Here is a 72089-nt window from a genome sequence, read left to right on the forward strand (position 1 = left end):
CAATACATGAGCGTGAGCCATGGATATAGCACTATAGGTGGAATAGAATGATGGTTGTGGAGAAGACAAAAAGGGAGAAGATAGTCTCACATCAACTAGGCGTATCAACGGGCTATGGAGATGCCCATTAATAGATATCAATGTGAGTGAGTAGGGATTGCCATGCAACGGATGCACTAGAGCTATAAGTATATGAAAGCTCAAAAAGAAACTAAGTGGGTGTGCATCCAACTTGCTTGCTCATGAAGACCTAGGTCAATTTGAGGAAGCCCATCATTGGAATATACAAGCCAAGTTCTATAATGAAAGATTCCCACTAGTATATGAAAGTGATAACATGAGAGATTCTCTACTATGAAGATCATGGTGCTACTTTGAAGCACAAGTGTGGTAAAAGGATAGTAACATTGTCCCTTCTCTCTTTTTCTCTCATTTTTTATTTGGACCTTTTCTCTTTTTTTATGGCCTTTCTCTTTTTTTGGGCTTCTTTGGCCTCTTTTTTTTCGTCCGGAGTCTCATCCCGACTTGTGGGGGAATCATAGTCTCCATCATTCTTTCCTCACTGGGACAATGCTCTAATAATGATGATCATCACACTTTTATTTTTCTTACAACTCAACAATTACAACTCGATACTTAGAACAAAATATGACCCTATATGAATGCCTCCGGCGGTGTACCGGGATATGCAATGAATCAAGAGTGACATGTATGAAAGAATTATGAATGGTGGCTTTGCCACAAATACAATGTCAACTACATGATCATGCTAGCAATATGACAATGATGGAGTGTGTCATAGTAAACGGAACGGTGGAAAGTTGCATGGCAATATATCTCAGAATGGCTATGGAAATGCCATAATAGGTAGGTATGGTGGCTGTTTAGAGGAAGGTATATGGTGGGTGTATGATACCGGCGAAAGGTGCGTGGTTTTAGAGAGGCTAGCAAAGGTGGAAGGGTGAGAGTGCGTATAATCCATGGACTCAACATTAGTCATAAAGAACTCATATACTTATTGCAAAAATCTAGAAGTTACCAAAGCAAACTATTACGCGCATGCTCCAAGGGGGATAGATTGGTAGGAAAAGACCATCGCTCGTCCCCGACCGCCACTCATAAGGAAGACAATCAATAAATAAATCATGCTCTGACTTCATCACATAACGGTTCACCATACGTGCATGCTACGGGAATCACAAACTTCAACACAAGTATTCTTTAAACTCACAACAACTGAACTAGCATGACTTTAATATTATCACCTCCATATCTCAAAACAATTATCATGCTTCAATCTTTTCTTAGTATTCAACACACCCAAAAGAAAGTTTCACAAATCTTGAATACCAAGCATATTATTATTAAGCAAATTACCATGCTATTTAGAGACTCTCAAATTAATTTAAGTGAAGCATGAGAGATCAATAGTTTCTTTAAAACAAATCCACCACCGTGCTCTAAAATATCTAAGTGAAGCACATAGAGCAAAATTACATAGCTCAAAAGATATAAGTGAAGCACATAGAGCAAAACTACTTAGCTCAAAAGATATCAGTGAAGCACATAGAGCAGAACTACTTAGCTCAAAAGATATAAGTGAAGCACATAGAGTATTCTAGCAAATTCTAATTCATATATGGCTCTCTCAAAAGGTGTGTACATCAAGGATGATTGTGGCACACTAACAATAGAAGACACAAATAATACAAGACTCTCCAAGCAAAACACATATCATGTTGGTGAATAAAAATATAGCTCCAAGTAAAGTTATCGATAGAAGTAGACGAAAGAGGGGATGCCTTCCGGGGCATCCCCAAGCTTTGGCTTTTAGGTGTCCTTAGATTATCTTTGGGGTGCCATGGGCATCCCCAAGCTAAGTCTCTTACCACTCCTTGTTCCATAATCCATCAAATCCTTACCCAAAACTTGAAAACTTCACAACACAAAACTTAAAGTGGAAAACTCGTGAGCTCCGTTAGCGAAAGAAAACAAAAGACCACTTCAAGGTACTGTAATGAACTCATTATTTATTTATATTGATGTTAAACCTACTGTATTCCAACTTCTCTATGGATTATGAACTATTTTATTAACCATAGATTCATCAAAATAAGCAAACAACACACGAAAAACAGAATCTGTCAAAACAGAACAGTCTGTAGTAATCTGTAGCTAGCGCAAGATCTGGAACCCCAAAAATTCTAAAATAAATTGCTGGACGTGAGGAATTTATATATTAATCATATTCAAAAATAATTAACTAAATATAACTCTCAAAATAAAAATGACAGCAGTTCTCGTGAGCGCTAAAGTTTCTGGTTTTTACAGCAAGTTCAACAAGACTTTCCCCAAGTCTTCCCAACGGTTCTACTTGGCACAAACACTAATTAAACAGAAAAAACACAACCAAAACAGAGGCTTGATAATTTATTTATTACTAAACAGGAGCAAAAAGCAAGGAATAAAAATAAAATTGGGTTGCCTCCCAACAAGCGCTATCGTTTAACGCCCCTAGCTAGGCATAACAAGCAAAGATAGATCTAGGTATTGCCATCTTTGGTAGGCAATCCATAAGTGGCTCTCATGATAGTTTCATATGGCAATTTTATTTTCTTTCTTGGAAAGTGTTCCATGCCCTTTTTTTAGTGGAAATTGAAATCTAATATTCCCTTCCTTCATATCAACCGTCGCACCAACCGTTCTAAAGAAAGGTCTACCAAGAATAATAGGGCAAGAAGGATTGCAATCTATATCAAGAACAATGAAATCTACGGGCACATAATTTATATTTGCAACAATAAGAACATCATTAACCCTTCCCATAGGTTTCTTAACAGTAGAATCCGCAAGATGCAAGTTTAGAGAGCAATCATCAAAATTACGGAAATCTAGCAAATCACACAAAGTTTTGGGGATAGTGGAGACACTAGCACCCAAATCACACAAAGCATAAAAGTCATGATCTTTAATTTTAATTTTAGTAGTTGGTTCCCACTCATCATAGAGTTTTCTAGGAATAGAAAATTTCAACTCAAGTTTTTCTTCATAAGATTGCATCAAGGCATCAACAATATGTTCGGTGAAGGCTTTATTTTGACTATAAGCATGTGGAGAATTTAGCACGGATTGCAACAAGGAAATACAATCAATTAAAGAGCAACTTTCATAATTAAATTCCTTAAAATCAATATAGTGGGTTTAGAAACATCTAGATTTTTATTTCTTTCAATCCCATTTCATCAATTTCATCACCAAGATCTAAATACTCCGAATTTTTAGACCGCCTTCTAGGTAAAGGAAGATCATAAATGTAACACCCGGGTAGTTAAGCTACAGTAACACACACTAATGGTGCCATGTCATCGCAATTAATTTTCTAAACCTCACTTTGATCCAAACCGAATTTAATTCAAAATTTAAAATAAAGTCAAATTATTATTTCTTCCAACGGTAAAACAAAAATGTTCGTTGGGTTGCAAAAATTCACTAACCAATTGTCATGAATAAACCAATATTATTGGAATTATTAAAATACCCTTAACCTATTTTGAATTGGACCAACAACTTTTAATTGATCCTTTTCAATTTAAATAAATATTTGCACGTTTCAAAATAAGTTGGGACTTGATGTGCTAGCTCATAGCATTGCATAGTATTTATGTGTCAAGTACCTTGTTGAACCAAAACTCCATATCTTTTATGTAGAAATTGCAAAACATAGAAGAATTGTGAAAGCAGAACATAAATAAAAGGTAAGAGGACCTAATCTACTAGGCACCTTGGCCCATCTAGCCAAATGGCCAGCCCAGCCCATCTCCACCTTTCCTCCCACCTCTCTACAGGAGACAGGGGATCGTGGAGGGCATCCGACCGGCCATGGCAGCACCATCCGTGCGTGGCGGCCATCCCGCGACTCCTCGACATCCTATAAGGTGCTCCCGACCCAGTGGCAAACCCTAGCAACCCAACTCTCCCCCTCTCACCCCAGATCCTCCTCCCCCGCACACACCCGGACACCATCATCGCCATGACACTCTTCGATCCCGTGGCCACTGCCCTTCCCTTCGCCTAGGACTGCGCCAGGAGCTCCTCCCGCCTCCGCTTCTTCCTCTACGCTGAAGAACGCGAGCCGGGTGCCTCTGCTTCGACCGGATCGAGTCATTCCCCTTTCTCTGCACCGCCAACGCCGTTGCCGGGATTCGTCGCCTCCGAGCCTCCCCCGAAACCGCTATGCACACCTACAGGCTCACTGTGAGCTCCTCTTCCTTCCCCCTCACCTCTCTTGCACGAGCTCGTCCTCTAGGCCATAGGACCGTCATGGCCGAAGCTTGAGGCCGCACGGCTGGTCGTCGGCGTCACTCCAGTGGCCTATTGGTCACATGCGTGTGCCCATCATCTTCGCTGGATCGCGTAGGTGCTACCCTAGCCTCATGCTCATCGTGTGTGCGCCCGTGGCTTCGACCCCGTCGAGTCCAAGCCGGCGCCACCGCTCAGCCTCGTGCTCCCTCGCCTCTGGCCACGTCCGGCCGCAACCTTGGCCGCCCTACACGCGCTCACCCGCACATGCTCGCGCCCACGCCCGCGCCTACGCCCGAGCTGCATCCTACTTTGCCGCGCGTCGCGTCTTCTGCCGCTGCTACTTTGCTCTGTCGCCGCGGCTGCTGCGTTCTGCTGCTGGGGCTGCGTATGGCTTCTAATTGCTGTTGTTCAGGCCGCTGCGTTGCTGCCTTGCTTGCCGCCCGGCGCTGCTCGCTGCTCCCCGTGCTGGCCGTGCCTTGCGCTTGCGCACGCGCCGTCGTGCGTGTCTGATACTACCGGCGACTACTGCTTCTGGTTGCCCAATGCTGCTGCCGCTTGCTACTCGTCTACTGCTAAATGATGATAGCTACTGTAGCTGCTAGCTAGCTTTGCGAATATTACATTGAGTAACCCCCTGGGCAGCCCCTAAACTATGGTTAAATAGTTGTAAACATGAGTGAAAATAATATAAGTAGGAAGTATACATGACAAACTCCATTTTATCCCACTGGAGCAAATACTTTTGATGCGTGGATTAAATCCTACAAAAATCACAAAATGCTATCTTGCGTTAAAAGGAATAGAGTTACTCCCTAGCATTTTGTGTGTGCGCCGTGTGTGGCCGGCTGTGTGCCTCTGGCCGGCCCTATGTGCTTGTGTGATGTGTGTGTGTGTGTGCAGCGTGTGTGTGGCCGGCTGCGTCTCTGATGTGACCGGCCCTATTTAGGTTAGTAGCTAATGAGTAGTTAGACTAATTAGTACTTTGGATAATTGCTAGCCTATGACATGTGGCCCCCTGTGTTAATTTAACCCCTCCATTTTAGTTTATCCATCAATTAAATTATGTGTCAATGACATGTGGGCCACATCCTCCCTTTTGACTAGTCAAATTGACTTGGTCAAATTCGGATTAGATTAAATAAAAATATTCCAGAAAATCATAAAAAAATACTATAAACTTTGAAAAATCATATAAAATAAACCGTATCTCGGATGGAAATATTTTGTGCATGAAAGTTGCTCAGAACATCGAGACGAACTCGGATACGCAACCCGTTCGTCCGCCACGCATCCCTAGCATAGCGAACATGCAACTTTTCCCCTCCGACTCCTCTGCCCGAAAATGCGAAACACCGGGGATAATTTCCTGGATGTTCCTCCCCTTCACCGGTATCACCTCGTACCGCGTTAGGGCACACCTAGCATCACGCTTTGTCATGTCATGCATCGTCATGCTTTTGTTTGCATTATAATTATTGTTTCTTCCCCCTCTTCTCTTGCTAGACATCGAGGCCGACGCCGCTGCTACCCAGTACGACTACGGTGTTGACGACCCCTCTCTCTTGCCAGAGCAACCAGGCAAGCCCCCCCTTTGATCACCATATATCGCCTACTATTCTCTATACTGCTTGCATTAGAGTAGTGTAGCATGTTACTGCTTTCCGTTATACCTATCCTGATGCATAGCCTGTCCTTGCTACTACTGTTGTTACCATTACCTGCTATCCTACTGCTTAGTATAGGATGCTAGTGTTCCATCAGTGGCCCTACACTCTTGTCCGTCTGCCATGCTATACTACTGGGCCGTGATCACTTCGGGAGGTGATCACGGGCATATACTATATACTTTACACAGTTACATTACCTGTGGTACTGTTCGGAGTTGGGGGCTGAAGGGGCAGGTGGCTCCATCCCGGTAGAGGTGGGCCTGGGTTCCCGACGGCCCCCGACTGTTACTTTGAGGCGGAGCGACAGGGCAGGTTCAGACCACCTAGGAGAGAGGTGGGCCTGGCCCTGGTCGGCGTTCGCGGATACTTAACACGCTTAACGAGATCTGGGTATTTGATCTGAGTCTGGCCATTTGGTCTATACGCACTAACCATCTACGTGGGAGTAGTTATGGGTATCCCGGCGTCGCGGTATCAGCCGAAGCCTTCGTGACATCAGCGACTGAGTGGCGCGCGCCGAATTGGAACGTAAGCCTGCTCTTGTATTAAGGGGGCTAGTTCTGCTTCCGGCCGCGTTCGCAACGTGCAGGTGTGCTATGGGCGATGGGCCCAGACCCCTGTGCGCTTAGGTTTAGACCGGAGTGCTGACCTCTCTGTTGTGCCTAGGTGGGGCTGCGACGTGTTGATCTTCCGCGGCCGGGCATGACCCAGGAAAGTGTGTCCAGCCAAATGGGATCAAGCGTGTTGGGGTATGTGGTGCACCCCTGCAGGGAAGTTAATCTATTCGAATAGCCATGATCTTCGGTAACAGGACGACTTGGAGTTGTACCTTGACCTTATGACAACTAGAACTGGATACTTAATAAAACACACCCTTCCAAGTGCCAGATACAACCGGTGGTCGCTCTCTCACAGGGCGACGAGGGGAGGATCATCGGTTAGGATTATGCTATACGATGATACTTGGAGGACTTCAGTCTACTCTCTTCTTCTTGCTGCAAGACGGAGGCTGCCAGAAGCGTAGTCTTCGACAGGATTAGTTATCCCCCTCTTATTCTGGCATTCTGCAGTTCAGTCCACCGATATGGCCTTTACACATATACCCATGCATATGTAGTGTAGCTCCTTGCTTGCGAGTACTTTGGATGAGTACTCACGGTTGCTTCTCCTTCTTTTCCTTCTATGCCTTCTACCTGGTTGTCGCAACCAGATGTTGGAGCCCAGGATCCAGACGCCACCGTCGATGACGACTCCTACTACACCGGAGGTGCCTACTACTACGTGCTGGCCGCTGACGACGACCAGGAGTAGTTTAGGAGGATCCCAGGCAGGAGGCCTGCGCCTCTTCCGATCTGTATCCCAGTTTGTGCTAGCCTTCTTAAGGCAAACTTGTTTAACTTATGTCTGTACTCAGATATTGTTGCTTCCGCTGACTCGTCTATGATCGAGCTCTTGTATTCGAGCCCTCGAGGCCCCTGGCTTGTAATATGATGCTTGTATGACTTATTTTTATTTGTAGAGTTGTGTTGTGATATCTTCCCGTGAGTCCCTGATCGTGATCGTACACGTTTGCGTGTATGATTAGTGTACGGTCAAGTCGGGGGCATCACACATAATCAGTTTCATCAAGATTCATATTGCAAAACAAAGATTTAATAGGAGACACATCAATAACTTTTAGATCTTCATCTTGATTCTCATAGGAATTGGAAGAACACGCTTTAATAAAGGCATCTTTGGAGGCACGCATCCTAGAAGTTCTTTCCTTGCACTCATTAATGGAAATTCTCATGGCTTTGAGAGACTCATTGATATCATGCTTAGGAGGAATATATCTAAGCTTTAAAGAATCAACCTCAAGAGAAATTCTATCAACGTTCCTAGCCAATTCATCAACTTTAAGCAATTTCTCTTCAAGCAAAGCATTAAAATTCTTTTGTGAATTAATAAACTCTTTAACACTATTCTCAAATTCAGAGGGCATATTCTTATAATTTCCATAAGAGCTATTGTAGGAATTCCCATAATTATTAGAAGGATTACTAGGATATGGCCTAGGATTAAAATTCCCTCTATAAGCGTTGTTACCAAAATTATTCCTACCAACAAAATTCACATCCATAGATTCATTATTATTCTCAATCAAAGTAGACAAAGGCATATCATTAGGTTCAGAAGAAACACTCTTAGTAGCAAATAATTTCATAAGTTCATCCATCTTTCCACTCAACACATTGATTTCTTCTATCGCATGCACTTTCTTATTAGAAGTTCTTTTAGTATGCCATTGAGAATAATTAACCATAATATTATCTAGGAGTTTAGTAGCATCTCCTAAAGTGATTTCCATAAAAGTACCTCCCGGGGCCGAATCTAAAAGATTTCTAGAAGCAAAATTCAATACGGCATAAAATTTTTGTATAATCATCCACAAATTCAAACCATGAGTAGGGCAATTACGTATCATTAATTTCAATCACTCCCAAGCTTGTGCAACATGTTCATGATCAAGTTGTTTAAAGTTCATAATATCGTTTCTAAGAGAGATGATCTTAGCGGGAGGGAAATACTTAGAGATAAAAGCATCTTTGCACTTGTTCCAGGAATCAATACTATTTTTAGGCAAAGACGAAAACCAAGCTTTAGCACGATCTCTAAGCCAAAAAGGAAATAGCTTCAATTTAACGACATCATTATCGACATCTTTTTCTTTTTCATATCACATAAATCAACGAAGCTATTCAGATGAGTAGCGGCATCTTCACTAGGAAGGCCGGCGAATTGATCTTTCATAACAAGATTCAATAAAGCAGCATTGATTTCACAAGATTTAGTATTAGCAAGAGGAGCAATCGGAGTGCTAAGGAAATCATTATTATTGGTATTGGTGAAGTCACACAATTTGGTAGTATCTTGAGCCATCGCGACAAACAAGCAAACAAACTAGCACACGAGCAAACAAAGGCAAACGGGCAAAAGAGGCAAATATAGAGGGAGGATAGAGAGAGAGAGGGCGAATAAAACGGCAAGGGTGAATTGGGGGGGAGAGGAAATTGAGAGGCAAATGGCAAATAATGTAATGCGAGAGATAGGGATTGTGATGGGTACTTGTATGTTGACTTTTGCGTAGACTCCCCGGCAATGGCGCTAGAAATTCTTCTTGCTATGTCTTGAGCTTGCGTTGGATTTCCCCGAAGAGGAAAGGATGATGCAACAGAGTAGCGTAAGTATTTCCCTCAGTTTTTGAGAACCAAGGTATCAATCCAGTAGGAGGCTATGCTCAAGTACCTTGTACCTGCACAAAACGATAGCTACTCGCAACCAACGCGATTAGGGGTTGTCAATCCCTTCACGGTCACTTACGAGAGTGAGATCTGATAGATATAATATTTTTGGTATTTTTGGTATAAAGATGCAAAGTAAAAAGTAAAAGCAAAGTAAAAAGAAAAGAAAGATTAAAGTAATGGAGATTGATATGATGAGAATAGACCCGGGGGCCATAGGTTTCACTAGTGGCTTCTCTCAAGAGCATAAGTATTCTACGGTGGGTGAACAAGTTACTGTTGAGCATTTGACAGAATTTAGCATAGTTATGAGAATATCTAGGCATGATCATGTATATAGGCATCACATCCGTGACAAGTAGACCGAAATGATTCTGCATCTACTACTATTACTCCACTCATCGACCGCTATCCAGCATGCATCTAGAGTATTAAGTTAAAAACAGAGTAACGCCTTAAGCAAGATGACATGATGTAGAGAGATAAATTCATGCAATATGAAATAAACCCCATCTTGTTATCCTCGATGGCAACGATGCAATACGTGCCTTGCTGCCCCTTCTGTCACTGGGAAAGGACACCGCAAGATCGAACCCAAAGCTAAGCACTTCTCCCATGGCAAGAACTACCAATCTAGTCGGCCAAACCAAAAGGATAATTCGAAGAGACTTGCAGAGATAACCAATCATACATAAAAGAATTCAGAGAAGATTCAAATATTATTCCTAGATAGACTTGATCATGAACCCACAATTCATCAGTCTCAACAAACACACCGCAAAAAGAAGATTACATCGAATAGATCTCCATAAGAGAGGGGGAGAACTTTGTATTGAGATTCAAAGAGAGAGAAGAAGCCATCTAGCTAGTAACTATGGACCCGAAGGTCTGAGGTAAACTACTCACACTTCATCGGAGAGGCTATGATGATGTAGAAGCCCTCCGTGATGATGGCCCTCTTCCGGCGGAGCTCCGGAACATGCCCCAAGATGGGATCTCGTGGATACAGAAAGTTGCGGCGGTGGAATTAGCTTTTTGGCTCCTGTTCTGATCGTTTGGGGGTACATAGGTATATATAGGAGGAAGGAGTACGTCGGTGGAGCACCGAGGGGCCCACAAGGCAGGGGGCGCGCCCTAGGGGGGGGACGCCCCCCACCCTCGTGACCTCCTCTTTGACTCCCTGGAGTAGGGTCCAAGTCTCCTGGATCACGTTCGGTGAGAAAATCACGTTCCCGAAGATTTTACTCCGTTTGGACTCCGTTTGATATTCTGTTTCTCCGAAACACTGAAATAGGCAAAAAACAACAATTCTGGGCTGGGCCTCTGGTTAATAGGTTAGTCCCAGAAGTAATATAAAAGTGGAAAATAAAGCCCAATATAGTCCAAAACAGTAGATAATATAGCATGGAGCAATCAAAAATTATAGATACGTTGGAGACGTATCAAGATGCATAAAAGATAAACATCACATGCAGTCAATATAAGTGATATGATATGGCCATCATCATCTTGTGCTTGTGATCTTCATCTCTGAAGTACTGTCATGATCACCATTGTCACCGGCGCGACACTTTGATCTCCATCGTAGCATCGTTGTCGTCTCGCCAACTTATGCTTCTACGACTATCGCTACCGCTTAGTGATAAAGTAAAGCATTACAGGGCGATTGCATTGCATACAATAAAGCGACAACCATATGGCTCCTGCAAGTTGCCGATAACTCGGTTACAAAACATGATCATCTCATACAATCAAATATAGCATCATGCCTTGACCATATCACATCACCACATGCCCTGCAAAAACAAGTTAGACGTCTTCTACTTTGTTGTTGCATGTTTTACGTGGCTGCTATGGGCTGAGCAAGAACTGTTCTTACCTATGCATCAAAACCACAATGATAGTTTGTCAAGTTAGTGATGTTTTAACCTTCTCAAGGACCGGGAGTAGCCACACTTGGTTCAACTAAAGTTGGAGAAACTGACACCTGCAATCCACCTGTGTGCAAAGCACGTCGGTAGAACTAGTCTTGCGTAAGCGTACGCGTAATGTCGGCCAGGCCGCTTCATCCAACAATACCGCCGAACCAAAGTATGACATGCTGGTAAGCAGTATGAATTATATCGCCCACAACTCACTTGTGTTCTACTCATGCATATAACATCTACGCATAAAACCAGGCTCGGATGCCACTGTTGGGGAACGTAGTAATTTCAAAAAATTTCCTATGCACACACAGGATCATGGTGATGCATAGCAACGAGAAGGGAGAGTGTTGTCCACGTACCCTTGTAGACTGAAAGCGGAAGCTTTAGCACAACGCGGTTGATGTAGTCGTACGTCTTCACGATCCGACCGATCAAGTACCGAACGTACAGCACCTCCGAGTTCAGCACACGTTCAGCTCGATGACGTCCCTCGAACTCTGATCCAGCCGAGCTTTGAGGAAGAGTTCCGTCAGCACGACGGCGTGGTGACGATGATGATGTTCTACCGACGCATGGCTTCGCTTAAGCACCGCTACGATATTATTGAGGTGGACTATGGTGGAGGGGGGCACCGCACACGGCTAAGAGATCCAAGAGATCAATTGTTGTGTCTAGAGGTGCCCCCTGCCCCAGTATATAAAGGAGAAAGGGGGTAGAGGTGGCCGTCCAGGAGGCGTGCCAAGGAGGAGTCCTACTCCCACCGGGAGTAGGACTCCCTCCTTTCCTAGTTGGAGTAGGAGAAGGGGGAAGGAGGAGGGAGAGAGGAAGGAAAGGGGGGCGCCCCCCTCCTTGTCCAATTCGCACTCGAGGGGGAGGGGTGCGTGGCCTACCCTGGCTGCCCCTCCTCTTCTCCACTAAGGCCCATCTTGGCCCATTAAACCCCCCTAGGGGGGTTCCGGTAACCCCCGACACTCCGGTAAAATCCCGATTTCACCCGGAACACTTCCGATATCCAAATATAGGCTTCCAATATATCAATCTTTATGTATCGACCATTTCGAGACTCCTCGTCATGTCCATGATCACATCCGGGACTCCAAACTACCTTCGGTACATCAAAACACATAAACTCATAATATAACCGTCATCGAACTTTAAGTGTGCGGACCCTACGAGTTCGAGAACTATGTAGACATGACCGAGACACGTCTCCGGTCAATAACCAATAGCGGAACCTGGATGCTCATATTGGCTCCTACATATTCTACGAAGATCTTTATCGGTCAAACCACATAACAACATACGTTGTTCCCTTTGTCATCGATATGTTACTTGCCCGAGATTCGATCGTCGGTATCTTAATACCTAGTTCAATCTCGTTACCGGCAAGTCTCTTTACTCATTTTGTAATACATCATCCCGCAACTAACTCATTAATTGCAATGCTTGCAAGGCTTATAGTGATGTGCATTACCGAGTGGGCCCAGAGATAGCTCTCCGACAATCGGAGTGACAAATCCTAATCTCGAAATACGCCAACTCAACAAGTACCTTCAGAGACACTTGTAGAGCACCTTTATAATCACCCAGTTATGCTGTGATGTTTGGTAGCACACAAAGTGTTCCTCTGGTAAACGGGAGTTGCATAATCTCATAGTCATAGGAACATGTATAAGTCATGAGGAAAGCGATAGCAGAATACTAAATGATCGAGTGCTAAGCTAACGGAATGGGTCAAGTCAATCACATCATTCTCCTAATGATGTGATCCCGTTAATCAAATGACAACTCATGTCAATGGTTAGGAAACATAACCATCTTTGATCGACGAGCTAGTCAAGTAGAGGCATACTAGTGACACTTTGTTTGTTTATGTATTCACACAAGTATTATGTTTCCGGTTAATACAATCCTAGCATGAATAATAAACATTTATCATGATATAAGGAAATAAATAATAACTTGGCCCCTTTGTTGCCTTTGGGGCGCCCGTCGCCCGCGCCCGGCGTTGGTGCGTCCGGCTTGTAGGTCTTCTTGGGCTTGGCGAGGGTGCGTCGAACATCCGCTCACTTCTCGTACTTCTCGATCTGCTTGAAGACGTGGAGGTACTTGAAATCTTGGTCGTTGCTGTCCTGGAGAAACATGGAGAACATCCGCACCAACTCCGCCGAGGAACAACCAACCAGGGGAGTGCACCGGCGAAAGGAAAAAAGGAGAGGCCGGTGTGCCATACCTGATCCTCGATGCTAGCGCCGCTCTTTAGGCGAGCCGTGATCTCCTCGACGATCCCATGCCATTTGCTGCACGCTGACTGGATGATCCCCCAATGGTTCGCCATTGCCTTCGCCCTACGCTGCAAGCACACACCTTTAAAGTAGGGGTCGACGAGCTTGCGCTCGACGAACTAGGCCTTGATGCGGTCCCAGTACGTGTCGATGCTCTGGTTCATGCCGGTGGTCGGGTCGAGGCAGACGACTTTCCATGCCTCGGCGAGGCACTCGTCCTCCTTGGATGCCCACTTGATGCGCGCCTCGCCAGTCCTAGTCACCCCCTTCTTCTTTTTCCATTTCCACGCCGGGGCAGGCGCCGACTCCTCCTCCCCCTCTTCTTCCTCCTTCTCATCCTCCGGCTCCGGCTCCTCCTCGCCATAGTCGAGCTCGTCGTCCATGTCATCGTTGAGGTCCATTGTGTCGTCCTGGGTAGTAAACACGGGGGATGCAGTGGCGACGGCCGAGACGGCCATGATGATGTTGTCCATGTCGGCGTCGGTCGTGTCGGTGTTGCCAATATGCAACGTGGAGGCTTGGGAGAAGGGCAGCGCGCCACGACGGAGAGGGGGCGTTGGGGAGGATGCGTAGGCCGGCGGTGAGTAGGTGTACGGAGAGTACTACATGCCGACGAAGGCGGGCGAGGGCGTCCGCTGGGCCAGGTGACCATGGGGGAAGGTGGCGTTGGGGTTGAACCCACCGTGTGCGTCACCGTCGGTGTAGCCTGGAGACGGCGTGCAGCCCCAGGGTTGTGGCGACGACGAGAAGTCGGCCGGAGAACCGACGCTTTGCTGGCTCCAGGGCGTATATGGGCCGTGGCAGCCGGGTGGATTCATCATCCCCACGCGAGCTGCCTCGGCTTGTTCGGCCGAGCTCTCCGCCTGCTCCGCCACCGCCGTGATCAACGCAGCGCTGTCCCGTGCCTTCTTTGCATTGGCCCTGTTCCGCCGGTCGGTGGTGAAAACCTCGCGACGCTGAACTTTCTCCCTCCATTCGGCGTTGGACATGCCGGGGGACTTGGACGGCGGCGCCCTCAGCTTCCTCTGCCTCGGCTGGGCGACGGTGGCGGTCGGAGCCGTCGCTGCACGGGGGACCACGTACTTCTTCGGCGGCATGGCGACCGGCGAGGAGGGGAGGAGGAGGGGATTGGCGGGAGGAATGGAGAGAATGAGAGGGAAGCCGGGGGAAAGAGGGAAAAGTCCCTCTTCTCACCGATGGAGCGGCCCCACGCCCCTTTTCGCTTGTGCCGGCGCCCCCAGCGCGCCAGGTTCGGCTCGGGTGCACCGGCTGTTATTTCGGCCCAACTCGGCGAAAAACGGACTCCTGGGGACGCGACTGGGCCAATTTTCGCCCGCCGGTGCTAAAAAATCGCCTGAGGAGGGCCTGTTGGGGGCGCGGCTGGAGATGCTCTAACAAGCGAAAGCATGTCTCAAAACAGGCTTTTGCCCCTCTTTAATAAAAGCACAAATCGAATAAGATACACGATCAAATATACAAGGTGATGAGATAACCTCTTAAGAGCATCTCCAATAGACGGTTCATATGTAGAAATAACTAACTTTTGGATCTTCTGAGGCAAAAAACAGCTCTCCAACAGTTGATATACATATGTAAAAACAATTTACATCTCCGGAGGCAGGAGATGTAAAAACCGCGGCTGCGCACCAACGCTCAGCTGCTCTTCATTTCCTTTTCCCCCTTCTTCCTCCCGCGGGTCGTAGCTCCCCGCTCGGCCGCTGCCCCGCCATAGATCCAACCTCCTGCCGCCGATTCCACCCCCTGGCCACCGCCTGGTACCACGCCGCCCCATCACGTCTGCCTTCGCTCTAGCTGCATCCGCCCCGCCCGCCTCCTCTCTGGCCACCTCCGCCTCCATCCGGGCCTCCGCCCTCCCCCGCCCGCCTCCGCCCCGCCTTGCGCCGCACGCCACTGATACATCTCCATCGTATCCACTTTTCCAAACTCTTTTCCCCTTGTTTGGACTCTAATTTGCTTGATTTGAATGGAACTAACCCGGACTGGCGTTGTTTTCAGCAGAATTGCCATGAGGTTATTTCTGTGCAGAAATAAAAGTTCTCAGATTGACCTAAAAATTTACGGAGAATATTTTTGGAATATATAAAAAATACTGGCACAAGAATTAACTAGAGGGAGTCCACCCAGAGGCCACAAGCCTGGGGGGTGCCCCCCGGGGGCGCGCCTAGAGGGCTTGTGGGCCCCTGTACCTCCTCCGACCTCAACTCCAACTCCATATAACCCTATTCGGGGAGGAAAAATTAGAGAGAAGGATTCATCGCGTTTTACGATACGTAGCCACCGCCGCCTCCTGTTCTTCATCGGGACGGCTGATCTGGAGTCCGTTCAAGGCTTCAAAGAGGGGGATTCATCGCCATCATGATCACCAACCTTCCTCCATTATCAATTTCATGATGCTCACCGCTGTGCGTGAGTAATTCCATCGTAGGCTTGCTGGACGGTGATGGGTTGGATGAGATTTATCATGTAATCGAGTTAGTTTTGTTAGGGTTTGGTCCCTAGTATCCACTATGTTCTGAGATTGATGTTGCTATGAGTTTGCTTATCAGTAGGGCCCGAGTGCCATGATTTCAGATCTGAACATATTATGTTTTCTTGAATATATTTGTATTCTTGATCCTATCTTGCAAGTTGTAGACACCTATTACGAGTTATGATCTGCATACCCCAAGATGACAATAATTGGGATTCTTTCCGGTGAATATCGTAGTTTGAGGTGTTCGTGTATTCACTAAGTGCTAATGCTTTGGTCCGGTGCTCTATTAAAAGTAGGCATTAATATCCCTTAGTTTCCATTAGGACCCCGCTGCCACAGGAGGGTAGAATAAAAGAAGCCATGCAAGTTCTTTTCCATAAGCACGTACAACTATATACGGAATACATGCCTAGATTGATGAATTGGAGCTAGTTCTGTGTCACCCTAGGTTATGACTGCTACATGATGAATATCATCCGACACAATTATCATTGCCAATCCATTGCCTACGAGCTTTTCACATATTGATCTTTGCTAAGTTACTTTCGTTGCTACTGTTGTTACAATTACTACAAAACTACTACTGTTACTTTTTGCCATCGTTACCGTTACTTCCATACTACTTTGCTACTAAACACTTTGCTACAGATATTAAGTCTTTCAGGTGTGGTTGAATTGAAAACTCAGCTACTAATACTCGTGAATATTCTTTGGCTCCCCTTGTGTCGAATCAATAAATTTGCGTTGAATACTCTACCCTCGAAAACTGTTGCGATCCCTTATACTTGTGGGTTATCAAGACCTTTTTCTGGTGCCGTTGCCAGGGAGCATAGCTTTATTCTCTGAGTCACTTGGGATTCATATCTGTTGAACACTATGAGGAACCTGGAAGATACCAGAATCAAGATTTTTCCCTCTACTATGAGGGGAGATAAGGAACTGCCATCTAGCTCTGCACTTGATTCACCATCTGTTTTGAGTAAGCTTGCGACACCTACACCTGCTATTGATTCTGATATGTCGCATGTAATTGATGATGCTACTTCTGCTATGTATGATGCTTATGATGATACTACTGCTTTGCTTGATAATAATGTGCCACTGGGTGAATTTCTTGATGAACAACTTGCTAGAGCTAGAAATATTGAGAATGCTGAAGAAGATGATATTTCTGAAACTGATGAAATTAATGAAACTGAACACTTTGAAACACCTGTTAGGCCTAGCTCTCCTAGATATGAATTTCCTGTTATGCCCGAGGGTTATGTTATGGATGGAGAGATAGATAGGGACTTTCTTCCTTGTAAGGATAGAGATGATCTTAAGAAATTACTATGCAAGTGAAATGAAAAATCTTTGAATGATAGAATGCAATATGACCCTAAGTTTGCTACTTCATCTATATTTGTTACTGATAAGGATTATGAATTCTCTGTCAATCCTGAGTTGATTACTTTGGTTGAATTTGATCCTTTCCATGGTTATGAATCTGAAACCATTATGGCACATCTTACTGAATTGAATGATATAGCCACCCTATTTGCTCATGAGGAAAAAATTCACTATTACTATATTCTTAAATTATTTCCTTTCTCATTGAAGGGTGATGCTAAGTTATGGTTTAATTCTCTTGCTCCTGGTTGTGTGTGTAGTCCCCAGGATATGATTTACTACTTCTCTGAAAAATATTTTCCTGCTCATAAGAAACAAGCTGCTTTACAGGAAATATTTAACTTTGTGCAAATTGAAGAAGAGAGTCTCCCACAAGCTTGGGGGAGGCTTCTCTAATTACTTAATGCTTTTCCTGATCATCCTCTCAAGAAAAATGAAATACTTGATATCTTTTATAATGGACTAATCGATGCTTCTAGGGACCACCTAGATAGTTGTGTTGGTTGTGTTTTCAGGGAACGAACTGTTGAACAAGCTGAACTGCTATTGAATAATATATCGAGTAATGATAATGATCGAACTCTTCCTGAACCACCTCCTAAGCCAACTCCGAAGAAAATAGGTATTCTATTCCTCAGTCCTGAAGATATGCAAGAGGCAAACAAATCTATGAAAGAAAAAGGTATTAAAGCTCAAGATGTTAAGAATGTACCACCTATTGAAGAAATACATGGTCTTATAACCCGACATAGGTAGTAAAGATAAATTCTCTCTATAGATTTGATGAAGGTGATATTCCTCATAATGAGTCTGCTAGTCAATGTAACACCCCGGATGTAATTTACCTTATCTGTATCCCAGCTCTTTCCGTTTCCGGTGCTAAGTTATTTTATTTCATCGGTGTCGGGTTTTTGTCTCCGTGTGTTGTTGCCTTTGTCATGCATCTCATATCATGTCATCATGTGCATTGCATTTGCATACGTGTTCGTCTCATGCATCCAAACATTTTCCCCGTTGTCCGTTTTGCATTCCGGCGCTCCTATCTCCTCCGGTGGTCCTTTCTACCTCTTTTCATGTGTGGGGGTTAAACATTTCCAGGTTGGACCAAGACTTGCCATGCGGTCTTGGTTTACTACCGGTAGACCGCCTATCAAGTTTCGTGCCATTTGGACTTTGTTTGATACTCCAACGGTTAACCGAGGGACCGAGAAGGCCTCACTTGTGTTGCAGCCCAACACCCTTCCAATTTGGCCCAAAACCCACCAAAAACCCCTCCATCGTCTAGAGCATTCGATCATGATCGCGCGGCCGAAAACCGTGCTCAATTTGGAGCCTCCTAGCTCCTCCTACCTATAAAACTAGGTCTCCCCCGAAATTTTCGGGTCTTCCTACCCTAAACCTAGATCAAATCCCTCTCTGCGCGGCCGGACACGTCCGACCGCCACCGGACGAATCCCGCCGCCGCGCCCGTGCCAATCAGCGCGCGACACATGGAAACCACCGCCTGCCGCCGCCACGGCCCGCGGGATCCCGCAACAGGCCCCCGCGGCCCAGATCCGTCCGCCGCCGCCCGCCTTCATCTTCCTCGCCCCCGACGATGCTCCAGCCCCGCCGCCTTCGCTCGCCGCTCCGTCGTATTCGCCCGAGCGCTGCCACCTCGCTTGTCCACCGCCGGCGCCACCCCGCTCCGTCCCGGCCACCCGGAGCCGCCGCCTCGCCGCCCCTCGTCGAGCGCGCCAAGACCGAGCTCCGGCGGCCCCTCCTCCTCGCTCCACCTCGATCTTCGGCGGCCTCAAGTCCCCGCGTCAACTCCGGCCGCGTCCCCGTCTCCGGCGAACAGGAAGGCCGATGAACCTCGGGAGCTGCGCCTGCTATAGTGCTCGCCCCGATCCAGATCTAGATCCACTAGGGTTGACTTTCCCCACTCCTCTTATTTTTTTCAATCTTCATCATGTTGTATATCTGCATCCGTAGCTCTGATTTGTGCGTGTAGCATATCAAAATGTTCGTCTCGACGAGTACATCATTTCATCTCATTGCATAATTTTCATTTGAGCTCATCTTGGTGCCCGAAATGCTGTTGGAAGAGGGCTATGTGGTGATTTGTCAGATTTGTTTCATCAAATAGCTATTTGTCATTTTTTCCATGATTAATGTGTGCATGATATGATCCTGAGCTCTACATGTGTTTTGTTATATGCCATGCCATATTTATAGAGGTGCTTACCATGTATTTTTGTGACATTTGTCGTGACTAGCACAAGCTTGCAAAGTAGCGTAATCGGTAATGCTGATTTCAGGGACTTAGAATTTCACTAAGTCCTTGTCCTGAATTTGTTATTGTGGCATATGTTCATGTTGTTCCCTAGTGATCCATGCCTCTTTTGAGGATGATCAGTAAGGATGTTTTGTTAACATTGTGGTGCTCTATCCATCCATGTCTTTGTTTGCATTTATGGAGCACCCTAGCTTGAGTCAATCGAGCTCTACTTTTGCTATATCGTCAGTCCTGGCAGATTGTTCACATGTTTAGCGATTTTGATGAGGATGTTGCTATTGATCCGTGCATGCTATGTTGTTGTTCTTGCCATGTCTAGCTTCTATGCTATGTATTATTGATGGGTGTATGCATAGTTTGTCATGCCATGCTCTGTAGTGAGTGCATCGAGCTCGTAAACATGCCTACTCGTTAACTGATTTGCATGCTCCAGTTTTTCACAAAGTCTGTAATCTGATTATGTTTTTGCCATGTTCACATGCTTGCAATTGTATTTTCTGATCCCTTTTGGCTCAAGGTCACTAAGGGACTTTTGTTATGTGCTTTGAGTAGCTTCATGCCATGCCTTGCTTTGCCATGTTAAGTTCCTGTAGCATGTACTTTTGATGCTCTAAAGTGTGCTTCCTGATGATAAATTCCAGACTTGTGTTAATTTCACCAAGTCTGAAACCTGTTATCATTTGCACTTTTGCCATGCTTGTTTGAACCTGTTAATGGATAAATTAGCCATAGCTCAGTGTTCATCTTTTGTCAAGCTTCATGAGTGGATCCCTGCCATGTATTTTGTTGTTATGTTTGAGTGCTGTAGCATATTTATCTTGATGCATTTAGTTGGTCACTTGCTGATTATCGCAGACCGGTGCCATATTTGTTTTGCTTGCCATTTCCAAACCGTGCATCCGATTCCGGTGATCTTTATATCGATTTCAAACGAAATCACCTAACCTTTCCAGTGGCACTCTTGGATTTCCAAGTTGAGTCCAGGTTCAATAATTCCTTGTCAAATCTTGCATATGCATCACATACCGCATCTCGCATATCATACCATGTTTGCATCATATTGCTTGAGCATTGCACGTGGTTGATTGTGTTCCGTTTGCTTGTTGTTCTTGTTTGGGTAGAGCCGGGAGAGGAGTTCTTGAATGAGGATCCCGTTGAGTTCGCTTACGAGGATCAAGTCAACTCTGACAACTTTGCAGGCAAGATGATCATACCCTCGAAATCACTTCTATCTTTGCTTGCTAGATGCTCACTCTTTTGCTATGCCTATGCTACGATACCTACCACTTGCTTATCATGCCTCCCAAATTGCCATGTCAAACCTCTAACCCACCATGTCCTAGCAAACCGTTGATTGGCCATGTTACCACTTTGCTCAGCCCCTCTTATAGCGTTGCTAGTTGCAGGTGAAGATTGGAGATCGTTCCTTGTTGGAACATTGTTTATTGTTGGGATATCACCATATTATCTTGTTTATCTTAATGCACCTGTATACTTGGTAAAGGGGGGAAGGCTCGGCCTTTTGCCTAGTGTTTTGTTGCACTCTTGCCGCCCTAGTTTCCGTCATATCGGTGTTATGTTCCCGGATTTTGCGTTCCTTACGCGGTTGGGTTATAATGGGAACCCCTTGACAGTTTTCCTTGAATAAAACTCCTCCAGCAATGCCTAACCTTGGTTTTACCATTTGCCACCTAGCCTCTTTTTCCCTTGGGTTTCCGGAGCCCGAGGGTCATCTTTATTTAAATCCCCCCGGGCCAGTGCTCCTCTGAGTTGGTCCAAACTAGAGCCCCTTGCAGCACCACCTCGGGGAAACTCGAGGGCTGGTTTTAGTTGTACAGATTGCTTATCTAAGTGCGCCCTGAGAACGAGATATGTGCAGCTCCTATCGGGATTTGTCGGCACATTCGGGCGGTGTTGCTGGACTTGTTTTACCATTGTCGAGGATGTCTTGTAAAACCGGGATGCCGAGTCTGATCGAAATGTCTCGGGAGAAGGAATATCCTTCGTTGACCATGAGAGCTTGTGATGGGCTAAGTTGGGACTCCCCTGCAGGGATTTGAACTTTCGAAAGCCGTGCCCACGGTTATGGGCAGATGGGAATTTGTTAATGTCCAGTTGTAGATAACATGAAACTTAACTTAATTAAAATGAATCAACCGCATGTGTAACCGTGATGGTCTCTTCTCGGCGGAGTCCGGGAAGTGAACACGGTGTTGGAGTAATGCTTGACGTAGGTTGTTCTAGGATCACTTCTTGATCATAGTTTCTCGACCGTGCTTTGCCTTCTCTTCTCGCTCTCTTTTGCGTATGTTAGCCACCATATATGCTAGTCGCTTGCTGTAGCTCCACATCATACCTTTCCCTTACCTATAAGCTTAAATAGTCTTGATTGCGAGGGTGCAAGATTGCTGAGTCCCCGTGACTCATTGATTACTTCCAAACCAGATGCAGGGACCGATGATACCGTTCCAGACGATGTGCTTGAGCTCAAGTGGGAGTTCGATGAAGACTCCCGCCGTTACTATGTGTCTTTCCCAGATGATCAGTAGTGGTGCCCAGTTGGGGCGATCGGGGACCGTGTCGCATGTGGGGGTTGATCTTTTATTTTGGTACCGTAGTCGGACCATGAGTGTATTGGATGATTGTAATGTTATTCATGTATTTGTGTGACGTGGCGAGTGTAAGCCAACTATGTATCCTTTACCCCTTTTATCTATTTACATGGGTTGTTGTGAAGATTACCTTACTTGCGACATTGCTTTCAATGCGGTTATGCCTCTAAGTCGTGCTTCGACACATAGGAGATATAGCCGCATCGAGGGCGTTACAGTCAATGCTTGGATGAATTTGCTAACTTTATTGTTAAACAAGAAAACTTCAATGCATATGTTAGTAGACAATTGAAACATAATGCTTATATGCTTGACTGCTTGGGTGACTATATGTGTAGAACTATTAATGATCTCAAGATTATTAGTAAACATGCTTCCATGGTAAAAGTTCAAGTAGAACAAGTTCTCAAGGCACAAAATGACTTGCTGAATGAGTTGAATAATAAGAACAATGATAATGTTGTTAGGGTTATGACTAGAGGTGGTAAAATGACTCAGGAACCTTTGTATCTGGATGGCCATCCTAAGAGAGTTGAGCAAGACTCTCGGGGAATTAATACTGATGCACCTAGTCCTTCTAAAAAGAAAAAGAAAGATGATAGGACTTTGCATGCTTCTAGTGAACCTGTTATAGACACACCTGAGAATCCAAATGATATTTCTATTTCTGATGTTGAAACACAATCTGGTGATGAACATGAACCTAGTATTAATGGTAATGATGATGTTAATGTTGATGCTCAATGTAGCAATGATAATGATGTGGAGATAGAACCTACTGTTGATCTTGATAACCCACAACCTAAGAATAAAAGATATGATAAGAGAGACTTCATTGCTAAGGAAACATGGAAAAGAAAGAGAACCATGGGTTCATAAACCCATGCCCTTTCCTCCTAAACCATCCAAGAAAAAGGATGATGAGGATTTTGAGCACTTTGTTTAAATGCTTAGACCTGTCTTTTTGCGTATGCGTTTGACTGATATTCTGAAAATGTATCCTTATGCTAAGTATATGAAATATATTGTTACAAATAAAAAAGATACCGGAAGCTGAAATTCCCACCATGCTTGCTAATTACACACTGGTACAACGACGTGCTATACAAATGGTTTTTAACCCCTTTTCGCGACGGCATTTGGAACCGTCGCCAAGTGAGTGTGGGCGATAGGTGGGTCCTTCCCACACGACCAAGAAACCGTCGGGGATAGGCCCTCTTGGGACACCAAATGAGCTCGTGTGCGATCGAGCGAGGCATCAAAACCCAATCATTTCCGTAGGTATGTACATCGCACATGGTGAATCCTAGAAAAACATTTCCGTAGGTATGTATATCACACACAGTTCTTTGTGTGGAAACGTTTGTGCAAGGTGGCCTAACGCAAACAGTTCGCTGCCGGAAGCCATGTGTGATTGTTAGTTGATCAAACACGCCTACTTTCTAGAAACCGTGCAGGTAGGGATGGCACCCGTAGGGTATGGGTATGGGTGGAGCCTCCCCACACCCTTACCCGTCCACCCTGAACTTACCTATCAACCATACCCATACCTGTCAAGGGTACAACTTTTTTCCATACCCGTCACCTGACAGGGTATATGGGTACCCACAGGTTAAAATACCCGCGTTTACAACACATCAAATTGAGTATAAAATAGTTGCGAAAAGCAACTTATAATCATAAATTATTAATAGCAACACATTTTAGACAACAATGTACAAAAACACATTCTCAAAAACAAAACAAAAACTTGCCCATAAAGCAACCCATAAAAATGTTAAACAACAACACATGGTCATACACTTTAAGTTCAGGAAATAAGAGATAATTTTATTGCACATTAGAGTTTTTACCTAGTGCGGTTAGGGGGAAAAGTTAATATGTTAGAATATTAACGAAAACCCACTTGTCAATATTTTAGATGGGTACATGGGTACGCAGGCATGGGTTATACAATCCCATACCTGTACCCTCTCTACCCGATGGGTTTGATATTTTCCCATTTAAGTACCCATGGGTAAATTTTTATCCCATACCCTTACCCTAATAGGGTTTTTACCCGCAGGGTACGCGGGTAATGGGTACCCATTGGCATCCCTACATGCGGGTTGTTTGAGTTCATCGCCCACGGTGTTGTTTGAGTAACCGTCTGCAATAGAAAACCCCAATAAGCAGGGTAATTAGCCTATTATTGATAATCCATGTACTAATAAAATTGATATTCCTTATAAAACACACCAGATATTTCATATCCGTATAATAGCAATCATGATTTCATAATCGAAATACATCATATAGCTTCGGCACTCAGTTACGCCATTACACAACAGCACCAAGTTTCACATGCAGCGTCAAAAACCTTTGGAAAGTAGCATCATACACGGTAAATAGACAGATGAATCTCATCTGGGAAACTGCAGAAGCGGAAGGCAAATATTGAGCCTTCGGTGATGTTGAATGTCCTTGCAACTTTTGGCCAGTGGCTATGGATAATTGCCCGCCCAACCTTCGTCCTCTTCAGCAAGACTTCAATATTGTACCGTGGGTATTGAATGAATACCCTCCTCGTCTCTTGACCATGTAGGTGGTTTGAGAGGTAATCATCGGTGAACTGCTTTGAAAAGTACTAAAAACAAAGCTATGCATAAATCTCTGTTATAAATTTTGAAATGGCGCAAGGGGTAAAAACAAGGTAAAAGAGCTAGTACCATCCTATAGTTGACTGATGTCTTCTTCATTGTGCAAACAAAAATCTTGCTGTTATTCGTCGCAAGTTTGTTCATCCTAACAATCTTTCGGAGTTTCTTGACTTAACTGATATTCATGGACATCTCATTTCCCCATTTGCAAAATGGGTCGAACAGTGGGTCTAAGCCTCTGACAGTAGGACCTACATGTGCAAGACCAAATTGTAAGAAACCCAAATATTAGAATGATTCTTGCAACTACACAATAATGTGCTATTAGCCAAAGGACCCTACTTGAACAAACCTCGATGGTAAACTGCAGTGTCTCCCATTGTTTCCCTGCAACACACAGAAGGAAGGTCTTGATCAGGTTAACTGAGAGTTACCATACTATCAGTTGAATATGTATTGAGTACAGCCAAATTCGATTGGTGTCACATGCATAACAATACAAAATTGTACCCACAACAAATGAAAATCAAATTGCAGAACTGAACCAAACAGTTAAATGGATAGCAGACCAAATGAACCAAAATAGTTAACTAAGCACGACATTGCAGAATAGAAACATGTACTAGAAGATAAGACAGTTAACAAAACAAAGAATGCTTGAGAATAGTCCTACGAAATGTAGCAATTGTTGGACCAAAGTGTTAACTGAACATTGCATTTCAGAGGACCAAACTGTTAACTAAACATCATATTGCATATTAACATTACAGAGGACAAATCACTAGAAGGCACTGGCGGTGGCCTCGAGAAAACAAAACAAATTGTATTTTAAAGTAGAGAACCGCGTGGCGGTGTCGACGGTGGCCTCGAAGATGAGGTGCTCCTCCAAGATCTGGCGGTCGACACACATGGCAGCCATAGCGACCTCATGCGCGCATGCGGCTGCATGCTACCAAGCTTCATGTTATAGTGCATGCAAAATGGCTATGGGCGGCGCTTAATTGGAGAAGGGGGGAGTGATTTCGGTGGAAGGTGTCACGCCGTCGGTCAGGGCATGTGGTACGGGAAAGGAGGAGGATGGTGTGGGTGGGGTCTGGATTACCTGACCATATCGACGAGGTCGCGCAGCAAGAAGAAGGGTCAGCAGCGAGGAGGCCACGCAACAAGAAGAAGGGTCGCCGGCTAGGAGGTGGTGCGGCAAGAAGAAGGGTCGCCGGCGAGGAGGCGGTGCTGCAAGAAGAAGGGTAGCCGGCGAGGAGGTGGCGCTGCAAGAAGAAGGGTCGCTGGCGAGGAGGCTGAGCTGCCAGTAAGCAGTAGTGAAGGTTTGAACTTGGAAAGCAAGGAGGAACAGTGCAAATGTGGCTTTTGGTGGGAGGGAGGGGGCGGGGAGATAAATATTTCCGCGGTGGCAAAAAAATCTCGCTCGGTGCCGCGAGAAACTGCCGCTTAAGTGTGGTTCAAGCGGGGGCGGTGGACTGTAGGCGACGAAGCTTCCTGCGTAAGCCAGACAAGACGGTGCGCCAATATATTTTATATCGCATCCCACACGATTCTTTCTAGTAAACTGCTTGTGGTATACCTGATTTTTTCATTATGTTTTGAAATACAAAATGGTGTTATGGAGGGAAAAGGATGGTGTTTGCATTGCTAGAACATTTACGTAGAGTGAAGATGCAACTAGTACATGAGTGTCGTGTTTAAATTTGGAATTATTCTGGGTTCGTTTGGCATTTTTATGCATTAATTAAATTTCTGGGCATTTAATGTGCATAATTAAAATTTGAACTACAAGAACATGCTCCAATGCACCAAAGTTTGTTGAAAAATCACATGTGTGTATTCGGGTGAATTTATAGGTCCCATGCAAGAAATGGGAATGAAAGTCCAACATGTGGGCGTCGTGGCTTGGCCGGAAAGATTAAGAAACTTGGTTTTTTAATTCCTATAAATCCAAAACACGCCTGAAAATCATGAAACTTGGCATGACACCAACATGCTGCGGTAAATTTTTTGGCCGAATTGGGACAAGCTTTGGTGTAAGCTTCTTGCAAACCGAAGCTTCCCTCAAGAAGGCTCGTGGTTCCGAGAGGGAACATGTCACCTCTGTGTGCAAAACAACATACGTACACTACCTTCTCCCGCCTTAAATTTTTTACACAGGCAGGTTAGACAAAATAGAAGTATTGTGCTAAATTTTGGAATTATTCTGGGTTCGTTTGGCCTTTTTTGTACATTAATTGAGTTTCTGCGCATTTAATGTGCACAATTCAAATTTGAAGTACAAACACATGCTCCAGTGCACCAAAGTTGATGAAAAATTACATGTGTGTCCTTGGGTGAATTTCTAGGTCCCATGCAAGAAATAAGAATGAAATTCAAACATGTGGGCGTCGTGGCTCGGCCGGAAAGATTGAGAAACTTGGTTTTTTAATTTGTGTAAATCCAAAACACGCGTGAAAATCATGAAACTTGGCATGGTGTCATGACATGGCACCAACATGTTGCGGTAATTTTTTTGGCCGAATTAGGACAAGCTTTGGTGTAAGCTTCTTGCAAACCGGAGCTTCCCTCAAGAAGGCTCGTGGTTCCGAGAGGGAACATGTCACCTCCGTGTGCGAAATGACATACGTACACTACCTTCTCCCGCCTTAATTTTTTTACACAGGCAGATTAGACCAAATAGAAGTATCGTGCTAAATTTTGGAATTATTCCGGGTTCGTTTGGCATTTCTTATACATTAATTAAGTTTATGCGCATTTAATGTGCATAATTCAAATTTGAACTACAAGCACATGCTCCAGTGCACCAAAGTTAGTTGAAAAATCACATGTGTGTCCTTGGGTGAATTTCTAGGTCCCATGCAAGAAATGGGAATGAAATTCAAACATCTGGGCATCATGGCTCGACCGAAAAAATTGAGAAACTTGGCTTTTTAATTCCTATAAATCCAAAACACGCCTGAAAATCGTGAAACTTGGCATGGTGTCATGACATGGCACCAACATGTTGTGGTAATTTTTTTTGCCAAATTGGGACAAGCTTTGGTGCAAGCTTCTTGCAAATCGGAGCTTCCCTCAAGAAGGCTCGTGGTTCCGAGAGGGAATGTGTCACCTCCATGTGCGAAACGACATACGTACACTGCCTTCTCCCACCTTAATTTTTTGCACAGGCATATTAGACCGAATAGAAGTATCGTGCTAAATTTTGGAATCATTCTAGGTTTGTTTGGCCTTTTTTATACATTAATTGAGTTTCTGCGCATTCAATGTGCATAATCCAAATTTGAACTACAAGCACATGCTCCAGTGCACCAAAGTTGATTGAAAAATCACATGTGTGTCCTTGGGTGAATTTTTAGGTCCCATGCAAGAAATGGGAATGAAATTCAAACATCTGGGCATTGTGGCTCGGCTGGAAAGATTGAGAAACTTGGTTTTTTAATTCCTATAAATCCAAAACACGCCTGGAAATCATGAAACTTGGCATGGTGTCATGACATGGCACTAACATGCCGTGGTAATTTTTCTGTCCGATTTGCGAAGGCGCGCACATTAACAATCAACAAAGTCATTATTGAAACCGTGGGCGTTCTACTTACCAATTACATGTCGCCACATGTCCCATTTTTTTATTCGCCAGGAGGTGTCGTGTGGGGTAGCTATTTGAGTACGGGAGGCGTGCAATCGGACCCGTGCGCGTGCTCATCGGTAGGAGAGCCCTTTGACCTCTACCTGCCGCGCACCTCCCTCCCAACGTCTGCATTAATGGCGCCTGAGCCCCTATTCTACGGCATGCCTATATGTCTCACTGGACTGAGATTTACGAGAGAAAAATGAAAATCTAAAAAGAAAGTTTTGCATGGTTCTTGATGTAAGATCTGACGGACCTATATAGCATCGACTACGACTTATAGCAATCATGATGAATATAAGGACAATGACAGTGGATAATAATTGCCTTACATATTTAGGAACATAATTAAAATCCCCGCAAAAAGGGACATAATTAAAAAAAAGCCACATGCGGCAATGCCCAAAATACACAAGGGCAAAAGAAGGAAGACAACGATCTGGCTCGCTGATCTCTACTTTCTTTATGCGTTGCTGCAAGCTGTGGGAACTAATCACCGTGGCAAGCGACGATGAGCTATTTCTTGTCCTCGAGATGCTGCTTGAGAGCATCCACGGATTCCTCCACTAGCCTTCTGTGCTCGATGCGCAGCATGGCATTCTCGTCCATAAGTTTCTCGACGTTGACGCCGGTTCTCTTCAACAAGGCAGTGCTCTCCTCCTGCTGCTCCGCACTTCCGACGATCTTCGCCCCTCAGCAGGTCGTGCTCGGCCCGGAGCTTCGCATTGCTCTCATTTAGTTGCCGGATGAAACTGGCAAAAGAGGCTTTCATGTCGTCCTGTAACCTTGCCCAGCCGGAGATCTGATCCATCTGGCTATGGACGATCGCATGCATGCACCTGTGTAACGCCCTCGATGCGGCTATATCTCCCACGTGTCGAAGCACGACTTAGAGGCATAACCGCATTGAAAGCAATGTCGCAAGTGAGGTAATCTTCGCAAACAACCCATGTAATACAATAGGGGAAAAGATACATAGTTGGCTTACACTCGCCACTTCACGCCATTACATGAATAAAGCATTACATCATCCAAATACAATCAAGGCCCGACTACGGAGCCAAAATAAAAGAAGAACCCCAAATGCGACAAAGGTCCCCGATCGACCCCAACTAGGCTCCACTACTGATCAACTAGAACGAAACAACATAAAGGACAAGATCTTCATCAAGCTCCTCCTGAGCTTGGTTGCGTCATCTGCAAGGACTCATCGGCACCTGCAAACTAGTTTTGGAAGTATCTGTGAGTCACAAGGACTCAGCAATCTCGCACCCTCGCGATCAAGACTATTTAAGCTTATGGGTAAGGTAAAGGTATGAGGTGGAGCTGCAGCAAGCGACTAGCATATATGGTGGCTAACATACGCAACACAGAGCGAGAAGAGAAGGCAAAGCACGGTTGATAAAAGTATGATCAAGAAGTGATCCTATAACAACCTACGTCAAGCATAACTCCAACACCGTGTTCACTTCCCGGACTCCGCCGGAAAGAGACCATCACGGTTACACACGCGGTTGACTCATTTTAATTAAGTTAAGGTTCAAGTTATCTACAACCGGACATTAACAAATTCCCATCTGCCCATAACCGCGGGCACGGCTTTCGAAAGTTCCAATCCCTGCAGGGGTGTCCCAACTTAGCCCATCACAAGCTCTCACGGTCAACGAAGGAATAGACCTCCTCCCGAGACATTCCGATCAGACTCGGTATGCCGGTACAACAAGACATTTCGACAGGGTAAAACTAAACCAGCAACACTGCCCGAATGTGCCGACAAATCCCGATAGGAGCTGCACATATCTCTTTCTCAGGGCACACTCAGATGAGCGCTCCATACAACTAAAACCAAACCTCGAGTTTCCCCGAGGGGGCACTGCACAGGACTCTAGTTTGGACCAACACTCAGAGGAGCACTGGCCCGGGGGGGGGGGGTAAAATAATGATGACCCTCAGGAGCGCGACTCCCAAGAGAAAAGAAAAGGCTAGGTGGCGAATGGTAAAAACATATGTTGGGCATTGCTGGAAGAGCTTTACTTAAGGCGAACTGTCAAGGGGTTCCCATTATTACACAACCGCGTAAGGAACGCAAAATCCGGGAACATAACACCGATATGACGGAAACTAGGGCGGCAAGAGTGGAACAAAACACCAGGCATAAGGCCGAGCCTTCCACCCTTTACCAAGTATATAGATGCATTAATTAAATAAGATATATTGTGATATCCCAACAAGTAAGGATATTCCAACAAGGAACAACATCTCCATGTTCCAACAAGGAACAAACTTCAATCTTCACCTGCAACTAAAAACGCTATAAGAGGGGCTGAGCAAAGCGGTAACATAGCCAAACAATGGTTTGCCAGGACAAGTTGGGTTAGAGGCTTGGTTCAACAATATGGGAGGTATGATAAGCAAGTGGTAGGTATCGCGGCATAGGCATAGCAAAAGAGCGAGCAACTAAGCAAGCAAAGATAGAAGTGATTTCGAGGGTATGATCATCTTGCCTGAAATCCCGCAAGGAAGATGAACGAGTCCATGAAGAAGACAAACGGACGTAGACGAACGGTTCCTCACAAACACGACGTTAACGGAACCAACCCGAAGAAGCTACACCGGAAAGAAGCAAACAACATAGTAAACAAGCATCACATAATCATGGCAAGATGCACAACCAAGTATGATGCATGTCCGGTTTAATGAAGCATGGCATGGCAAAGTGCACAAGCAATTCTACAAATTAAGTGGAGCTCATTATGCAACGGAGTTACATATTGACGAAACACCACATCAATTATTTAGTTCTCTCCCGGTTATGTACTCAACAATATTAAATGTTGATAACCATGACAAGAGGGTGAAGCAAAAAAAAAACTACCTATCTAGTCAAGTTTAAATCAGGCCGGAAACAACGGACAACAATTCCGGAAACGCCTCATATGCATATATTAGGTTTGGTACTGTTCTTCCCTAAACACAATTTGAGAGTTGTTAAACATGCAAAGGTGATTGTATCATGTTAAACTAGGCAAAATTCTACCCCATTTACATATAAAGTTTGTTAAAAACGGAGCTACGGTTAAATAGTTATGAATTAAAGCATTTTAACATGGCATAGGAGCAAATTTACACAAACAACATTTTAAACATGGATGAAAATGACATATTATTAAACTAGACAAAATTCTGAGCAAGTTTCATATATAAATTATCTACATGCGATGCACGGTTTGTGTGTTAGGATATGCATGAAACTTAGGGGGTTTTCTGTAAAACAGGCGTTCTCTGGAATAAATAGACAAATTCACAGATCCTGAAAAAAAACATCAACGGGCTGAATCTGGACAGGAATCCCAACAAAGGGAAAAAAAAGGACGGGCGCTGGGGTGGCCTCACCATGGGCCTCGGCCCGGCTTGCGAGGGAAGCTGGTGGCGGCCTAGCGGGCAGGCCGGCTTAGGCGCGCTGGGCCTGCGGTTGGGGCTTGACGCTGCGTTGCGCTGCTCACCTAGCTGGGCTCAGCCCAGGTCGGTGGAGGCGGCCCAGGGGGCGTGGTCGAGCAGGCCGGTGGAGAGGGGTGGTGTTGGTCCTGGGCGTCCGGTCAACGAAGGAGCGAGCGGGAAGCAGAGGAGGAACGACACGGCGGCGACCGACGGATTGCGGCGAGGGGACGGCGGTAGGCGACGGAGATGGGCCCGGCTGGCGACGAGAATGGGTGGATCCGGCCCCCGGGCGCCGGATCTGACTGGATGTGGGCAAGGACAGCGAGGGCGGCACAGATCCGGGCGAAGAACGGCGGGGGTCGCGAGCTCCGGCGAACTCCATGCGGCGGCGCGACGAAACGCGAGGATCTGCGCGAGGTGGGAATCGTCCAGGACGGCTCTGCAGGGGAAGGGAGAGAGAGAAGTGAGGACTAAAAAGAGAAGGAGAGGGCGACGGGGAGGCGAGGCAGTAGTGCTGATCTGACCGGAGTTGATCGCCGGCAGCGACCGGCGAGTCGGCGGGAAGGAGCGAAACGGCGAGGTCGGGGTCGAGGGGCTCCTCCCCTCAATCCAGGTCGATAGCGAGGGAGCGGGGAGCGCGGGCCAGCGACTGAGCGGCTCGGCCGTGCGGGCCTGGGCGGGCTTCCCGCGGGCTACGGCGGGCCTCGCGGTGGAGGGCGCGGGGCTAGGACACGTGGCGGCTTGGGAGAGGTGGAGGCCGGTGGCTTCGGCGACGCCAGCCAGTGGAGAAGCGCCAAATGGCGGAGGGGGCTTCGGCCGGCACAGAAATGGAGGTGGTCGGCGGCGCTGATGATTAGGGGCGCAGAATTGGAGGTGGAGGGGAAGGAATGACCAGATTTGGAAGGAGGGGTTTCCTTATATAGGCAGGGTTAGGGTTTGAGGGGTTAGGAGGGGTTTTTAGAGCCTCTGATCGCGATCTGACGGTCCGGAACGGAGGGGGTTTAGGTGGGCTGCAGATGGGTTGTGAAAAATGGGTTGGACTGAGATGAGAGGAAAAGGAGTGCAGCCCGGCCACTGTTTCCGGAGACCGAAAACATCCGACGTTTGACCGGCTATATTGCCGCTATAGTTTAACGGTTGGGCTATCAAACAAACTCCGAATGCGATGAAACTTGACAGGCGGTCTATCTACACTATGAAAAGACCACACGCCAACTTTCAACCCATTCCGAAAACATTTTCTGGCCACTTATAAAATACTATTTCGGACATGCCGCGGGCGCGTGCAAGTGTGGTTGGACTCAGAACGGACAACGAAAGGAACGGGGAGACCCGGACGGATGGAAGTTTTGAAAACATGATGATGCAATGCACATGATGGCATGACAAGATGCAACACGCAAGCGAATGACATGGCAACGATGGCGAATAACTGGACGACAACTGGCACATCGGTCTCGGGGTGTCACAACACTCCACCACTACGAGAGGATCTCGTCCCGAGATCTAGAATGGCACTGGAGGGACAACAGAAGAGATAAGAGAAGAGGTAAAACAAATTTCTTCTTTGACAAACGAGTGAAACGAAAGAACCTTGAAAGGTTGAATAACTTGAAAGAAAGAAAAACAACAGAGATGAACAAAGTTGAAAGCACTCTGTTAAGAAAGAGGAACAAGGAAGAACAAATTCGGACAGCACTCCGGTAGAAAAGAGAAGCAAAATTTGATAAGATGAGAGAACTTGAAAAGAGGGCACGATACTCCGGTTAAATGGACAATAATAAGAAGAACATGATCTTTGATGAAACAAGATGATGGTTGAAGAAAGCAACATCACAATGCCTCCGGAACGAAAGAATAGAATATAGATAATTGGAAAAGAATGGAGAAGAAAATGCCATCTTATGCCACAAAAGAGCTTGAGAAGGCATCCTTAGGAAACGGGTCGAGCGGAGTTGTTGGAAAACTAACAACGAAAGGAATAAGCTTGATATGGTCTTATGGAATACATCTCAAATTATGAGGTGACAACCTGCCACTCACGGGAAGCAGAATTGGATTGATATGAACAAGGAGACGAGAAACTTATATCACCGGGAGGATAAATGAAGAACTTGGGTCCTTTATAAGCACCATAATAGCAACAATCCTTAGGGAAAACTTTAGGTGAACTATAACCCAAGATAACTCAATTGACGAGATTGATGGATTTAAAATATCTCATCCTTGACAACATGTGAATCATGAAACATGAACTCAAATTATCAAGAATGACATAATACCACCTCTATTGATACGGAAGGAAGAATTGCACTCCGGTTAGCAAGATGAAGAAAACTTGAGCTCCTCGGAAAAGAATCTCGATGAAAACTTCGAGAAGGGATAAAATCCTTGATGAACCATCATGTAAAACCTTCATGAAGAACTCCGATAAACAAAAGGTAACGAAAAGAAAGAGAAGTTGAGAACACAAGGTAAAACCTTGTAATGATTTAGATGAATCTCTGTTGTAATATAATTGAAAGAGGTTGGAACTCCGGGAAGAAAAGATAAAGCATCTCGAACTGAGAATATGATATAATGAACCGCTCCGGAAAAAGGAATTAATCACTTGGATGGAACAAGAATAAGAATTATGTTATGCGTATCCTTCAACTATTTAATTGCTGACAAGCAACGGATTTGGCATACTACTTATTCTCGCAGAAAGGATTATGATAGATATAGCGTCAACTTGAGAAAGTCTTCAACAAGTCACCGGTAGGATAGAAAACAACGAAAGAATTTGTATGACAACCAAGGAAGAGATCTTGAGCGAACCACCGTAAGGGTTGAAAATGAAAGTAACAAAGGCACAATTCACTGGAAAGAATTGGAGAATGAATGAAGATACTTGAGGTAAAATAAATATATGAAAACGAAGAGATCATGAGCCGATTGGAGAAATACTTGAATGATGCACCGGTAAGATTTGGAGAACCATAGCTGAAAGCCGAGAATGAATAAATCTTAGATGATGGGCTCCGGATGAACAAACTGAAAAGGCTCCTGAATTGCCCCGGATAGGTGAAAAGAATTCTCACGATCAAAAAAATTACGAGAGGATGGCAACAAGCTAGAATGACGAGTCTTGAAGAGACAAGAACAAGATTGGGAGAAAAAAAATCTTCTTCGGTCTTCACATGATGAGAAACACCACTAAATTGTTGAGATACTCCGGGATGAAAAAATGGAAAGGTTGAACCAACGATGAAAAGAAATCGACAGATCTTGGAGAAAAGCATTTACTGATGATAAATCATTCTTACATCAAACTTCGAAAAGAAATATGAGGATAGCTCCGGAAAGATTGGAAGAGTCAGATAAGATCCTGGGAAAAGACCTGTGGGTTAGGGCCCACTCAAAAGATACACCGTTGAAATGATTTAAAAGAGAGATTGCACCGGTTGAATTACATGTCTCAAAAGAGATAACATCCTCGAAAGAGCTTGAATTAAAGCAGAGTGGAAACACGATTCTTCTAGATATTATGAGCACTCCGGAACAATTGAATAGCGAGAAAAGAATGAGCATGAGGAGCACCGGTGTGAGAAGGCATTTGAAACAAGGGAAGGATATGATCAACAAAGCTTGAATTAGTTCCACCGGAGAAGAAAGAGAATGAATAATGATGAACTTGTAGAGCATCTTCATGAGAAACACCGGGTAAAAACATGAAGGAAAAAAAAATGGAGAGAATTCTCATGAATAAAAGGATACTTGATTAAGAAATCTGAGTCCTTGAAAAAAAGGGGGGGGGGGGGGGGGAAAACAAAGACATCTTGGAGATGGATGAAACAAACACCGTTGACCAAAATTTGAGTAGATCTTGCGGATGTTGAAAATGATCGGATCCACTTGAAGAGAAACACACCGGTGAAAAGGAGTGATATGACAATCTCGATTATTGAGAAGAATTAGTATTCACATCGGAGTATAAGAACACCTTTTAGGAAAGGTATGGAATCAACATTTGACTCCGAAGCAACTCGAATACCACAACTCAAAAGCAAAACAAAGGATTGGCTTGCGGAATAAGCCGGAACAAACATATGATAGAGATTTTGTCCGAAGTTTTCGTGGTGGGGCCTACACGGGCTCGATCGTACAGCACCATCATGTACAAGGCAGTGCACATGACATACGAAGCGTCCCCGAGTCGGCATAGCCAAGGACTCTTTAAGATACAACGAGACCACTGTAAAACCGACCGTGAATAGGCGGACCACTAGACGTCGAGCCCCAATTTCATATCATACATCTGTCGGAAAGATATCCTAAGAGCTACTTGAATTCCCACTTATGGAACTCTCGAACCTTTCCGTTTATGCAATCAGGTGTTGGGGATACAGGGGAAGCATAATATCTCACCCAAACTAACAAATCCTACATCCAGCTGTATCCATCCTTCAACACATAACCAAGAAACCTTCGGAAATCATCTACCTCAACCTTCGAAAAGCATCTGTTATACAAGTTATGGCGATACTCCCGAACTCCCGCCCCAGTACTAGGTGGCGTCGAGGTTATCTCACCAACGAACTGTATAAAAGAGATTTTCGATGTCGGCGTACTAGACTCAGGTAGTCCCAGAACTGCAACGATAAAATTATGACGACAACACCTCAGAGCTCAACTCCCCGGGACACTTCCACTAAACCCCTGACAGGAGGCACCAAGACAATGTTCTCATCATAAAACCATCGGAACGATTCCAAGATACCCGCGTGATCCTAAATTTTTTTTAGTGAAATTTGAGAAGAGAAGAGTCAAAACTCTACGTCAGTATGCCTTACCAGAGCGATGAGGAGACTGGGAAGTAAAAAGAATTCCTAACTCTCTGATATATAATTCCTAAATGACTCAAAACATTTTTTTTCTAGACACAACTCGGCCGCTAAAAACGATCAACCAATGGGGCTCCTAAGGTCGGGGAAGGCTCTGATTACCAACTTGTAACGCCCTCGATGCGGCTATATCTCCCACGTGTCGAAGCACGACTTAGAGGCATAACCGCATTGAAAGAAATGTCGCAAGTGAGGTAATCTTCGCAAACAACGCATGTAATACAATAGGGGAAAAGATACATAGTTGTCTTACACTCGCCACTTCACGCCATTACATGAATAAAGCATTACATCATCCAAATACAATCAAGTCCCGACTACGGAGCCAAAATAAAAGAAGAACCCCAAATGCGACAAAGGTCCCCGATCGACCCCAACTGGGCTCCACTACTGATCAACTAGAATGAAACAACATAAAGGACAAGATCTTCATCGAGCTCCTCCTGAGCTTGGTTGCGTCATCTGCAAGGACTCATAGGCACCTGCAAACTGGTTTTGGAAGTATCTGTGAGTCACAAGGACTCAGCAATCTCGCACCCTCGCGATCAAGACTATTTAAGCTTATGGGTAAGGTAAAGGTATGAGGTGGAGCTGCAGCAAGCGACTAGCATATATGGTGGCTAACATACGCAACAGAGAGCGAGAAGAGAAGGCAAAGCACGGTCGATAAAAGTATGATCAAGAAGTGATCCTATAACAACCTACGTCAAGCATAACTCCAACACCGTGTTCACTTCCCAGACTCCGCCGGAAAGAGACCATCACGGTTACACACGCGGTTGACTCATTTTAATTAAGTTAAGGTTCAAGTTATCTACAACCGGACATTAACAAATTCCCATCTGCCCATAACCGCGGGCACGGCTTTCGAAAGTTCCAATCCCTGCAGGGGTGTCCCAACTTAGCCCATCACAAGCTCTCACGGTCAACGAAGGAATAGACCTCCTCCCGAGACATTCCGATCAGACTTGGTATGCCGGTACAATAAGATATTTCGACAGGGTAAAACTAAACCAGCAACACCGCCCGAATGTGCCGACAAATCCCGATAGGAGCTGCACATATCTCTTTCTCAGGGCACACTCAGGTGAGCGCTCCATACAACTAAAACCAAACCTCAAGTTTCCCCGAGGGGGCGCTGCACAGGACTCTAGTTTGGACCAACACTCAGAGGAGCGCTGCCCCGGGGGGGGGGTAAAATAATGATGACCCTCAGGAGCGTGACTCCCAAGAGAAAAGAAAAGGCTAGGTGGTGAATGGTAAAACCAATGTTGGGCATTGCTAGAAGAGCTTTACTTAAGGTGAACTGTCAAGGGGTTCCCATTATTACCCATCCGCGTAAGGAACGCAAAATCCGGGAACATAACACCGATATGACGGAAACTAGGGCGGCAAGAGTGGAACAAAACACCAGGCATAAGGCCGAGCCTTCCACCCTTCACCAAGTATATAGATGCATTAATTAAATAAGATATATTGTGATATCCCAACAAGTAAGCATATTCCAACAAGGAACAACATCTCCATGTTCCAACAAGGAACAAACTTCAATCTTCACCTGCAACTAACAACGCTATAAGAGGGGCTGAGCAAAGCGGTAACATAGCCAAACAATGGTTTGCTAGAACAAGTTGGGTTAGAGGCTTGGTTCAACAATATGGGAGGCATGATAAGCAAGTGGTAGGTATCGCAGCATAGGCATAGCAAAAGAGCGACCAACTAAGAAAGCAAAGATAGAAGTGATTTCGAGGGTATGATCATCTTGCCTGAAATCCTGCAAGGAAGAAGAACGAGTCCATGAAGAAGACAAACGGACGTAGATGAACGGTTCCTCACAAACACGACATTAACGGAACCAATCCGAAGAAGCTACACCGGAAAGAAGCAAACAACATAGTAAACAACCATCACATAATCATGGCAAGATGCACAACCAAGTATGATGCATGTCCGGTTTAATGAAGCATGGCATGGCAAAGTGCACAAGCAATTCTACAAATTAAGTGGAGCCCATTATGCAACGGAGTTACATATTGACGAAACACCACGTCAATTATTTAGTTCTCTCCCGGTTATGTACTCAACAATATTAAATGTTGATAACCATGGCAAGAGGGTGAAGCAAAAAAAACTACCTATCTAGTCAAGTTTAAATGAGGCCGGAAACAACGGACAACAATTCCGGAAACGCCTCATATGCATATATTAGGTTTGGTACTGTTCTGCCCTAAACACAATTTTAGAGTTTTTAAACATGCAAAGGTCAGTGCATCATGTTAAACTAGGCAAAATTCTACCCCATTTACATATAAAGTTTGTTAAAAACGGAGCTACGGTTAAATAGTTATGAATTAAAGCATTTTAACATGACATAGGAGCAAATTTACACAAACAACATTTTAAACATGGATGAAAATGACATATTATTAAACTAGACAAAATTCTGAGCAAGTTTCATATATAATTTATCTACATGCGATGCATGGTTTGTGAGTTAGGATATGCATGAAACTTAGGGGGTTTCCTGTAAAACAGGCGTTCTCTGGAATAAATAGACAAATTCACAGATCCTGAAAAAAAAACATCAACGGGATGAATCTGGACAGGAATCCCAACAAAGGGAAAAAAAGGACGGGCGCTGGGGTGGCCTCACCATGGGCCTCAGCCCGGCTTGCGAGGGAAGCTGGCGGCGGCCTAGCGGGCAGGCCGGCTTAGGCGCGCTGGGCCTGCGGTTGGGGCTTGACGCTGCATTGCGCTTCTCACCTAGCTGGGCTCAGCCCAGGTCGGTGGAGGCGGCCCAGGGGGCGTGGTCGAGCAGGCCGGTGGAGAGGGGTGGTGCTGGGCCTGGGCATCCGGTCAACGAAGGAGCGAGCGGGAAGCAGAGGAGGAACGACACGGCGGCGACCGACGGATTCCGGCGAGGGGACGGCGGCAGGAGACGGAGATGGGCCCGGCTGGCGACGGGAATGGGTGGATCCGGCCCCCGGGCACCGGATCTGACCGGATGTGGGCAAGGACAGCGAGGGCGGCACAGATCCGGGCGAAGAACGGCAGGGGTCGCGAGCTCCGGCGAACTCCATGCGGCGGCACGACGAAACGCGAGGATCTGTGCGAGGTGGGACTCGTCCAGGACGGCTCTGCAGGGGAAGGGAGAGAGAAGTGAGGACTAAAAAGAGAAGGAGAGGGCGACGGGGAGGCGAGGCAGTAGTGCTGATCTGACCGGAGTTGATCGCCGGCAGCGACTCCGGTGAGTCGGCGGGAAGGAGCGAAACGGCGAGGTCGGGGTCGAGGGGTCCTCCCCTCGATCCAGGTCGATAGCGAGGGAGCGGGGAGCGCAGGCCAGCGACTGAGCGGCTCGGCCGTGCAGGCCTGGGCGGGCTTCCCGCGGGCTGCGGCGGGCCTCGCGGTGGAGGGCGTGGGGCTAGGACACGTGGCGGCTTGGGAGAGGTGGAGGCTGGTGGCTTCGGCGCCGCCAGCCAGTGGAGAAGCGCCAAATGGCGGAGGGGGCTTCGGGCGGCACAGAAATGGAGGTGGTCGGCGGCGCTGATGATTAGGGGCGCAGAATTGGAGGTGGAGGGGAAGGAATGACCAGATTTGGAAGGAGGGGTTTCCTTATATAGGCAGGGTTAGGGTTTGAGGGGTTAGGAGGGGTTTTTAGAGCCTCCGATCGCGATCTGACGGTCCGGAACGGAGGGGGTTTAGGTGGGCTGCAGATGGGTTGTGAAAAATGGGTTGGACTGAGATGAGAGGAAAATGAGTGCAGCCCGACAACTGTTTCCGGAGACCGAAAACATCTGACGTTTGACCGGCTATATTGCCGCTATAGTTTAACGGTTGAGCTATCAAACGAACTCCGAATGCGATGAAACTTGACGGGCGGTCTATCTACACTATAAAAAGACCACACGCCAACTTTTAACCCATTCCAAGAACATTTTCTGGCCACTTATAAAATACTATTTCGGACATGCCGCGGGCGCGTGCAAGTGTGGTTGGACTCAGAACGGACAACGGAAGGAACGGGGAGACCCGGACGGATGCAAGTTTTGAAAACATGATGATGCAATGCACATGATGACATGACAAGATGCAACACGCAAGCGAATGACATGGCAACGACGGCGAATAACTGGACGAAAACTGGCACATCGGTCTCGGGGCGTCACAACATGTAAGAGTCCTCGCCTGCCCGTGAGACATTTTCCCAGGCTGCCGCAGTGCGGGAGGACATCTCTACTACATTGGCGGCACGGCGGGACATCTCTTCTGCTTCCGTGGCGCGGCCGGACCAGTCTGCCGCATCGACGGCGCGGCGGGACCTCTGTGCTGCTACGGCCGCACGACGGGACATGCCGGCTGCATTCGCGGCGAGGCAGGACATCTCTCGTGCTTGCGCTTCCATGGTCGCATCTCCCTGGTGGCAATCTCTCGACCCAGAACTCACGCTGGCCATGGCTGACGCAAGGGAGCGATGATGAATGACCTGTTTGTTTTTGTGGATGAGGAGTTGAGGAGGAATGTGCAGTAATCTTGGAGTCGTAGTATTTCTAACCGAGTACTAATATGTGATACGTCTCCAACGTATCTATAATTTTTGATTGCTCCATGCTATATTATCTACTGTTTTAGACATTATTGGGCTTTATTTTCCACTTTTATATTATTTTGGGACTAACCTATTAACCGGAGGCCCAGCCCAGAATTGCTGTTTTTTTGGCCTGATTTAGGGTTTCGAAGAAAAGGAATATCAAACGGAGTCCAGATGGAATGAAACCTTCAGAAATGTGATTTACTCATCAGATAAGATCCAGGAGACTTGGACCCTCCGTCAAGAAAGCCACGAGGTGGTCACGAGGGTAGGGGGCGCCCCCCCTAGGGCGCGCCCCCTACCTCGTGGGCCCCTCGAAGCTCCACCGACACACTTCTTCCTCCTATATATATCCACGTACCCCCAAACGATCAGGGACGGAGCCGAAAACCTAATTCCACCGCCGCAACTTTCTGTATCCACGAGATCCCATCTTGGGGCCTGTTTCGGAGCTCCGCCGGAGGGGGCATCGACCACGGAGGGCTTCTACATCATCATCCAAGCCCCTCCGATGAAGTGTGAGTAGTTTACTTCAGACCTACGGGTCCATATCTAGTAGCTAGATGGTCTCTTCTCTCTTTTTGGATCTCAATACAATGTTCTCCCCCTCTCTCGTGGAGATCTATTCGATGTAATCTTCTTTTTGCAGTGTGTTTGTTTAGACCGATGAATTGTGGGTTTATGATCAAGTCTATCTATGAATAATATTTGAATCTTCTCCGAATTCTTTTATGTGTGATTGGTTATCTTTGCAAGTCTCTTCGAATTATCAGTTTGGTTTGGCCTACTAGATTGGTTGTTCTTGCCATGGGAGAAGTGCTTAGCTTTGGGTTCGATCTTGCAATGTCCTTTCCCAGTGACAGAAGGGGCAGCAAGGCACGTATTGTATCGTTGCCATCGAGGATAACAAGATGGGGATTTTATCATATTGCATGAAACTATCCCTCTACATCATGTCATCCTGCTTAAGGCGTTACTCTGTTTTTAACTTAATACTCTAGATGCATGCTCGATAGCGGTTGATGAGTGGAGTAATAGTAGTAGATGCAGAATCGTTTCGGTCTACTTGTCTCGAACGTGATGCCTATATACATGATCATACCTAGATATTCTCATAACTATGCTCAATTCTGTCAATTGCTCAACATTAATTTGTTCACCCACCGTAGAATACTTATGGTCTTGAGAGAAGCCACTAGTGAAACCTATGGCCCCCGGGTCTCTTTCTCATCATATCAATCTCCATCACTTTATTATTGCTTTGCTTTTACTTTATTTACTTTGCATCTCTATACCAAAAATACCAAAAAAAATATTATTTATCATCTCTTTCAGATCTCACTTTCGTAAGTGACCGTGAAGGGATTGACAACCCCTAAGCGCGTTTGTTGCGTTGAGCTATTGTTTTTGTGTAGGTATGAGGGACTCGAGCGTAGCCTCCTACCGGATTGATACCTTGGTTCTCAAAAACTGAGGGAAATACTTACGCTACTTTGCTGCATCACCCCTTCCTCTTCGGGGAAATCCAACGCAGTGATCAAGAGGTAGCAAGAAGAACTTCTGGCGCCGTTGCCGGGGAGTCTGCGCAAAAGTCAACATACCAAGTACCCATCACAATCCCTATCTCCCGCATTACGTTATTTGCCATTTGCCTCTCGTTTTCGTCTCCCCCACTTCACCCTTGCCATTTTATTCGCCCTCTCTCTTCCTCCCCCCCTCTCTCTCTCTATTTGCCTCTATTGCCGTTTGCTTTTTGTTTGCTCGTGTGTTGGATTTCTTGTTTGTCGCGATGGCTCAAGATAATACTAAATTATGTGACTTCACCAATACCAATAATAATGATTTCCTTAGCACTCCGATTGCTCCTCTTACCGATGCTGAATCTTGTGAAATTAATACTGCTTTGTTGAATCTTGTCATGAAAGATCCGTTCTCCGGCCTTCCTAGTGAAGATTCCGCTACACATCTTAATAGCTTTGTTGATTTGTGTGACATGCAAAAGAAAAATATGTCGATAATGATGTCGTTAAATTGAAGGTATTTCCTTTTTCTCTTAGAAATCGTGCTAAAGCTTGTTTTCGTCTTTGCCTAAAAATAGTATTGATTCATGGAACAAGTGCAAAGATGCTTTTATCTCTAAGTATTTTCCTCCCGCTAAGATCATCTCTCTTAGAAATGATATTACGAATTTTAAACAACTTGATCATGAACATGTTGCACAAGCTTGAGAGAGAATGAAATTAATGATACGTAATTGCCCTACTCATGGTTTGAATTTGTGGATGATCATACAAATTTTTTATGCCGGATTGAATTTTGCTTCTAGAAATCTTTTAGATTCGGCCGCAGGAGGCACTTTTATGGAAATCACTTTAGGAGAAGCTACTAAACTCCTAGATAATATTATGATTAATTATTCTCAATGGCATACTGAAAGATCTACTAAAAAGGTGCATGCGATAGAAGAAATTAATGTTTTGAGTGGAAAGATGGATGAACTTATGAAATTATTTGCTAATAAGAGTGTTTCTTTTGATCCTAATGGTGTGCCCTTGTGTACTTTGATTGATAATAATAATGAATCTATGGATGTGAATTTTGTTGGTAGGAACAATTTTGGTAACAACGCATATAGAGGAAATTTCAATCCTAGGCCTTATCCTAGTAATCCCTCTAATAATTATGGTAATTCCTACAACAATGCTTATGGAAATTATAATAAGATGCCCTCTGATTTTGAATCTAATATTAAAGAATTTATTTCTTCGCAAAAGAATTTTAATGCTATGATTGAAGAAAAATTGCTTAAGATTGATGATTTGGCTAGGAACGTTGATAGAATTGCTCTTGATGTTGATTCTTTTAAACTTAGATCTATTCCACCTAAGCATGATATCAATGAGTCTCTCAAAGCCATGAGAATTTCCATTGACGAGTGCAAAGAAAGAACCGCTAGGATGCATGCTAAGAAAGATGCCTTTATAAAAGCGTGTTCTTCTAGTTCCTATGAAAATAATGATGAAGATCTAAAAGTTATTGATGTGTCCCCTATTAAATATTTGTTTTTCAATATGAATCTTGATACTGATGGGACTGAATATGATCCACCTTTACCTAGAAGGCGTTCTAAGAATTCGGAATTTGTTGATCTTGATGCTAAATTTGATAAAAGTGGGATCGAAGAAATTAAAACCCTAGATGTTGCTAAACCCACTATTATGGATTTCAAGGAATTTAACTATGAAAATTGCTCTTTGATTGATTGTATTTCCTTGTTGCAATCCGTGCTAAAATCTCCTCACGCTTATAGTCAAAATAAAGCGTTTACTAAACATATCGTTGATGCCTTGATGCAATCTTATGAAGAAAAACTTGAATTGGAAGTTTCTATCCCTAGAAAACTTTATGATGAGTGGTAACCAACTATTAAAATTAAAATTAAAAATTATGAGTTTTATACTTTGTGTGATTTGGGTGCTAGTGTCTCTACTATTCCCAAAACTTTGTGTGATTTACTAGATTTCCGTGATTTTGATGATTGCTCTCTAAACTTGCATCTTGCGGATTCCACTCTTAAGAAACCAATGGGAAGAATTAATGATGTTCTTATTGTTGGTAATAGGAATTATGTGCCCATAGATTTTATCGTTCTTGATATAGATTGCAATCCTTCTTGCCCTATTATTCTCGGTAGACCTTTCCTTAGAACGGTTAGTGCAATTATTGATATGAAGGAAGGGAATATTAGATTTAAATTTCCATTAAAAAAGGGCATGGAACACTTCCTTAGAAATAAAATAAAATTACCATACGAATCTATCATGAGAGCCACTTATGGATTGCCTACCAGAGATGGCAATACCTAGATCTATTCTTGCTTGTTATGCCTAGCTAGGGGCGTTAAACGATAGCGCTTGTTGGGAGGCAACCCAATTTTATTTTTTATTCCTTGATTTGCTCCTTTTTAGTAATAAATAAATTATCTAGCCTCTGTTTTGGTTGTGTTTTTTGTGTTAACTTAGTGTTTGTGCCAAGTAGAACCGTTGGGAAGACTTGGGGAATGTCTTGTTGAACTTGCTGTAAAAAACAGAAACTTTAGCGCTCACGAGAACTGCTGTCATTTTTATTTGGAAAGTGACATTTAGTTAATTCTTTTTTCATATGATTAATAGATAAATTTCTCACGTCCAGCAGTTTATTTTAGAATTTTTGGGCTTCCAGATCTTGCGCTAGCTACAGATTACTACAGACTGTTCTGTTTTTGACAGATTCTGTTTTTCGTGTGTTGTTTGCTTATTTTGATGAATCTATGGCTAGTAAAATAGTTTATAATCCATAGAGAAGTTGGAATACAGTAGGTATAACACCCATATAAATAAATAATGAGTTCATTACAGTACCTTGAAGTGGTCTTTTGTTTTCTTTCGCTAATGGAGCTCACGAGTTTTCTACTTTAAGTTTTGTGTTGTGAAGTTTTCAAGTTTTGGGTAAAGATGTGATGGATTATGGAACAAGGAGTGGCAAGAGACTAATCTTGGGGATGCCCATGGAACCCCCAAGATAATCTAAGGACACCTAAAAGCCACAGCTTGGGGATGCCCCGGAAGGCATCCCCTCTTTCGTCTACTTCTATCGGTAACTTTACTTGGAGCTATATTTTTATTCACCACATGATATGTGTTTTGCTTGGAGAGTCTTTTATGATTTGAGTCTTTGATTATTAGTTTACCACAATAATCCTTGCTGTGCACACCTTTTGAGAGAGCCATACATGATTTGGAATTTGATAGAATACTCTATGTGCTTCACTTATATCTTTTGAGCTTTATAGTTTTGCTCTAGTGGTTCACTTATATCTTTTAGAGCACGGTGGTGGATTTGTTTTATAGAAACTATTGATCTCTCATGCTTCACTTAGATTATTTTGAGAGTCTTAATAGCATGGTAATTTGCTAAAAATCCTAATATGCTTGGTATGCTAGATTAATAATAAAACTTTCTTATGAGTGTGTTGAATACTAAGAAAAGTTTGATGCTTGATGATTGTTTTGAGATATGGAGGTAATAATATCAAAGTCATGCTAGTTGAGTAGTTGTGAAATTTAGAAATACTTGTGTTGAGGTTTGCAAGTCCCGTAGCATGCACGTATGGTAAACGTTATGCAACAAATTTGAAACATGAGGTGTTATTTGATTTTCTTCCTTATGAGTGGCGGTCGGGGACGAGCGATGGTCTTTTCCTACCAATCTATCCCCCTAGGAGCATGCGCATAGTGCCAAGGTTTTTGATGACTTGTAGATTGTTGCAATAAGTATGTGAGTTCTTTATGACTAATGTTGAGTCCATGGATATACGCACTCTCACCCTTCCATCCTTGCTAGCCTCTTCGGTATCGTGCATTGCCCTTTCTCACATTGAGAGTTGGCGCAAACTTCGCCGGTGCATCCAAACCCCGTGATATGATACGCTCTTTCACACATAAACCTCCTTATATCTTCCTCAAAACAGCCACCATACCTACCTATTATGGCATTTCCATAGCCATTCCGAGATATATTGCCATGCAACTTTCCACCATTCCGTTCATCATGACACATTCATCATTGTCATATTGCTTAGCATAATCATGTAGTTGACATAGCATTTGCGGCAAAGCCACCGTTCATAATTCTTTCATACATGTCACTCTTGGTTCATTGCATATCCCGGGACACCGCCGGAGGCATTCATATAGAGTCATCTTTGTTCAAGTCTCTAGTTGTAATCATTGAGTTGTAAATAAATAGAAGTGTGATGATCATCATTATTAGAGCATTGTCCCAAGTGAGGAATAAAAAAAAGAAAGGCCATAAAAAAGGAGAAGGCCCAAAAAAAGAGAAAGGCCATAAAAAAGAGAAGGCCCAAAAAAAGAGAGAAAAAGAGAGAAGGGACAGTGTTACTGTCCTTTTACCACACTTGTGCTTCAAAGTAGCACCATGATTTTCATAGTAGAGAGTCTCTCATGTTATCACTTTCATATACTAGTGGGAATTTTTCATTATAGAACTTGGCTTGTATATTCCAACAATGGGCCTCCTCAAGTGCCCTAGGTCTTCATGAGCAAGCAAGTTGGATGCACACCCACTAGTTTCTTTTGTTGAGCTTTCATACATTTATAGCTCTAGTGCATCCGTTGCATGGCAATCCCTACTCCTTGCATTAACATCAATAGGTGAGCATCTCCATAGCCCATTGATTAGCCTCGTTGATGTGAGACTTTCTCCTTTTTTGTCTTCTCCACATAACCCCCCTCCATTATATTCTATTCCACCCATAGTGCTATGTCCATGGCTCGCGCTCATATATTGCGTGAAAGTTTATAGGTTTGAGATTACTAAAGTATGAAACAATTGCTTGGCTTTTCATCGGGGTTGTGCATGATGATAGCATTCTTGTGTGATGAAAATGAAACATGACTAAACCATATGATTTTGTAGGGATGAACTTTCTTTGGCCATGCTATTTTGAGAAGACATAATTGCTTAGTTAGTATGCTTGAAGTATTTCATTTTTATGTTAATATGAACTTTTGTCTTGAATCTTTCGGATCTGAATATTCATACCACAATTAAGAAGAATTACATTAAAATTATGCCAAGTAGCACTCCGCATCAAAAATTCTGTTTTTATCATTTACCTACTCGAGGACGAGCAGGAATTAAGCTTGGGGATGCTTGATACGTCTCCAACGTATGTATAATTTTTGATTGCTCCATGCTATATTATCTACTGTTTTAGACATTATTGGGCTTTATTTTCCACTTTTATATTATTTTTGGGACTAACCTATTAACCGGAGGCCCAACCCAGAATTGCTGTTTTTTTGCCTGTTTTAGGGTTTCGAAGAAAAGGAATATCAAACGGAGTCCAAACGGAATGAAACCTTCGGAAACATGATTTACTCATGAGATAAGATCCAGGAGACTTGGACCCTCCGTCAAGAAAGCCACGAGGTGGTCACGAGGGTAGGGGGCGCGCGCCCCTGCCTCGTGGGCCCCTCGAAGCTGCACCGACGTACTTCTTCCTCCTATATATATATCCACGTACCCCCAAACAATCGGGGACGGAGCCAAAAACCTAATTCCACCGCCGCAACTCTCTGTATCCACGAGATCCCATCTTGGGGCCTATTCCGAAGCTCCACCGGAGGGGGCATCGATCACGGAGGGCTTCTACATCATCATCCAAGCCCCTCCGATGAAGTGTGAGTAGTTTACTTCAGACCTGCGGGTCCATAGCTAGTAGCTAGATGGCATCTTCTCTCTTTATGGATCTCAATACAATGTTCTCCCCCTCTCTCATGGAGATCTATTTGATGTAATCTTATTTTTGTGGTGTGTTTGTTGAGACTGATGAATTGTGGGTTTATGATCAAGTCTATCTATGAATAATATTTGAATCTTCTCTGAATTCTTTTATGTATGATTGGTTATCTTTGCAAGTCTCTTTGAATTATCAGTTTGGTTTGGCCTACTAGATTGGTTGTTCTTGCCATGGTAGAAGTGCTTAGCTTTGGGTTCAATCTTGTGGAGTCCTTTCCCAGTGACAGAAGGGGTAGAAAGGCACGTATTGTATCGTTGCCATCGAGGATAACAAGATGGGGTTTTATCATATTCCATGAAACTATCCCTCTACATCATGTCATCTTGCTTAAGGCGTTACTCTGTTTTTAACTTAATACTCTAGATGCATGATGGATAGCGGTCGATGAGTGGAGTAATAGTAGTAGATGCAGAATCATTTCGGTCTACTTGTCTCGGACGTGATGCCTATATACATGATCATACCTAGATCTTCTCATAACTATGCTCAATTCTGTCAATTCCTCAACAGTAATTTGTTCACCCACCGTAGAATACTTATGCTCTTGAGAGAAGCCACTAGTGAAACCTATGGCCCCCGGGTCTCTTTCTCATCATATCAATCTCCATCACTTTATTATTGCTTCGCTTTTACTTTATTTACTTTGCATCTCTATACCAAAAATACCAAAAAATATTATTTATCATCTCTATGAGATCTCACTTTCGTAAGTGACCGTGAAGGGATTGACAACCCCTAAGCGCGTTGGTTGCATTGAGCTATTGTTTTTGTGTAGGTACGAGGGACTTGAGCGTAGCCTCCTACTGGATTGATACCTTGGTTCTCAAAAACTGAGGGAAATACTTATGCTACTTTGCTGCATCATCCCTTCCTCTTCGGGGAAATCCAACGCAGTGCTCAAGAGGTAGCAATACGCTCCTAAGTGGGAAACCGTTTAGGTTTTGATCAATGTGAATAGGTTTGCAATTTGGAATGTGACAGGACGCATGCTCAAAATTTACTGACGCTTATAAGTGCGACACTATTCCCGAAAGGCGTAACGTGGGCACATACACCTTCTCGCCCAAGTACGTGGCGTTTGCACCATACGGTGCACCGCAATAGGCAATGTCAGCACACGTCTTGTTCCAACAACCGTGCGTGCTCGTTATTACCATCACACATGCTTCTTTTAATTAGAATGTGTGTGCCCGTCTAGCGCACACACATTGATCTATCTAACTGTTTCAGTTTTTTGTGGCTAATCACAAACAGTTCATCCATGTGAAGTGTATGCCATCAACCGCAGACACTTTGATCTGGCTGACCCATTTCTTTTCTGTTACCTAATCGCAAACAGTTAATCCTTCTAAAGCGTATGCCCTCAATCGCACACACCTTTATCTAGCTGCCCATTTCTATTGTGCCTCCTCATCACAAACAGTTCATCCGAGTGAACCGTATGCTGTATATCGCACACGCCTTCATCTAGCTGCCCGTTTCTTTTGTTCTGCCTCATCGCAAATAGTTCATTGAACTGAACTGTATGCCCTGCATCGCACACGCAACTAAAATCTGAACCGTGTTTGATGGCTCCACCATCGCAAACGTTTTGCACCTTTTTTACGGTTCTTTTACACCACCGTTTGCGATTATTGCATCGCACACAGTTTCATCGATGGGTCTCTGATCGTAGTGTCGCGTTAGCAGCATCCTGTAGTAGTGACACTTTTAAGGGTAGAATACCAAAGAAACTAGGAGATCCAAGAATACCAACTATACCATGCTCCATTAAAAGAAACTATGTTAAAACTGCTTTATGTGATTTGGGAGCTGGTGTTAGTGTTATGCCTTTCTCTTTATATCGTAGACTTGATTTGAATAAGTTTACACCAACTGAAATATCTTTGCAAATGGCTAATAAATCAACTACTATACCCATCGGTATTTGTGAAGATGTGCCTGTTGTAGTTGCAAATGTTACTATATTAATGGACTTTGTTATTCTTGATATTCTTGAGGACGACAACATATCCAATATCCTTGGTAGACCATTTTTGAATACTGTAGGGGCTGTTATTGATTGCAACAAGGGAAATGTCACTTTTCATGTTAATGGCAATGAGCATACAGTACACTTTCCGAAGAAACAACCTCAAGTTAGTAGCATCAATTCTATTGGAAAAATTTCAACCATTGCTATTGGAGGTTTTGAATTCCCTATTCCTACTGTCAAAAAGAAATATGATATTCTTATTGTTGGGGACATGCATATCCCCGTTGAGGTAACCTAGTGTTATATGAAGATTCTCCGGTTTCATGTCATTCGGAAGAAGTTTGTTAATAAGACTCGATCAACCTTGTTAATGGATTCCTTTTGATGGGCATGAGATGGCTGAATTTAGTAAACACAACTTTCTGTACCCACTTTTTACTTTCCGTACCCACTTTTTACTTTCTATTATTTAGAATAAATAAGAAAAAAATACTATTATTTGTCTTTTTTCTGAATTGTCCGTGAAATAAAAAAAGACCAAAAAAAATTAAAGTTCTCCAAATGCCTTGATAATTTTGTATGATTTTTTATAGAATATTTGAGATTTTTTGGCACTAAAAACACATCAGGGGGTGCACCAGTGGGCCACAAGCCCATAGGGCGCGCCTAGAGGGCTTGTGGGTTCCACGTGGGCCCCCCTCACTTATTCTAGCACCCATTCACTTTGTCGTCCTCCAGAAAAAATCCCACCATTTATCAAACCCGTGTTCTTGCTCATTTTGCTGCCATTTTCGATCTCCTTGGTTGGAACTCCATTTCCGAAACTGTTTCTGGGATTTGTTCATCGAGTAAATAAAAACCATGAAGAGGTGGTTAAGGGGTTCTTCAAGCTTAAATTCAGGGGGAAATTAGAATGAGGAGAAGAAGAAGCCCAAGTACAACATTCCTCGCGTCGCAGAGGTTCGGCTGTGTGAGTTGATACGTCTCCAACTTATCTATAATTTTTTTATTCCATGCTGTTATATTATCAATCTTGGATGTTTTATAATCATTTTATAGTCATTTTATATCATTTTTGGTACTAACCTATTGACATAGTGCCAAGTGCCAGTTGCTCTTTTCCCATGTTTTTTTACATCATAGAAAATCAATATCAAACGGAGTCCAAATGCCACGAAACTTTACGGAGATTTTTGATGGACCAGAAGGAACATAATGGGCCCTGGCTGCGCCTAGGGGTGCTCCGAGGAGAGCACAACCCAGCAGGAGGCCCAGGCGCGCCCTGGTGGGTTGTGCCCACCACAGGTACCCCCGGACCACCTCTTTGCTCTGTAAATACCCCAATATTCCCAAAACCCTAGGGGAGTCGACGAAATATTGATCCAGCCGCCACAGAGTCTAGAACCACCAGATCTAATCTAGATACCATCTCGGATGGGGTTCACCACCTGCATTGGTGCCTCTCCGATGATGCGTGAGTAGTTCTTTGTAGACCTTCGGGTCCGTAGTTAGTGGCTAGATGGCTTCCTCTCTCTCTCTCTATCTCTTTGTCGTGGAATTGTCATGGCAGATGTCCTAGTGTGAGGACTTAGTCGTGGAGCCATCACACTAGGTTGGGTTAAACAGGACAAAAGGACACAAGAGTTTATACTGGTTTGGCCCCTTGCGGTGAAGGTAAAGGCCTACTCCAGTTGAGGTGGTATTGACAGAGTCCCGACCGGCTCATATAACATGTCCGGCTCGGCGACCAAATACACATGCCTTATAATACAAGTCATACATATATGGCGGTTTACACTTATGGGCTTTAAGCCGCCTCTAGGCCTTGGGCTTCTTAACGAGTCTTCATAGTGAACCGCCATCTTCAACGCCTTCATGGGCTTTGTCTTGGTAGACCGCCGTGGCTTAACCCGGCCCCTCCTAGGCGGGTTAACCCAATAGTTATATCCCCAACATTAGGCCCCAGGTTGATTTGAACTTCGTTCATGTCAATCTTCAACAGTTAGGAAAAAAAATCCTTCTTCATTTGTTCTTCACAAAATATTGTAACCTGCCATGACGTCATCCCCTGGAATTACGGAAACCCGCAATGACATCATATGCCATTAATTTAGCATGAGACGCAACATATCTTAACGAATCTTTATCTTCAATTAACCACCCCCAAAATCGAGGCGTCAATATGGCTGGATAATCATTCTTTTGGCCTCCTCATTTCTCGTGCCTGCCTATTGACCCTTTCCTTACAAATAGGCCCCGACAACCCATCCATTCTCCTCCTTCTCCCTTCTCATCTTCCTCCTCTCTTCGCAACGTCCAGCGTGCCCAAGCTTCGCCACTGTCGACCTTTGTCTACTGCTTCAACTCCGGCCGCCGCATCACCCTGAACAAACCAGAACCTCACGGCGCCTCTCCGCTGTTCATCAGCATTAGTAAGCCTTCACTTTTCCTCTTAATGGATCTGCCTTAGGGTTTCTCTGTTCATTAGTGTTCATCACCGTTCATCCTTCCCTCTTAGGTTGCACAGTTTTGATCTGAAAACGACACAAATATTGTGCGGTAGCAGGTTTAGCACTTATTTTTAAATATCATACCATATCCTCATCGCAATAGATCTTATCTAGGCATCCCCACTTTTCTACTGCCGCCACATTAGGTTTAGATTTTATTTCATTTCTCTGAACTGCTGCAGATCCAATCTTATATTTCCAATCTGTAAAACCTGTTTGTCCCAACACTTAGTAAAATTCACTTTTGTCAGACCTTGAATATCAGTGCTTGTCATGGTGGCTTACATCACCGGCTTGTAATTATCCATATATCATTAGGTCCTATTTAAGCCGCCATTCAGAGTACATGCTGTAGTATTTTACTTCCGACTTTAATGAGTCCACTTGACATGACACAATTTTTCTTTTCTTTAGGCTTTTCACAATGCCTCCAAAGACAGTCACTTCGTGCAATTTGGTTAAGTCCATTGTAACTAAAGATACTCTCAAAGACTTTGTCAAGATCGGGTACTTACCAGCAAAGGATGTTATGCATTATCGTGCCCCCAATCCAGACAAACAAAGACCTCAACCGAAGTATGGTGAGGTCATTTTATTTACTGACCACATGAACCGGGGCTTCTCACCACCCGGCTCTAAGTTTTCCTGATATGTTCTGCACTTCTTTCAAATCCATCCACAAGACATATGACCCAATTCCGTGTCAAACATTTGCAACTTTCAAGTCTTCTACGAAGTATACCTTCAAGAGGAGCCAAGTGTTGAACTTTTCAGAGAGTATTTTTACTTGAACCGCCAAAACGAATTCACAAATGGATCCAGTTTGGAGCTCGACGCAATCTCAATTCAACGAAGAAGAGATGATATCTTCCCCTATGCCTGTCATCCCAAGGACTAGAACCAGACATGGTTTTATTGCAAAGATACCTCCCAGCTGACGAGAATCCATTGCCGGGTTACCGCTTCCGAACGTGCAAAGCTTTCCCCTATTACTACAAAGGTCAAAGCTCTGTTGGGGAATAGTTTAACTGGCATTGACTTGGTTCGGTGCTGGGTCTCTTGGCTAATTATACCCTTGAGCCGCCGGCCCGACTTAATGTGTAGTTACACTGGTGGCATAAAGGATCTCTGCGCCACAGCTTTGTACGCTTTACTAATGAGGCAATCAATGAAATGACCAAGTCTCTTCTGAATGAAGACCCGGAAGATTGTAGCAAAGTGGGTCTGAAGCCTTTCTGCAAACTTAACCCGCCACCAGATGTGAGTCTCCAATTTTCTTAATTTTACCTCATCCTTTAGCTATTTTATTAACTCAACTTTGATGATTTTTTCACAGGCTGATTTTGATTTTTGGAAGAAGAAGTATGACCATGAAGCTGCCAAGAAGGCCAGGGCTGCCAAGAAAGCCACCAAGAAAAACATAAAGAAAAATAAAAGAAACCAAGCGTCTCTAGCATGTTCGAACTGGATGACAGCTCTGAGTCGGAGGTAGCCCTTGACTCCCTTGGCTCCTTCTTCAATCATCTTATTGACACTGATTATGCTCAGGGTTGTCGGATTTCAAGTTCCGGCAGACCCTTGAGGTTCGAACACTGGGGTGCGCGTGGAGATTTTGCCTCCTACCTACCTGCACTCCTCCGCCTTGCTAAGATCTAAATTATGGCAAGAACAACACAAGAGACACAGGGTTTATACTGGTTCGGGCCACCGTTGTGGTGTAATACCCTACTCTAGTGTGTGGTGTGGTGGATTGCCTCTTGGGCTGATGATGATGAACAATACAAGGAAGAACAGCCTCGCGAGGTTCTGTTCTTGGCTGGGGCGATGAACTGCTGGGAGGAGCTCAATCACCCTTCTCTCTCTCTCTCTCTCTTTCTGATCGAAACCCCTCTCTCAAGAACCTCCTTCTCCGAACTCCTCCGCTCTCTCTGTCTGTCTCTGTCCGTCTCTGTCTAGTGGGTGGCTGATCCTATTTATAGAGGCCCTGGTCCTCTTCCCAAATATCGAGCGGGAAGGGAGCCAACAATGATGGGCTAATTTGAAGGGGGACAGCTAGTACTAGATACCCTGACAAAAGTAGTCTCCGCCTGCGCAAAGCTCTGGTGATGACGCCGTCTTGGGCTCCAGGGTGACCTCCGTCTCGTAGTCCTCCTAGTCTTGGTCTCGTTGCACCGAAATGGCAACCTTTGCCTGATGCCTCGGTACTCCGCGGCTGCGCTTGCCCCCTTTGCACTAAAGAGGAAAGGAGGACACTGCGCGGGCTGGCACCCCCCTGGCGCCCTCGGTCGTCACGGCTTGCATCACGGGCACCTCGTGAGGTACCCCGCCTTGATCTCTCCGCCTCCTCGTGAGCCAGCCTGACAAGGCCGTTCCTGAGGAAGCTCCGCGTCGTCCGCCCCGCGAAGCTTGGCCCCTCGCGAGGGTCTTGGGTTTGTGTTGGTGAAGATGGGCCGCGCTGGGCCCCCCTTTTGAGCCATGCCATAGGCCGCAGGCAGGCAAGTCTGGGGACCCCCGTTCCTAGAACGCCGACAGTAGCCTCCGGGCCCAAGGCGCGCCCGGACTTGGCCGTGCAGGGAGGCGGAAGGGCAAGAGTGAAGCGCCGCGGGCCCTAACAGCCTGCGGCCTTGGGCGCCGCGTGGCGGTTGGTTGGACGTGGGCGCCCCAGCAACCGCGCGAGTTGATAAAGGAGCGGCATCCAACCAGGCTTTGCTTCTTGCTTTCCCTGGTTGCTGCTCAGATCCCCTTTCCTGCGCCTCTCCTTCCTCCAAAATTTCCAGATCCACTCCGTTCGTGTGACCTAGAAAGCCATGGCGCCTCGTCAGCCCCCGGCCGTAGCTTGGTACTCGTCTGCCCTGGATCCGCCGAACGTGTCGGAGGCGAGCCTTGCCCGGTTGCGTCGGATGGTGACGGCGCGGGGCATCAACGGGGCGAAGGTGTTTAAAGCCGGCTCCGCCACCCCCGAGGGTCAAGGGAGCACCTTCTATCCTCTCTTCGTAAGTGCCATTGCTGCTGGCCTGGTGCCTCCCTTCTCCGAGTTCTTCTTCTTTGTCCGCTGCCACTATAAGTTACAAGCCCTGCATCTCCACCCCAACTCCGTCCCTCTCCTGGCAATCTTCGCCTATTACTGTGAGGTTCACGTAGGGGTGCAGCCCTCAGTGGCCTTGCTGCGCCACTACTTCTACCTCCGGACCTCTCGTGGTACTGCTTCTGCGTGCGCGAGCTTCATCGTGTATGGTGGCGCCATTGCCATTTCGAACCCCGGGAAAAGGATTGAGGGCTTCAGGAGAAAGTGGGTCTTGGTGGATGCTGGGCGCATCCACCCTCGGCTGATCTTGCCCACGGAGCAGCCCACGAGCTCCAGCAATTGGGGTCGAGCGGAGCTCACGGACCCCCGCGCGAAGCTGATGTTGGAGAAGATGGACGCGGATCTGAGGCCGGCCAATATGGCAGCGGCAAAGCTGACCGGCGCGTCACTGTTGAGGGAGCTCCTGGAGCACCAGCTGGCTCCACTTCGGCAGTACTCACTTCCAATGTGGAGGCCCCGTCCGAGCCCCGCGGCCTTAGCCGACGGAGATCTGGCCGCTGTCCTCCAATCTCTGGTCGGGGGCGATGTGGCGAGGTTGGCGACCGCTCCTACGCCCTTGTTCCTCCGCGACGATTGGGAGAAGGTAGTGGAGTCCATGCCCGTCTTCAACGGGGATGGGCCCGTTCCCATGGAAACTCCCGAGGAACCGGTGGACGTGCCCTCCGACGACTCCAGCGAACAGGAGGAAGAAGGGGAGCGGGGAAAAGGGCCTGACCCCGAGGCGACTGACGGAGAGTCAAGGGCTCCCCTCCCCTAGCGCAGGTCCCACGTTCTCCGCCTCTCTCCGAGCGATGACGACGAGGATGACGACGAGGACAACGACGAGCAGGACGGCGGGAGCTCACCCCCGATCCCTAAGAAGGACAGGACCGGGCTGATCTCCCGTGGGTTTGCGCCGGCCCCGGGGCGGACCACAGATGCACCCTCCGCCTCCAAGCTTCCCGAGGTTGACCCTTCCAGCCGGCTTTCAAGCTTCAAATTTGGCCGGAGGCCGCTTGAGCTCACTGGCGACGACCCATAAGCATTCGATTCTTGTCTTTATTTCTTGCTCTGCTTCTGAGGCTTGACGTCCGCGTTTCTTGGATAGGCTGGCGCCCGCAGCAAAGAAGCCGAAGGGGGCTCCCGAGGTTCCACCCATGGCAGCGTCTCTGCCTGCGAGGGAGGGTGACCGCGACGCACAGGCTCCTCCTGCCCGGTCATCCTTGCGAGGCCTGGCTGAGCCGGCTGGGGCGAGCTCAGCCCCCACGGCCCAAGTGGCTCCCTAGGTGCTCTTGCCTGCCGCCGCCACTACAGCTATCGGGGCGCGGCAGACTCCGCCTCAGGATGTTGCGGCCGCGCTGCCGCCTTCTCCTTCTACCCCACCGGCTGCTGTCTCTCTGACTCCTTCTGCCATCCTAGATCGTGCCGTTGCTGAGCTGGACCGACTGCGGCAGGATTTTCTTGGCGCCGACCCCCGCTTGGTGGCCGGGCGCTTGGAGCTGGCTTCAGGATGGGTTCGCTCCGACGCTTCGATTCGGGCGGCGCTGGTCCAGGCCTCGACAACATGCGACGAGGAGAAGCAGGTCGTCCTTGAGGCGAAGGCTACTCGTGACGCAGCCCTGGGGGAGGTGGTCAACGTCCGTGGGCATTGCAAGGCGCTGGAGGGCGAGCTGCAAGATTTGCGGGACCAGCTCGCGAACGAGGTCCGCCTTCGCCAAGAGCAGGAAGAGGGCGTGAAGGCTCGCGAGGCGGCTGTCAAGGAGAGGGAGGTCAAGCTCAAGAAACGCCACGACCACCTAGGCACGCTGGAGCAGGAGTTGGGGGCGAGGAAGGCCAAGCTGGACGACGAGGCCCTGGTTCTTGCCGAGGACCGCGTGGCCTTCACGGAGATGGAGGCGAGGGCTCGCTCCTCACTGAGGACGCTTTACGACAGTGGCCTGGAGAGCCCATTGGCTGGCGCCGAGGACGGCCCCGCCAAGCTGCTTCCCTTCCTGGTTCACGCTCTTGAAGATGTCACCCTTGGCCTTGGCCCCACGGCTGAGGCCGAGGCGCGTGTCTTGTCTTCTGCAGGACTGACGCAGGTCCTCACCCACATCTACCTTCGCGATCCCGGTGTCGACCTCGATAGCCTGCTAGAGCCAGTGAGCGGCGAGCGTGCCGCTGCCGCTGCAGAGGCCGTGAAGGGTCACGCAGAGGCCCTGCTGGGGAAGTTCCGGGCCTTCAGCACCAAGCTGAAGCAAGACGCTGCCGACCCCACCGCTCCGTGAGGCGTACCCAATCCGCGCCGCTCCACCGCCGACAAGTGACTCCGTCGTGGCTCCTATCCTGCCTTTAATTCCTGCACATGTATCATGCCTCGGGGAGGCGTTTAAATATGCATTTGGCTTTGAGACAACAGTGTGGACTGTAATATTTGCTTTTGAATTCCTTGAAATTTGCGCCTTTCCTTCCTACTTGCTTATGTTCTACGCCGGCAGAGCCCAGCCCCGCGCATGACTCACCCAGCGTTGATCCCGACCGGAAACCAGGACGGGGCCAAGGAGTGAGGGGCCACGTGACAAGTTAGGCTCCTGAGTCGCGATGCTCAGGAGTCCCCCTTGACGCTCAAACGGCCTTCGTACCTTGGCTCCGCTCGGGGAGAGACGCACGACGAACCAGGCCCGGGGGGACCTGGCTTGGCGGCGTGCGTCTGAGTGTGACCCAGGCGCAGCCCCCGTGCCTAGCCCCCTCGCGCAGCACTCCCGAGGGGAGGCGTTATGATGAGGCTAGACACTGAGCTCTGGGCTCCCTGAGGTTGGTGCGGCCCGGGGGCCACCCTCAGTTGTTTATCACCAGCGCGGAGCATAGCGCTACCGTATGTGTACAGGCATAGCCGCTCCTCGGCAGTGTCGTCAGCCAGCACGGATCATGGTGCTTCCACTGGTACGTGGTATGGGGCCCCCCTCCGGGAGGAGCCCCCGGGGCGTGTACAACCCCGCCCTGACATGTGGTTGGCACGGTAGGGCCTGGCGAGGTGTATCTGGGCACCCGTGAGCCAGCGTGGGACTCATGGGGCCCTACCTCTAGGCGGGTTGTGCCTGGCACTGGGCCTTATCTTGTGATGTGTCCCTGCAAATTTGGTTAGATGTCGGCACTCTACGTCCTCGGGTCCCGGCCCTCGAGCTGGTCTCAGCCGTCGCTGGTATGCCAGGTCGCGATGCCATGGACAAGGCCAGAGGGTGAGGGCTGGAGAGCCAGTAAGAGCCCTGAGTTGCGATGCTCAGGTACCCCCCCTTTAACGTGCAAGTGGTCGGCATGGGGAAGAAGAGGTGCCGTGGACCGGCATCCAATAATCAAGCATGGTGGGTCTAACACATAATTAGATATACACGCAAGTGGGATACATGCCGCTGGGCCTGGCCCGAGCGGCTTGGGGATCATGCAGCCCGAGGGGCGCCCCCAACAAGGTAAGCTAACAACATGGAATAAAAAAGGGATACACGCTGCAAGGACGGACCCACGCGACCTGGGAATAATGCAGCCCTGGGGGGGCGCTCCCAGCTGGAAATAAAACTCGAAAGATGTCACCTGATGATGTTGAGGACGAAGGAGTGTTGATGTAGCAGGCTCGGTGGGCTACGGGAGCCGATCCTCACGAGCCCCCAGGCCCAGGGGCCTCGGGAGGCTCCGGAGGCGCTGGCGGCTCCTCGCGGGCCATCTCCATCCCTGTCAGGGCTGCGAAACGCCTGTCCTCTCGTGCCTCCGTGATGCCCCTCATGAGGCGCTGGTACGTGTCAGCCGCGTTCGACAAGCCGTAAGGCATGCGAACATAGCTGTGGGGTGGGCCTCCGCAGCGCTTCCACTCGCGAGGGCCAGAGGCGCTCCAGAGAGGCGACTCGGTTGAGCCCTGGTATGTCAATGCAGACGCGCAGCCCACCATCCTCGCCTGGATGGGGAGCCACTGCTGGTAGGCGGCGGCCGCCTTTCATGACTCTTGACTCCTGTAGCTCCTGAATGGCCTTGCTGACGAACTCCTGAGGGTCTGGATCTCCTTGCCTTGCTCCTTCTTGAGGGAAACGTGCTTCGAAACACGCCTCCATGTGGTGCCCAAGCGCCTCCCTCGTGACCCTAGCTAGGTCGGTGGCCCTCCAGGGGAGAGCCCCTGAGCCCTTCCTGAGGAGGGCGCCGGGTGTGCTTTCCTATGCGATGGAAGGAGGTTCCCCCTGGGCAGGCGCGGGCCCAGAGGGGCCTGTCTCCTGAGTGGTCGGGCCGGACGATGTCTTCTTCTTCTTAGGGCGGTCTCGGGAGGCCTCCTGCTTCCACGATCCGGGTCTTCCAGTGACGCGGCCTGAAAGGCTCGTTCCAGGGAACACACCGCGTCCCTCTCTTCACAGGGCACCGTGATGACTCCGCTGCTTCCTGGCATCTTGAGGACGTTGTAGCCGTGGTGAGTTACGGCCATGAACTTGGCCAGCGCTGGGTACCCAAGGATGGCGTTGTATGGCAGGCGAATGTGAGCGACGTCGAAGTCGATGAGCTCGGTGCGGTAGTTGTCACGTGCCCCGAAGGTGACAGGGAGGCGGACCTGCCCAATCGGGACCGTGGAGCCGTCGGTAATACCGAAGAAAGGCTTGGTTGGCTAAAGCTGGTTGTAGGGCACTTGGAGGTTGTTGAATGTTTCCACGGACAGGACGTTGAGCCCTGCCCCGCCATCGATGAGGGTCTTGGTGACCACCACGTTGCTGATGATTGGGGAACAAAGCATCAGGAGGACTCCGGCTGTAGCCGCACACTTGAGCTGATCTGCTGAGCTGAATGTGATGGCGCACGCTGACCACCTAAGAGGGCGCATGGCTTCGAGCCTGGGAAGGACTGCGTTCACTTCGCGGGCGAACTTCTTGAAGATGCGCTGAGAGGCTGGGGCTTGTGCCCCTCCCAGGATGCAGGCGATCGCGCACGGCTCCTGGAAGCCCCTAGCCCCCTCGTCCTGGTGGCGGTCCTCGTTTCTCCTTGGCTGTGGCGGCTGCGGTGGGAGGCCCGCGTTGCCTTGCGGGCGATCCTCGCGAGGCGGGTCTTGCCAGCGATCCTCGCGAGGTTGATCGCGCCACCCTTGGCGCGGGCCACGGTCTTCCCAGCGTCATGCGTTCCTTCCTCCTCCTCGGCCGTAGCCCCGGTTACTGCGGTCAGGGCGACAGCCGATCCTTCCTTCTCGCACGGCTCGAAGCTCTGGACATTCGTTGGTGTTGTGGGTGTGGTGGTCGTGGTACACACAATACCGGCTGCCCTTGGAAGGTTCGGGCTGATCTCTGCCTCGCTTGGTGTCTGGTTCTGCCGCGAGCACGGTAGCCCCCTTGCGCTTCACATCCTTGGCCTTGGGCTTCTTCTCTTCTGGGTCCACGGCAGGTAGCTCGAGGAGGGAGAGTCGCCCTTCCTCGGCCCTGGCGCACTTGGTTGCCAGGTTGAACAGCTCCAAGGAAGTGCACAGGTCTTCATGCATCGCCAGCTCCTCCTTCATCTTGACGTCGCGCACGCCGTCGGAGAAGGCAGTCACCTTGGGAATCTTGAGGCGCGTTGTTGAAGCGCTGGATGTACTTCTGCAGGGTCTCCCCGGGCTGTTGCTTGATGCGGCGCATGTCGCTCACGGCGGGTGGCCGGTCGCGAGTGCCTTGGAAGTTGGTGATGAAGCGGGTGTGCATCTCGTCCCAGGAGGAGATTGTGCCTGGAGCCAGGTTCAGGAGCCAGGTGCGGGCCCCGTCCTTGAGCGCCATGGGGAACCAGTTCGCCATGACCTTCTCGTCTCCATTGGCAGCTTCGATGCCCAGCTCGTAGAGCTGGAGGAACTCCGCAGGGTCAGCCGTGCCGTCGTAGCGAGGAGGCAAGTCTGGCTTGAACTTGCCGGGCCACGCGACGCTGCGTAGCTCGGCGGTGAAGGCGCGACAGCCTGCTGTGGCCACGGGAGGCCTTGGATGACGGGGAGCTTGGTCCTGCATGTCCCCACGCGCTGCAGCTGGGAGCAGCATGGGGTCTTGACGCGCGAGAGCAGGAGCATGGTCGCGACGTGCTGGAGCAGGGAGCACCCGGGCAGCTTCTTGCGGGCGAGGGACTTCTTGACAGCTCTGCTCTTGCCATGCTGGCACCTGACGGAGCGGGTTCCGCCCAGGGGCCACGCGCCTTGGAGCCATGGCGCCTTCCTGAGGAGGAGGCGGCCGGGGCGCCGCCGGAGTTTCATCGCCCGCGTGGGGCGGGGTACGGTGCAGCGGAACGGACGGCGCAGGAGAGCCCCCTGCGGCGCGGACGAGCTCGGCGACGCGGTCGAGCCATTCTTCGTAGACGTGTCGACGGGATGGTAGCGCAGGAGCTCGTTTGCTGCGATGAGTGCAGCCCGAGTCTCCGTGGGCGCGCGGAGCGCGCGGGACGGAGAACCAGCTGGGGTGAGCGAGGGAGTTGCGGTGCGGCCGTCTTTCCGCACAAACGAATGCTGGGACGATGCTTGCTGCTCGTACCCCGCCGAGCCGGTGGCGGGCGTTGACGGCGGGTGACGGGGAACAGCGAGAACGCCCGCCGACAGGGGCTGTCTGGGCGACGCGGGAAGTGAGTGCGGCCCGGCGCTCGGCGCGGGCCCGACGAGCGTCAGACATGGGCGTGATGGTCGGAGGAGAACGGGGCGGTGGAAGACGAATCCCAGCGCACCCCTACCTGGCGCGCCAAATGTCGGATTTCGGGTTCCGGCAGACCCTTGAGGTTCGAACACTGGGGTGCGCGGGGAGATTTCGCCTCCTACCTACCTGCACCCCTCCGCCTTGCTAAGATCTAAACTATGGCAAGAACAACACAAGAGACACAGGGTTTATACTGGTTCGGGCCACCGCTGTGGTGTAATACCCTACTCTAGTGTGTGGTGTGGTGGATTGCCTCTTGGGCTGATGATGATGAACAATACAAGGAAGAACAGCCTCGCGAGGCTCTTTTCTTGGCTGGGGCAATGAACTGATGGGAGGAGCTCAGTCAGCCTTCTCTCTCTCTTTCCGATCGAAACCCCTCTCTCAAGAACCTCCTTCTCCGAACTCCTCCGCTCTCTCTGTCTGTCTCTGTCCATCTCTGTCTAGCGGGTGGCTGATCCTATTTATAGAGGCCCTAGTCCTCTTCCCAAATATTGAGCGGGAAGGGAGCCAACAATGGCAGGCTAATTTGAAGGGGTTCAACTAGTACTAGGTACCCTGACAAAAGTAGTCTTTGCCTGCGCAAAGCTCTGGTGATGACGCCGTCTTGGGCTCCACGGTGACCTCCGTCTCGTAGTCCTCCTGGTCTTGGTCTCGTTGCACCGAAATGGCAACCTTTGCCTGATGCCTCGGTACTCCGCGGCTGCGCTTGCCCCCTTTGCACTAAAGAGGAAAGGAGGACACTGCGTGGGCTGGCACCCGCCTGGCGCCCTCGGTCGTCACGGCTTGCATCACGGGCACCTCGTGACGTACCCCGCCTTGATCTCTCCGCCTCCTCGTGAGCCAGCCTGACGAGGCCATGCCTGAGGAAGCTCCACGTCGTCCGCCCCGCGAGGCTTGGCCCCTCGCGAGGGTCTTGGGTTTGTGTTGGTGAAGATGGGCCGCGCTGGGCCCCCCTTTTGAGCCACGCCGCAGGCCGCAGGCAGGCAAGTCTGGGGACCCCCGTTCCCAGAACACCGACAAGGATGACACAGGGACCAGCCAAGCAGCTGAAGAAGAGGTAACTATTATTTCATCCGACTCAGAGCCTTTGCCAAGACAGAAAATTTGACGGGTAATCCGGAAAGTATGCTTTTCGCACCCCTTAGCTCATTTGGAGCCTCACTTTCTTTTGGAGCAACAACAACACGAGAGCCGGCGACAAACTCGAACCAGCGGCGGTGAAGAGTTATCGTCCGGTTTACCGAACACTCTAGCTCCATGAAAACGGCAAAACGAGGTACTTCCAAGTTTAACTCTTTTCATCCCTTAGCGGGTCTCAGTTGTCAGCTACTTATTTCTTTCGATTCATCCTTATCAGGAGGTTTCTCGCTCTTCCTCCGGCGATTCATCTCAAACCCAGCTACCGGCTTTCAAGACTGCCCTTGGGTAACATCTCTTTTGTTTTCTATCTCCTTATACTCTTATACTTATACTGATCTCTCATGAATCGTGCAGTGGAAAAGCCAAGCCTAACAAGAGGGCAAAGGTGGTCAAGTCGGCTGAAGTTCCCAAAGTTCCTGAGCCGGAACAACAAATTCCAGCATCTGACACATCCATGGTACCACCCGACGAGCCTGTCCTTGATGACCCACCAGAAATTCCTGACCACTCCAGCGACCAGACAACACTCAATCCTTTGAATATTGAGTCATCAAACCCACTTAAACCGTCAGAGACTCATACTGATGATGTTACAATCACTGGCACCGGCTTTACAGAGCTGGGAAATCCAATGGTGTTGGCCCAACACTTCGCTGAGCAAGAATTCATTGAAAAGCGGAAAGTGAGATTTGACGTTGCTCACTATTATCACTTGAGCAGCAGTGAGGTACTCTCTGGCCACCTCAATCAAGTACACACCAGCCGAGATCTTGAGATTGATATGGTGAAGCAAATGCATCAAAAATATGAGGTATGAATTTCCGGCTTAAGTATAGTATGCATATCCTATCAGCCCCAAGGCTACTGTGTATAATAGAATTGAATACGCTGTAGACTTTTAGAATAGCAATTAGTATAAAGCATATTTGACTTAGACCGGATTTGAATGATCAACATTGCATCCGTAGCCCACAAGGGCCGGTTTAATCAGCATGAATAAGCCGGTATTTATCAGTAATTATAGACCAGAACTATACTCATGTAGTCCCCATGAGCTGGCTGTGGTTATCCGTGGCACTGGCAGGTCATCATAAGGTAGTAATAAAATATGAACAAATATGCATTAGCCCCCAAGTGCTATGTACTATTGCTTGCAAAGTGCTTCGGACTTAATCATATAAACCATTGTTGGAAGAGTTTCTTCGGTGTACATTAGCCCCCAAGTGCCAAGTGTTGTTGCTTGCAAAAGGATTGGGACTTATATTCCTGTAACCCGGACATAAATGTGTTTGAAATTCTGTGTTTTGTACAGGAAGCCACCGCTGAACTTCAATCACAATTGGCTGATGCAAAGACCCAGCTGGAGATTCAAGAGTCTGAGACCCGGAAAGCCGATTTAAAATTCAAGTTTAGTCTAGAAGAAACGGAAAAGCTGAAGACCAGCTTTCATGCTGAAAGAAATTCCTGGGCCGAAGAGAAAACTGCTCTAATGCAGCGCGCTGAAAAGGCTGAAGCTCATCTGGAAAAGATGACCTCTGAGCTTACCGGTTTAAAACGCCGGGTGTCTTAGATGGTTTCTGCTATCTTTGGTAAGTCGCTATATGAACATTGAAATTGAATCTCTTTCATGATTGTATAAACCGCCCCTGATTACTTCCATGATTTGTACAGGTCCAAGGAGTAGTAATCTGAATTAAGATGTACTAGTGAAGCTTAAAGCTATATATACGCTGGTTGAATAGCTATATACTGGAACTCAATGCACACTAGCTACAATTTCCCCAACAAACCAATGACCCAACCTGCTAAGTGACATGTTGAAGAAATTGTCAATTTTGCCTGCAAGGATTCAAGAGATAAAATGGTCCTGTGCAAGAGCCGGTGCTGTGACATCTTTGAGCCGTGCCAAGGCATGGGTACCCGAGCTAGACCCGGCCGAGGTAGCTACCGGGTATCCCAGCCTGAAAGAAGATGGCACTCCTTTTCATCAGCAGGACTTCGCCGCCTGTGTTAAAGAAATTCATCCTCATGCGACAGTAATTGCCGGTGAAACCAATCTCTCAAAATATCAGCCGGCTTACGATGCGGAGAACCAGAAGATGGGCACGCCAGCTTATAAAGTGATGGATCTGATTCCTCCAATTCGTAAGCACACTTTCGCCCCTGAAGTTGACCCGTCAAATCTTATTGATGATGAAGCTGAATTCCATGCCTTATGTGGCATTAACTGGTCAACACCAAACTTCCAGACGGCGGAGGAGGACGAAGAACCGGAGAAGGATGACCCGGAAGGCTCAAATCGGCAAGGCCAGGACGAATGATCCGACGGGCGGTTTATATACTTTATCCTTTGAAAACACTTGATCTTGTCTGGCTCACGGAGTCGTGTAATAGGCCAGTAAACTTTGATGTGTTGTGCCATCGTGCATGTTCTTTGTTTTGTGCTACATCATTTGATCCGCCATTTAAGGAGCGTATCAGTTTATGCTTATGATAACATCAATTTATGCAGAAGAATCTTTATCATTATCCTGCAAACAAGTAAATCGCAAGTGCCTTGGCGGTTTACCGTGGGGCAGGTCATGATATCGTATATAAACAACTGGCAAAACAAGTCATAACCATGGCCGGTTTAACCATGAATAAATATATATATATATATGAAATATCATACCTGTGATATGTGATTGAACTCTGCCGGCTTATCATACCAAAGCAGTTAGAATGATAACCCAAACAAAGAAGATAATATTCTCAAGTATTTGATGTGATCATATGCTGCCGGTTCACCAAAGACCTATGTTTGAGCTGTGTTATGCAACAAACTCTCTTTGGTCTTGTAACCCGGTAATTAACTCGCCAAATATGTCAGAGCTATGCTCATATGAAGTGATAATATTGTCTTGATAGCACAAATCCAATGGTAATCAGAGCTGTGCTCTTATGAAATTTTCATTTTGGCTTGATAGCCGAATTATCAAGGTAATCAGAGCTGTGCTCTCATGAAATTTTCATCTTGGCTTGATAGGCGAATTATCAAGGCAATTAGAGCTATGCTCTCACGAATTTTTCATTTTGGCTTGATAGCCGAATTATCAAGGTTATCAGAGCTGTGCTCTTATGAATAATCATATTGTCTTTTATAGCCAAATTACCAAGATAACCAGAGCTGTGCTCTTATGAAATTATCATATTGGCTTTTATAGCTGAATTAAGAAGATAACCAGAGTTGTGTTCTTATGAAATGATCATATTGGCTTGATAGCCAAATTACCAAGATAACCAGAGATGTGCTCTTATGAAATTATCATATTGGCTTGATAGCCGAATTACCATATTGGCTTGATAGCCGGAATCAGAAGGGTAGTAACACTATGTTCTCTTTGGTGAATACACCTATGTTTGAACAGGAAGCCCCCAAGTGATTTGTAACAATGGTGTTGTGCCAGATCAAGAGGGTAGTGACGCTATGTTCTCTTCGGTGTGTACACCTATGTTTGAATAGGAAGCCCCCAAGTGACCATTGGAAGTGATAAAGACTCATTATTTAAAAATGAAACGATAGAGGCCCTGATTTAACAGGGATGCCGGATTTATTATATTCTTTATAATATATACATTGTCAAAATATGTACATCGGGAGAGCCGGTGGCTCAAGTATAATAAGGCCGAACATGAGCAATGTTCCATGGCCAACGATTCTCCTCCTCTAACTTACGTGAATCCCTGTGTTCTTGAATGTTGATAAGGTAATATGATCCATTGTTCATATTTTTGCTGACCACAAAGGGTCCTTCCCAAGGTGGGGATAATTTGTGCATATCAGTTTGGTCTTGGATAAGCCGGAGTACCAGGTCCCCCTCTTGAAAAGTTCTGGTTTTAACCCGGCGGCTGTGGTAACGACGTAGATCTTGCTGGTAAATTGCCGAACGAGCCACTGCAAGGTCACGCTGCTCATCCAATAAGTCAAGTGCATCCCGGCGTGCTCTTTCATTATCAGCTTCAACATAAGCCGTCACACGAGGTGAATCATGACGGATGTCACTGGGGAGAACCGCCTCTGCTCCATAGACCATGAAGAAAGGTGTATAACATGTAGATCTGTTGGGGTGGTATTAATGCTCCATAACACAGAAGGTAACTCCTCCACCCAACAACCCGGCGTCCTCTGTAAGGGAACCAGAAGCCGGGGCTTGATGCCTTTCAGGATCTCTTGATTAGCTCTCTCTGCTTGACCATTAAATTCGGAGTGAGCCACTGATGATACATCAAGTCGGATGTGTTCACGTTGACAAAAGTCCTCCATGGCCCCCTTGGATAAATTAGTGCCATTACCAGTAATAATACTGTGGGGAAAACCAAAATGGAAAATCACCTTTTTCATGAATTGAACCACCATCACTGCATCACATTTACTGACCAGCTTTGCTTCAACCCACTTTGTAAATTTATCGACTGCCACTAAGAGATGCGTCCTTTTGTCTTTGGACCTTTTGAAAAGTCCAACCATATCAAGCCCCCAGACTGCAAATGGCCAAGTAATTGGAATCATCCTCAACTCTTGAGACGGCACATGGGCGCGTTGTGCAAACTTCTGACAACCATCACATCTACCGACAAGATCCTCCGCATCAGCGTGCGCTGCCAGCCAATAGAATCCATGACGGAAAGCCTTGTGTCGGTGTCAAAACCGGCGGATCTCGGGTAGGGGGTCCCAAACTGTGCGTCTAAGGCGGATGATAACAGGAGGCAGGGGACACGATGTTTTACCCAGGTTCGGGCCCTCTTGATGGAGGTAAAACCCTACGTCCTGCTTGATTTATTCTTGATAATATGAGTAGTACAAGAGTTGATCTACAACGAGATCAGAGAGGCTAAACCCTAGAGGTTAGCCTATGGTATGACGGTATGTTGTCCTACGGACTAAAACCCTTTGGTTTATATAGACACCGGAGGGGGCTAGGGTTACACAAGGTCAGTTACAAAGGAGGAGATATACATATCCGTATTGCCTAGCTTGCCTTCCACGCCAAGTAGAGTCCCATCCGGACATGGGACGAAGTCTTCAATCTTGTATCTTCATAGTCCAATAGTCCGGCCAAAGGATATAGTCCGGCTGTCCGGAGACCCCCTAATCCAGGACTCCCTCGGTAGCCCCTGAACCAGGCTTCAATGACGATGAGTCCAGCGCGCAGTGTTGTCTTCGGCATTGCAAGGCGGGTTCCTCCTCCGAATACACCACGGAAGAATTTGAATACAAGGATAGTGTCTGACCCTGCAAAATAAGTTCCACATACCACCGTACAGAGAATAATATTACCACAAATCTAATCTGCTGACACATTTTGGCAGCATGACATCATGCCACGGCCCGGTAATTATTTGAACCGTTTTTCTTTAACCAGCCCCGCACATAACGCGAGGCGGTTTCTTGACACGTCTTGTCAAAGCAGAGATCGTGTTCCCCTTATTATGGGATTCTCATCAATACGGACGTGGGTAACCCAACCGTGCCTAGGACTCCTAGATTTTTGGCAAGTCCCAAACGGCCACGAGGAGGACGCTTGATATTCACCCTCTTTATAAAGGGACAAGGCTATTACTTTTTTCCCTCCCGTGCTCAATCGAATCCCTCCCCCGCCTCGAGTTCTAACACCCAAAGCCAAGGTCATGTGCTTTAGACCTTCAATCATGTCCGGATCCAGCCTTCAAGGCCGGTGGATGTCTTCCTCCGTCACGGAGGAGGACATCAAGAAGTTGAGGCAGGCCAGATATTAGACCGCTGAAATTTCGATTAGGCTGCCCGCCCGAGGGCAGGTCATCCCTACTCCCGAACCCAACTAGAGCGTTGTGTTCGTCTCCCACTTCCTCCGAGGACTAGGCCTCGCTCTGGGTCCCTTTGTGAGCCGTCTTATGTTCTATTACGGGCTGGATTTTCACGATCTGGCCCCAGACTCCATTCTTCACATCTCGTCATTTATTGTCATCTGTGAGGCCTTCCTCCGCATTACCCCTCACTTCGGCTTGTGGCTCAAGACCTTCGATGTGAAGCCAAAGATGGCCGAGGGACAATACGCAGAGTGCGGAGGTGCTTTAATAAGCAAAATTGCTGATGTTCCATGGCCAAAGGGTTCCTTTCCAGAGGTGTCCGGATTGTGGCAACGGGAGTGGTTTTACATCACAACTCCCTGAAGTGCCAAGGGGGTAGCTGCCCCCACCTTTCGCTCGGGCCCTCAACCACAACTGATGTCATGGATCAGCAGGGGACTGAGCTGGGGTCCAGCTAAGGACGTGCCAATACTGCAGAGCCGTATCCGAGATCTCTTCGAGGGAGATTTCAGTCTGGTTATGGTAATGCAAGTCATGCTGGTTCGTCGAGTCCAGCCTTGCAAACGCCGGTCCCTCCGTATGTGGGAATTCAACCCAGAAGGACCGCGCACTATTCAGAATTTCCTCGGCATGACACACGAGGAGATGTACAAATCGTTCTTAGGACCCCAAATAGAGTGTCCGGACACTACCGAGGACGTGGGCCTGAGCAGCAACCGCACCGCTGCCCAAGTAAGTAATCCCATGGCCGAACACACCGTCCTTTTATTTATCATGACATCATTCTGAAGAATTGCTCTTTGACCAGGACTGGATAACAAAGGTGAAGATGATCTGGTGTTCGGCCCCCCTTCCTGAAGGCTTGGACAATCCGGTGCTGGAAAAGATGCTCGAGGCAGCACCTTGTCCGGTGCCCTCAAAGGAAGATGAAGGGGGGAATAAAGAGGGCAAAAGCGGGCCTCCATCGCTACCTATTCCAACCGAGGGAATGAGCGCCTCCGCGAGGGAGGATAACCGAGGGGAAGAATCTGACATTCTCTCTCCCCGGGGAAGGAAGAGGACTACCTCCGAAGATCCAAAAATAAAGGTTTCCAAACGGGAGAAGAAATCTCCGCCAGAGGGTCCTGCCTCGGAGGGTGTTCTTGCCGCACAATGTCTGCGCGGGGATCAGCCCTCTAACGAGCTGTAAGTAATCAAAAGGTATTTAATAGTGAAGATGTCCTACCTTACTTTTGAGGAAAATAACCGAAGTATTTATCTTGCAGTTCGGATCTTAGCCCTTCTCAGTTGAGTTCGTCTTCGGGGGATCTTCTTCCAGAGATGATGGAGAGCGAAACGCCTGCTCCTGCCACGCCGCCTTACGAAGAGAGTGACCCTAAGGTGTCGTCACGGAGGGCTTCTCCTGATCCGGCAAGGCCAGAAGGTAATCCTATGGCCACCCGAAGTCCTCAGTATCCGGCTCTCGAAGAGAGCAATCAAAAGAGTCCGACATCGTCTAGTGCGCGGTCAGATTTACGGAGGGATCTGCTGGAGAAGGCGGCTATCTCAGAAGAGCACCGCACATTGAAGGGTACGGTGATTGAAAGGATTTCATCTGCCGAAAGCGGGCTGCATGAAGCCTTTATGAGTCTACTAATGGGTTTTGAGGTACGTGAAATGATGTATATTTTTGAAGTACCGCACATTTTTAGATGTGCCATGTGTAGATAGTAGCCCCTGAGACTCTGGTTGTCTTCGAAAACGGCGGCAAACAAAGGATCATAGTCCCAGGTAATAACTAGTCTGCCTTTATGTGCAGGTGATGGAGGCTCCGGTGGGTAGCGGACTGATGGGTATGCCGAACTAAAGCGGCAGCTGGATGCGGCAGATGCCGACATCGTGCTTGTCAACGAGCGGCTTGACGAGGCACAGGGTGAGTGGCCTTTCTGGTGATCGTCACATAATAAGAGCAGCATGATGCCAGTATCTTTAATATGTTGTGACTGTAGATGGAGCGGCCACCGTGGAGACCCTTCGGGCGAAGCTTGCCTGAGCCAAGGAGCAAGCAAGGAGTAGTAATGCGGCTGCTTTGCAAGCGGCTGAAGAGTTAAGGGCCGAACAGGCCGCACATTGCGAGAGCAAAAAGAAAATGGCCAAGATGGCT

Source organism: Triticum urartu, chromosome 1, assembly GCF_003073215.2.
Source record: "Triticum urartu cultivar G1812 chromosome 1, Tu2.1, whole genome shotgun sequence".
Classification (NCBI taxonomy): Eukaryota; Viridiplantae; Streptophyta; class Magnoliopsida; order Poales; family Poaceae; genus Triticum; species Triticum urartu.